We start from the raw sequence: 60,948 nt of genomic DNA on the forward strand, positions 1-60,948 counted from the left end.
ATGCTTGGCAATATTTCTGTGTTTTCTCCCTGTTCCACAAGAGGTGGGTGGGAGGAATCTAATCCTAGGGAATCCAAGTCATGGAATACCCTGTTCCCCCTCAGGACACTGTACTGGAGCTGGGACCTGGCACATGGTTTGAAAAACCCTGGCAAGAGAGTGACCACAGCACCTTGTCTTAGAAAGTTGATGGTGGGGGAAAGATACTGACTTTTCATGGTTGCAAATAAAACACCTTGACAATGAAGAGCTCTGGGCTCTGCAGCACCTGTGCAGGAAATCCAGACCTGCTGGGGATAGACACCAGATGCAACTGTCCCCTTGAGAAGGACAGTCTGGGGAAGGACTTTGTACAAGCAAAACACAGCAAGAGGCTGGAGGTGGAAAATACCTCTTGGATCATCCACCCCTTCCCATTCAGCTGGGTGAGCAGGAGGGACAGAGACAGGGAGTGTCCCCCCCACCCATGCCTGGTGACAAGTTGTTCCCACTTCCAAACAACCTCCCTGCATCCCACGAATGCTTTGTGCCTGCTGGCTCCAGCTTCCCAGATGGCTTGGCATCACCCCATGGCCACAGGCATGTTAGAGTTCTGAGCAGGCAAGGGGAGATGCTGGAAAAGCCGTCACAGCAAGCCAGTGGGATTTGATGTCCCTGGGGAGCAGCACTGGCCCAGGAGCCACCCCCTTGGCCAGAGGAGTCCCTGGGGGGTTGTCCAGAGAGGTCACTGAAACCTTCAGAGGGTGACATTGCATGGGGACATGTTGGGAAGCAAGGAACTGGCTGTAAACCCAGAGCTGGGTCAGCTATAGGTACAGAGCCCAAGATGAGATGTCAGAAGGGAGATGTCATGGAAAATAGTCACTCCATGAGGTCAGTGCACCCTTGGCTTCTCTTTGGAGGGGACTTTGAACACAGGAGGGCAGATGTTTCCCTTCTGCAGGAGAGAGGCCAGGAAGAGCAGGCGCTTCCCTCCACTGGGAAGATGAAAAGCACAAGTGGAAAGTTTTGTGCATCAGGCAAAGCAACTGAGCCATCAGCTGCCGGCCACTGGGTGCTTGCTATTAGGGGCAACTGCCTGGTTTGGAAAAAAGAGGGGTGGATCTCTGAGAAAAAGGCCTGGAGGAAAAAAAACCCTGGAGGGGATGCCCCAGAGCAGAGCCATGGGCTGCCAGTATGACACAGGGAAGAGCAGGCACACTTTGGGTTGTGTATAGAGGGGAAAAATCCACACAAAATTGTGTGATGGCTCAGAAAAAAGACCCCAGTCCTCATATCTGGCTGTTTCCAGCAATAAAAACTGTGCTTGGCATCCTCTGCTCCTGGGGTTCAGCTCTGTCCCACAGGGGATCCTTGTCACCTTTGAGGTTCAAGCTGAGGTTTGAATGTTGGTCCTGCTAAATCACATCAGTGTGAGCATCTCTGGATGAAAGCAATGTGTGATTGATCACTGCTGGGTGCTCGGGCCACCTGAACCAGCTGAGGCCAAGCATTTGGGTGGCTCAAGCAGAGAAAATCATCTCCTAGAAGATCATCAGGAAAGGCAGATATTTCACACCTCATGAGGCAGAGCTCTCAAATGATGACTCCCAGCACATTTTGCTTGGCCTAATTTCCAGGCAAACCTCTTGCCTTAAAGCAGGGATCTGATACTTGCTGCCCTTCCTTGCCACAGCATCTCTTGCCACAATTGCTGGTAGGGTCAGCATGCCAGGGGAGACTTTCTCTATTTATTTCAGGCTTAGATGATAAATTGATGATTTTCCCCCGAGGCCCCCCAAGGGGACTGTGACTCCATCACTACTCACAACTGAAAGGAGCAGGGGCAGCTGCCAGTGCTGCTAGCAATGACTCAAGAGGTGGGACTCCAGCCCTCCTGATTCACTCCCTGTGAGCCTGAGCCCTGGTGAGATGCTTCCCTTGCATCACTTGCTCTGGAGATGATGAAGGGACCCAAGCTGCGTTTTCAAGGAGATGTGCTGTGCTTCCTTAAGCGCCCACACATTCTCCTTTTCTAGGTTTTTCCCCCCTTTTCAGCTTTTGACTCACCATGTTGCCAACTCATCACTCCACTGAGCAAGCATGGTAGGGGTGGCCTTCTCCGCACTCTTCTCCAGTTTGTCCCAGTCTCATCTCAGCATCCCAACACCCTCAGCTCCCTCAGCACAGGGTGCTTATTGTCCCACCAAACTAATTCCCCCTGAGACCACTTACACCAACAGCCCCCTGTGCTACCAGTGGGGTCTCCAGCTTGGCAGAACCAGACCCTCACTCCCCTGGGACTCCTCCAGGAGTAAGAACAGTGGGAGGGCTGTCCCTTGCCCACTGCCTTGCTCTTCCACTGAGATACTGGCACCCACCCACCCCTTGTCCCTTGCCTCAGCCGGGCACTGCAGTGGCCAAGACACTTGAGCCCCTGCTCAGCTGTTGACTCCAGTCCATCCCTGAGGAGACGGATGGGGATGAAGAGTTGCTCCAGGCTCCAGGGTAGAATTTCACTCACTTCAGTGACCTAGTGCCTGTGGCATGCTCTAAAAATACAAACAAAGCAGTGGGTGGCCCAAACCCACCCTATGTCCTGCAGAGGGGTGCTCAGCCAGGCCCTGCCTCCCTGACTGAAAGAAATTAAGCTGAAGGCTGAAAATTAGGGCAAATGTGCTGGAGACCTGGACATGAAGTCAGGAGCAGGAAGGTTCTGTGTGCCCTTCGCACTCCCTGCTTTGCTAAGCCAGATCAGCCAAGCCCATCCTATCTCCCCTGGGTTCTCCCATTCCTGTGACCATCCTGTTGCCCCTCTCATCCTGCTGCAGGCAGGCCAGGCTGGGTGCAGGGGACAAAGGAGTCCCCTGTGCCATGGGGATCACATCCCCACCCACCGAGATCATCACACTCTGTGGTGCCCTTGTCCCCAGCTACCCCCTCCTCTGCCACTTCAGACAAATCCCAAAGCAGCAGCAAGAGCTTTTCTTTCCCATCCTCACCTGCTTGACTTTATGCTCCATAGCAACTAATTTCACCTCCATTTCTTCCTCTCCAGCTCTCCCCTTCCTCCCTCATGGGATCGTCCATACTCAGTCCCCACATGGATGTCGTTAACAGAAACCATCCCTAAGCCTGACACTGGTTTAATTAATGTGATGTTTTGTGATTGCAAAACCCCCTTCCCACCCTGCTTCTGTCACATCTGGGAGCCCTGGCACCTGCCCTGCCTTTGTCCCCTTGCACGTCCCCATCCAGCATGTTCCAGGGGCAGGGAGCCAAAGGAGACAGCAGGCAGAGGAGGTCACGGTTTCCCTGCACCCAGTAATAAAAAGATCTCCCGGGAGGCAGGGGAGGGGGGCAGAGAGCCCAAGGCAGGTGTATTTTTGTGGGCAAGCAGATTAGGAGCCGCTGGAGGCGCGCTGGCAGCCGGCACAGGGAGTGGTGTTATCTGTGAATGGGTGCAGGATGTCACCTACAGCTCCTGCCGCCGCCGGGACGCCGATCTGGGGAAGAAGAGCGTGGGGGAGAGGTTTGTCCCTCGGCCAAGGGGCTGTTCCTGACTTTTGGAGAGGGTTCGGACCCGGGCTGCACCCGAGGAATATCCACGCACCCTGACATGGAGAAGTTTCCCCGTCTCCAGACTCCCAGCGCAAGCTCCCCCCGCCATTCCCATCGCTCCTGTCCCCCCGCTGGTGATGCCCCCTGCCCTGGAACACGCTGTCCCATGCGCTCCCACCGCGGGAAGCCACCAGGAGAGCGAGCTTCCCGGACAGGGAGCAGCTGATGCAGGGACCCGATTGGGTTACAGGCCAGCGGTGGTCTCATGTTTACCAGCTCCCCGCCGTGTATCCCGTGCTGGGAGGATTCCTGGAAGCAGGAGGTGATTTCACACCCCTCCCCGTGCTGCACAAACACGCAGTTTATGCCAAAAGCACAACTCCTCACGTGACTGCTGCCGATATTTCCCAAGCGGCTGGTAAGGGAGCAGCCACCCCTTCCTCGCTCCCCTCCTCCTCCCTGGCTGATCCCTTTCCTTTTTAAAATTCTCCTTCCCCTCCTCTTGCCTCTAATTTTTCCCATCTCTTAATTTAAAGGCATGCCAGAGATGCTGGAGGTCTCCAGTCTTCCAAGGGGATGGTTAAATCCTGGGTTTCCTCCAATCCTGTGCTTTGAGGCTGCTCAGGTGACTCCAGAGCCCCAGACAGCCCCTCTGGGGTGGAATAAAGGAATAAAATCCTGGAGTCCAGACACTCTAAATGGTTTTTGGACCTCTTATGAAACAGGGCGTGAGTCTGACCATCACTTGCAAACTCAGGCATTAGGACAGCCAGCCACTTGCTTGCTCATGCTCCCTTTTCCCAAGACCCTCCATGCCTCTGATCCCAGCAGGGCAGGCCAGAGGGAAGTAAATCTCACAGATGCTGGTCCAAAGCTCTCCTCAATCCATGTGACCTGTTTGCAGGTGTTCTGGACTGGGATCCCATAACTGGCATCAAGCAATGAACCACTCCATGGCCAGGCACAGCACAGCCCTGGCTTTACAGCCTGGTGTAAATAATTTCTTGTTCCTCCCTTTTGGGAACAGCATCACCCACAGATGGGCTTTACCTTGTACCCCACCTGAAATATCCCTATGACCTCCAGCATCATGTCCAGCACCTCCTCAGGACTCCTGATCTATTTTCTCTCTGATTTGCTTTAAATACATCCCTTCTTAAGACAGATTGTTTACATCTTTCAGAGGGTCTTGTGTGTCCAAATCTTTCTATTTTTATTCCAGATTTCTTTTTGAGATAGACTGGAAGCTATCCTGAGTTGCCACTAGGGCAAAGGTTTCCCTGGGTTATTTTTACACATTCAGGAAGACAAACTACAAGATTTAATCTTGCAAAAACCCCTGAAGTGTTTTGTTGAGACACATATTCCTTCATGGCAAACAAAACAGCTTCAAGCTGAAAGTTAACTTAAACCTCCTGGGCTTTTTTCTGGTCCATTTTCCCCCTGTAAACAAAGAGCCAATTCAAATTTGCTCTGATTTGTGGAAAATTCAACCTGGGCAAAGAAAAAGCTTTGTAAATGAATGGTTGGATTTCCAAAGGGTCAGGACAGCATCCACCCCATTGGGTGGGCTCTGGAATATGGGTGGTCAGTACTGCTGCATGAAAATGAGAGGAAAGGAGAAAGGGAAGGAAGGATGTGAAAAGAAGAAGCAGACAGCCCCTGCAGGACTGCAGGAAAATGCCATGAGCACCCCCAAATTTCAGATGACCACCCCCAATGCTCAGCACTGCTGCCACATGGTGATGGATCAGCCTTGACACTGTACGGGGTCTGAATCCCCATCCCACACCCGGGAACACCCTGTCCCAGCCTTTGCAGCACAAGGTCAGCTTGGGAGGGCCCCCAGGCTGATGTCATGGGTGTGAGTAATCCCGACGCTGGCTTTGAGTGTGAGACTCCCTCCCTGTGACCTCCTCAGACATCCCCAGCTCCTCCGCAGGCTCCATCTCTGGCTTTGAGTGTGAAAATCCCTCCCTGTGACCTCCTCAGACATCCCCAGCTCCTCCGCAGGCTCCGTCTCTCTGTCACAACTGTGTCCTGTTATCTTCCTCCTCCACCAACCCACTCCCACCTTCCTTTAATTGCAAATATCATGGAAGCCCTGGCAAAACCCCAATTAGCAGTCAGGCCCCTGTCAGCACCTATTATCTCCTGCACTCTCTCACAGCTGCTTCAAAATAAAGGCAGAAGGACATTGCCCATGGGATGGGGGAATTTTCCACTGGGTGGGTACAGCCAGCCTGGGTCATGGGATGCAGTGCCCTGGCTTGCATCACCCACCAGCACCCTGAGAGGCAGCTGTGCCCATGGGCAGCCCCTTCCTGTGCTGCCCAAATCCCAGGGGATTGCCCAAAAGAGGCACCTTTCAGCTGAACCTGAAGCACTCCCACCTCATTCCAAGGGGGACAGGCTTCAATCTCCAGATTCATCCCACAGGGAACACCAGCTCACTTCAGACTCATTCAGCATGACCTTGGCACAAGGCTTCGTGCATGAGGTGGTTCCATGTTGACCCCTGTCCCTGGGCAGGAGGACTGAGCAGGGGATGTGTCCTTGTCCCATCAAGCTGCCTGCAGGCACTTTAACAGAGTCCAGCCCTGCTGGTGATGCTCAGGAGGAAATTATGAGGACCAAGAGCTGTTTGAGGAGAAGATAGGGACTGAGGGTTCCTTGAGGATGCAGACACATCTGAGAGGGAAGGCATCCTCACCTTTCCTCCCTGCAGCACTGAGCACTCTCAAGCTGTTTCAAACCAGCTGAACAGATGGCAGAGCACTCTAACCACTTCCCTCAGCCACAGACTTCTCCAGAGTCTCCAGGGGAAAAATCCACTGTCCACTCCTCAGCCCACTTCCTGGCTGGCCACCAGCTGTCTCCAGCTCCCTGCCACTCCACATCTGGAAGGGAAGCATCAGGAAGGGACACACGGGGCACTTCCCCTCCACACACCTGGGAATTGAGAGCGCTGCTTCATTGTGCTGGGGCAGGGAGTGTTTTGCTGGTGTTCTTATTCCAAGCTGGTCCAGAGTCCAAGGGAAACAAAAGCTTCTTCCCTGCCAAAGGGAGGGCTGGCTGAAGGCAACCACAGGAGACGAAGAATGGGCTATTCCCTAGGCTCCTAAAAGCTGCATTTTGGTGTTTAAATTTAGCCCGAGATTAAAGTTGTGCAGACATGAGCCCTTCTGGAGAGCCAGCAGCCTGGCCAGCATCAACATGAACTTCATGTATGCCCTTCCTTCCCTGCAAGCTCAGCCCCTTAGCCTCCAGCCCCTAGATGTGCTCCACGGGGCAGATCTCTGACAGAGAAACACCCCAGACATACTCCGGAGAGCAGCGACAGCTGGACAAGGCAGCCTAGATGAAATAACACTTTTTTTGCCATCCAAACTGCATTAAGACAAAGGAAGATGCTTGCAAGTTTTTCTCTCCTCATTAAGCAGATGACAATGAGAACTTTGCAGCAGTGAGGGAGATGTCAAGTGTTCAGAGCTCTGGCATGCCCTGTGTCACCTGCGCTTTTCCTGGGGCACAGAAAGACCTTATGACTTTTGGCCTCTCATACTTTGGGATGCCAGTCCTTACCTGGGAAGGGAGCAAAGCCCTCGCTTCCATTTCATCACCATGATCCATCACCTGAGCACAGCAAATGGCCTCAAGGAAAAAAAGCCATGCTCACAGCAGGTATCCCCTCTACATTTAGACCCCCAGATGGAATAGGCACTGGGTTTTTACCTCCCAAATGCATAATTTAAAGGTTCCAGAAAGAAGTTCTTTCCATGGTGATTGATCACACCACCTGGGAAGCTGGGCATGGTCCAGAACTTGCCAAAAGCTGTCATGCCCCTGCTGCTGAGCTCTGTGGCCTCTGCCTGAGCTGGCCACTGGATTAAAATGGGCAAATCAGGAATCAGGAGGAATGCTGTTTATTTGCTGGAGTTCTGCAAGCAATTCATATGGCCTTGTCCTCTGGATGAACCTGGTTTGATAAGGATCCTATTCATATTCCAATTATTCCTGAAGAACAGAAAAGTTGAGTGCAAGTGAGCCATCCTGCTCTTGTCTGTGAGGGAAATGCATCTGCCACAGCTCAGACCCTTGGAAAAAGAGAGGTGCTCCAAGCTTCCAAGGCTTTTCTGCACAAACCTTGTGTTAAAAGTACCCCATAAATAAGGTGGAAGGGAGAGGGGTGGGGGTGAATCACTGGCTGACAAGTGCTGGCTGAAGAGACAACCTGACATTTAAAGGGCACCAAAGTATAGGAATATCCCAATAGATCTTTAGGATGAATGGCAAAATTCAGCAATTTTTTTAATACAGTGTAGTAGGATAATAAAAACAGCTGAATACCCAAATTCATGGCTTATGAAAATCCTGGGGTAGATGATCCTCTGTCTACACACAAGTCCCTAGGGATGAACTGTGTTTCACTGCTCTTGGGTGGGTTCAAATGCTACAGGGATGCACAGAAAGCTTTGGGCACAGCAGAAAACACAAAGGCAGCTTTGGCTGGAGTAGATCACCCTTCTTTTTTCCTAAATACTAATTCAGATCCAAAGATAAATATATAATACTATCCCATTGGAATATGTGCTCCTCTCCAGGAAAGGGAACTGCAACCCCACACCACCATGCACAAGCTGGGAAGAGCAGAAACACAGCCAGCTTTGTGCTAGAAAGCTTTTCTCCATGACAAAGACAACCTGGTGCCAGTGTAAGGAGAATTAAGTGGATTCAGTGAGTGGCTTAGGCACAGGTTTTGTTAAGCCTGTGGCTCATCGAGGAAGAGGGATGGAAGGAAGACACTGCTTGCTGCACAAGAGAACCATGACACAAACATAATCAAGCTTAGCTGCTCTGCTGAAGCTTTGAGTGATCCTGAAGATCTGGGGAATACAGGTCAGCTCGATTTACATCAACTCAGTGGCTCCTACAATCCATGTCTTTTCCTTAGCAAATGCTTTTCCTCTTAGCCACTTTCATTCCCTCTTCTCCATGACCACTCGCTGCCATGGCAGGCTCAGTGCTGCCAGAAATGCTCACACCTGCAGATTGAAAAGCAATTCTGCTCCAAAAAACTGGCTCTGGAAGAGCTGGGGGGATTTGATCTCCACGACCTGCAGAAACTGAGGCCACCCATGTCTTGTCAGCTCTACGGTGCTACTGAGGGATAATAGGGAATGCTGCCACCAAAGGTGGATGCTCAGAAAACCCATGGGAAACACATCCAAGTTTCATTGGGATTTTTCCCTGTAGAGACTGCACTAAGCCTGCCAGAGGTCCAGAAGCATTTGGACAACACTCTTGGGCACAGGGTGGGATTTTTGGGCTGTCTTGTGCAGGGCTAGGAGTTGGACTCGATGGTTCTCATGGGTCACTTCTAACTCAGGATATTCTGTGATTCTGTGTTTCCCCAGGATGGGCTGTGCTTGGAGAGGAACTTGATGGTTGAGCTCCTTTGATAAAACCAAAAGGAGAATCAGCAAGCTGTAAGCACAAGAACAGTTTGCAGTTTTTAGTGCCCCAAATCATGTCTTTGCTTTTGTTTTGCAGGAATCCCTGGTATTTTTGCAAAGACTTATTTGATAGAAAAAGGAAAGTATTGCTGGACTCAATCTCTGTTCTGCAGCTGCAAAATGCCACCCCCTCTCACTTCTCTGTGTTTATACAAATACACACAACACCTTGCTGGGTTTGTACCACCCTGTTTATTTCTAGACAGGTCTTCATGAGAACAGCCCTCCCTGGGTGCCCTCTGGTTTCACAAGTGCCCAAGAACTTCCTAAAAACTCACAGAAAACAGGGAAAATGTATTTGAAATGAGCAAAGACAATCAGCTGGGGGGAAAAAAATTACACACACAAACACGCAGATCCACATGCCTTGAGCTCTTTCCATGGGGAAGGGGAGGCAGAAAGCCAACATTGGCTTCAACACTGACTGTGTCCCATCCATGGGGATGCTGCTAGGGAAGCTGGGAGGGCAGTTCAGCACTGCCTGCTGCCTCCAATCACACCGCTGGCAGCTCTCGTTGCTATGGCCCTCAGGTCTGAAACTTTGGAAATTAGGTAAAAGGTCTAAACAAGAAGTGTTTTTTTTTTTTTTGCCTCCTCCCCCTCCGCAGTGGTGCCCCTTGCCTAGCACAATCCCTCTTCCTGCTGAGCTCGAGGAGGGAAGCAGCTGGGATGAAGAATTAACTCTCGCAGTCCCAGGGGTTTTCCAAGCAGGAGCAGCAATGTGAGACAGGAACAGTATGCCAGGGGACGGGGAGTGTGCCAGCAGATCGTGATTCCCACCTGCCCTGCAATGGGGGATGAACCGGAGAAAAAACACGTGGAGGGATTCATCCTCTCCTGCCCCAACAAGGGCATGGATTTAAAGTAGATTTCATGATGGTGTAACAAGCAGCTGGGAGGTCCCAAAGGGTGGGATTTTTCCATTCCCTGGGTAGAATTTGACATTTTCAAGGGTGCATGCTAGACTCGGAGAGATCCATCTCCTCCCATTCCAGAGCAAAGGATACAGTGCTGACACCCACACACATGGATCCCCGCGCTATCCCTTCATCCCGGCGAGGGGGTGGCTCTGCACAGCAGAGGTTGGTTTGGCACAGGCCGGACCAAGGGCATCTCTGGCCGAGAGAGGTGATACTGAGCTGGCACTGTCCCCACCCACCATGGACCCCTGCAGAGCCATTCACCCTGCTCCTGGAGGAATCCTGCCTGTACCCACTTGCTCTGTGCCACGCGGCCATCCCTGCACTCTCCTGCCCACCAGGGCTATGCCAGGCGTACCTCAAGAGGTACATGAGCATCTCCACCACACCAAGGTGGGCTGGGAGGGAAGGTGCCGGCCCCGTCAGGAGTTTCAGGAGTTACGAGCCCCTTTATGCTGCTGCCAGGAGAGAGGTTGTTTTTCCAGGTGAGAGAGCAACTGCCCCAAATTCCAGCTCTGGGAAGCTCTTGGCTGCTCAGCCAGCCGCCCCCAGACCTCGGCAGCGAGCCAGGCACCTCACTGGCATGGGGCCAGCACTGCAGAGCGAGGGCACGGTGACAAAGATGGCTTTGTTCCTCCTGCCTGCTCGCTGCTTCACCCCAGTCCTGCTGTGACACCTACGAGGTGGGGTCGTCTTTCCACAAAAAGCCTCCAGCAGCGTTTCCCAGATGCTGCATCACCACAGTCAGATCGGGTTCATCACCCCTGCTTTTCCCCAGCAAGACGGCAGGCCAGGAGCAATCCAGGAGGGGTTTGGCCACTAGCTGTTCGACCAGGGGTTTGCATTAATCCCTCTTGGAGCAGACTCCCTTCCCCATCTTTGCCGGTCTCCCTGGAATTCAAATCCCACCCAGTACCATGGGGTGAGGAGCTGTGAAAAGCACCTAACACATCTTCTCTTTGAGAATCACAGAATCTTTCAGCCTTGTTTACATAGGAAAGTTAAAGTGGATAAACTACAGGTGCCAAGGCCTTAAAGTCTGTAGGGAAAGAATTATTTTCTAGCAGAACAACTGGGGAAGCCTCAAAGAGATGCTGGCCCAAATCCACCTTATGTTTGAGATGGAACAAGAAGTCTCCAAACCAGGGGCCAGGAGCAGAGCCAGCTCACATTGCTGGTTTGAAGCTGGCCACGTCTCTACTCACACACTTCTTGTTTTCTTTCCCGTGTGCCAGCAGGTGAACTGTTTGTTTCCCAGTGATCCAGTGTCTAACAATGTTTTACCTCTCCTAACAAACACTGCCTTGCCCATCACCCAAAACCAGCCCAGCAGCCATTGGGCAACACTGCTACAATCCCTCTTCCTGGAGTTAATCTCATGGACAAATGAATCTTCATTTGGCACAGCAGCTACATTTAGGGACAGCAAAATATGACCACTTTTAGAATATCATCCTGTTCTTTGTTCATGCTCTTAACTCCCTGCTTAGAAAAAACCCACCTGGAAAAAAAAAAAGCCCTTGGATATTAAGCACCTCCAGCTCCTATAAAACATCAGCTGGTGCCATAGAAAAGGAAAGTAGAGCCTATTTGAGGAGGACTTTGCTGCCTGAGTCTCGCTTGGCTGCTCCCAGCACCACTGGGTGGTTTGGGCACAGTGAGCTGGGCTGGGATGGAAGCTCAAGTCTGTCCCACCAGAATATGCACCCAGGGAAGCCCAGCTCCTGCCCATCCCCCATCCCTGTCCCAGGAGAGCAGCTGGACCCAAGCCAGGACCCATCAGGGTCATCCATTATGTGGCTGTTAGATCCCAGGCTTCTCTGGCACTCTGGGAATAACAATAACTGTTTTCCCTGCAAACTGTTTTGGATCTCAATGTATTTGGGATGCTAAAAACATGCATCCTATGCCTCACTTCTGCTTCTAAATACAGAGCTGCTTTGCAGCACAATGTTCTGTCTCACCACCTGCAACATGGCACCAGACTCAACAAAAATGCCAAAAAACAACCCCCAAAAAACCAAACCTGATGGGCACGACCTTGCTGTGGCACAGTGTATCCTGTGAGACTGATTTCTGGGATGGCAGTGGGAAGCAGGGCATGTGCTGGGTGAGAAGGGGCGGTTGCTGCCAGCTTGGAGGTGTGTGTTCAGTAGGAGATGAAGCAAGGGTTGAACTCTCTGTGCTGGTGTGGTTCAAACTACAGTGTACAACCAGCTGCTCACAAGAACTCACTCCAGTGGCAGGCCAGAGACTTGTCCCAGGTGTTGTGCTTCCCCAGCCTTCCCACCAGGTTAATAATTTCATCCCTCCCACTGAGGACAGGCTGTAGAAGTGAGCTCACCCTTTTCCTGTCCTCGTTACTAGTGGTTCTTCCTCCTCCTCCTCCTTGTCTAGGAAGTTCCCTGTGCCCAGCCACCCCTGCAATGACCTCTGTGAACATCCAATATCTAGACAGCAAGGAGGAATGCACCTTGCCCAAATCCCACTCTACATCAATCAGAGCAGCGGCCTCAACATGGAATCCTGCCTCAAGTGCCATGCAGTGACAGCCAAGCACAGCATCCTTTCCCCCCTGATTGCAACATTGTCTTTGTGGTGATAGACAATTAAACAGCATCTCATTTACCCCTGGGGCGAGCAAAGTAATGTTCCTCCCAATCTCTGCCAGGGGAAAGAGTTGGGAAGGATGCAGGGCAGAATAAATATTAATGAGGTGTCTTCCCCTCCGCCCATTCTGTCTTGGTTTAAAGGTTGGAAAGCAATCAGCAGATGTCAACAGCACTGGAAAAGCAAGGGAGCCATGAGCCCAGCATACCCAAATGAATTTGGGGATGGAGCAGAAATGTGCAAGACAATAAATCCTGGGTAGCTCCTGGGTTAGAGCTACCAAGTCAGGCAGCAAAAACCATCCAGGGGCATAATTTATTCCATGCCTTTGTCTCCCTCCCACTGCTTCCGTCACTGGTGGTTCCAGTCACTGCTGTGTTGACACATCCACGTGTTGAGAGCACATCCACGTGCCTCTGGAGGAGCCACCTCAATCCCTGTAGATTTGGCAAGCTGGAAACAGCCACCACAGGTACTGGGAACGGCAAGGCCAGGACAGAGGCTTTTGTTTATTCAGTGAAGGGTAGAAGGAGGTGCAAAGCAGGGGAAAATCACTGATAGTAGCAGAAGAATGGACCTCTGACAGCAAAGGTCACCTCAGGACTAAGAACCAGATCTCTGGAGGTGAGAGAAAACAAAAAACAAAACAAAACAAAAAACCCCACAAAATAAGCTAAAATGAAAATTTTTTTAAAATACCAGGTTTTTCTTACAGAGAGAAGTCACATGTTTCCTCATGACTGGAATATAATGAATGGCCCGAAGAAAAAATCAAAACAAACAAACAAAGACCCTCTCATCTGAGCATATTCCTTGCCTTGCAGCCTTCTCCTGTCTCCAACAACCTTCCATCCCACTCCCACACTGAGCTACCCATTAGTGGGTAAACAGAGCAGAGGGACAGGGGTTGAACTGAGGATCAAGAGAGATGCAATTTTTAAACTTTTCTTCCACACCCTTCTGTGCAAAGGATGGGGGTCTGGCCTGCAGAGCATGGGGCTGGCAGGGGGGTCCCTCTCATGCTGGAGGTCCAGCAGCACAAGGACAGAGGAACGACTCCTGCCCATGCCAGGGAGATGGGCCAGCAGTGCCCATGGGCACATATGCTCTTGCTTTCTTTGCTTCCCATGGCACTGACATTCAAAACGAGCTGTTCCTGAGCCCAGAGGAAGGGCTGGCACCTGCCCAGAGGTACCTGGCAGAGGGAGGCACAGTGTATCCCACGGGACAAGCACACGGTGCTGAGGACACTTCCCAGAAGCGTGGGATGTTTTGGCAGGGCTGGAGCTCTGCTCTTGCAGCATGCTCAGGCAGAGTGGAGAAACACACACAGAACTCCAGGTGCTCCTGGTTTTTTGGGTTCAGAAGAGGACTGCCCAACAAGAAGTGACCCACACAAATAAAATCCTATCCAGCAGCAGCCCAGCTCCTCATCTTCCTGCTCTCACAGACCCCTGAGCACACACGACTATTTCACCTCCCCAAAATCCTCCAAAGCCCCAGTCTGGGAGCCCAGTTGTTGCAGCAGGGATTTCTGCAACATGTATAGACAGCGAGGCCTGTAGAAAAGAAATAGGGACCGATTCTTGGTACATGTTTCAGAGATCTTTATTCTTGTGAAAAACGAGGTTCACTCTCCTGTTAGAATTTAAAGAGTTTAATATAAAGACAATAAGAGACACATAAAATAAAGCAAAGGGATAATGGCCGGGTGCCTTGGCGCTCTGCCAAGAACACACCTGATGCTCGAGGTGAGTCCTTTTTATACCATTTTTAACTGTCTGTTCTCTATTAATATTAAAACTTTTCTAGGAATTGATCTGCATGGCCACTCCTTGGGTCCGCCTTTTTAGAGCATGCGTAGTCTTCGGCCTTGTGGTTTTCTTTCTTTTGATTCTTGGGGTTGGGCCCGCTAGGTAAGAGTCGATGGTAGGGTGGATCTCTTAATTCTCCAGACAGTCAGGGCTGATTGCAGCTTTGGGCCTCTTTGCCCCCCGGGCAGAGCGGTGATAAGGGCTCTCGGACCCTCCTGGCCGCCCGTTCTCCGGGCAGAGTAGCCTTTGGGCCCTTTTGTTCTCTGGACAAAGTGTTGATCAGCAGCTCTTTGGGCCTCATCTTCTGCTCGCTTGGAGGTTATCTTACTCGCTCACACTTGCTAACATTCTTGCTAAAACGAGAGAAAACTACATCCACACAGCAAAAAGCATTTCTAACATTATATAATATCCACTTTAATACTTTGCGAGAAGCCAATACTATAATACATGTTTATAACATTGTCCAGCTATATGGCCGGAGAACTGAGCAATCACGGGACCAGCACGGTCCTTCCCTCGCAGGGCAACACAAAACAACCAATGGGGAACAGGATTAGGGCACATGTGACCAGGGAGCAGGGAAACCCCGTGCCTCTACCCCAGGGTCCCCTCTCCCAGGACCCCAAACCAGGGGGGAGGAACCCCAACACCCAGTTCAGAGCTGGTGTAAAGCAGCGCAGCACCGAGGCCAACCAGAACTGCACCACTCTTCCCCAGCCCTAGATCTGGCCCAGCTCTCCTGAGAATACTTGATCTCCTCCCTGAGCGCTGCCAGCTGGGTGAAATACAGCTGCTGCCTCAATAGCTCTTGTGGAAAAAAGGCCTGACATTATTCACAACAAAAAGACAAGTATTGCAATGCTTGCTTTAGATTTCATGGGAGCAGTTTCCACTGGCTGCATGGGGAGGGGGAGACAAGCAGGGGAAGATGAGCAGGGGGGGCTGCTGGATCTCACAGAGCTCTTTAGGCAAAGCTATCACAAGCTCCCACCCAAAATATCCCATTCACCTGCAGAATCCGTGTGGCATCACTGCCATCCCCCTACCACAACCTTTGCAGAGAGATTCCTAGTTTGCCAAGACCATTTCTCCCAGCAGAAGCTCCCATCTTACAAGTTCCATGACTTTCTCCTGCCCAAGATAACCAGCAAGCTCCTAGCAAGACACAGCACGTAAAAGGGCTGTGTTTTGTTTCAGGAGGAACAAGGCAGACTCAGGCCTACCGACTTGCAGGGTCAAATTGAATGGCCAATTCCTTCCTGAGGGCTTTGGAGCCACCCCTCTGGCTCACAAGAATGACTTGGAGCTCCTCTGCTATTGCAGCAGCACCATTCAGGCTGTATTTAACCCCTACTGTTCTCTGTTGCTTGTATCAACCTGTCACACACCTTCTGTGGCATCCTGAACACTGCCCTATATCCTGGGATGTTTCTAAGCTATCCCAACCATGCTCAGAGAGGTCTGAGCAGAGTTTGCCATGCAGGAGCTCCACAACTCACACTTTGGTTGCCAGCTCTTCTCCCTCCATATGAAAACAGAGACCAAACAACCCAGAGGGAACCCCTTGCTCTGACCAGGATGCTTCCATGGCACAGACTGCTAGCATACCACAGTTCCTAGGATGCTCTTGGGTCCCAGACCACCATCCATGGAGTGTGCCTGACTCCTGGTACATGGGGCACACCCCCTGCTCTGTGCACAGAGCCAAAGTGGTGCAAGGGACAGCCCTTCCAAGACTCCAGAGGCCACCTCCTTCCCCAGCCAGCCTCTACAAGCAGTTTTCTTCATCCTAGCAAGATTACAGATAAAAAACTTCCACACCAGAGCAATCTATTCTCTAAATGAAATGCTTCCCCACAGGGCTACAGCCCACAGTGGCAGTGTCACCCACTGATCACTGGCATGGGCCTTTGCCAGGAGGGAAGGCATCCTTTTTAAAGTGAAAGCATTTTAAAAAGCAGATGGAGAACTTGCCAGGAGACCTAGCCACAAGGAGAGGTGGAAAAGAGGGAGCCAGTTAATCACCCAGCATGTGTTTTCTGTCTGGGTGGAAAATGGTCTGAAAATATCTTGTATTTCAGAGCAAGTGCAAAGGTTTTGGTGATTCAGCCATCTGAAGCCTTGGCCTCCAACTTTCAGATTAAGCCCATCTCTAAGCCCAGCTGTTCCCAGGCAGCTTCCTAAATGGAAATGGCATCTGGACAACATAGCCCTGGGCATGTCTATTCCCACCTCAAACTTGGGGGCTTGCTCAGAATCCCCTAAACATGGAGAGGCGTTGGATAGACTGGGGTTTGTGGTTGAAGCAAATGGTCCCAGATTTTTTCCAAATACCTGCTGGCCACCATGCTTGCCAGAATCCAGCTCAGTAGGCCAGGAAGCTCCTATTCCCTTGCTTTCCCAGTGTTTTAGGCATTTTGGACAGGCTCTTGCTCAGGACAGAGGCAGCTGGGGAATTCAGCAGCTGCTCAGCATCTCCACAAGCCATGGATGGGTTTGAGCCACACAGATTTGTGATGAGAAATAACAGCCTAACCCTGGGTCTGATTAATATTTCTCATTTTAAAAACGTTTGACACTGGGGGAAACTGCCAGCAAAAACTGTGGAGTCTGGTGTCTCATCCATCCACAGGACATGAAAACAAGGCACTGCTGCTATCAGCTTCATCTCAAACCTGCATGGAGGGTGAAGACCTTTCCTTCTGAACCCACTTGGCCCATGCCCAGCCAAATGGGGTCCTGAAGATCATCAATCCCAACTGCAGGGAGTTAAGGCAATGGGCTAAGGCTGCTGAGGAGCCACCATACACCCTGCCAAGCACCCATTGCTGTCTTGCACCCTCCACCCAGCCAGGATGGTGCCACAGAATCCCTGGGTTCATGATCTCCAGGGTTTTGGTGGGACAGGAATCATGTCCTACAGATGGGACACTGGGACACAGTCAGTGCTGGGACAGGTGGAGAAATTGTTGGCACCAATGTGGTTTTTCTCAGGCTGTGTTTTCCATACCAGTCTGGCAACCCACCTCTGCCCTTGTTTTCTGGGGCTGGGATATTTCCATTTTCCTCCCTCAGCAGCCTTTTTGAGCAAGTGAAAGAGAAGCCAAGGAGCACAGAGAGTTCAGCAAACAAGGGGAGGAGAGGAGGGTATCAAGGTGTGCTGTGCATGCCTGGGCCAACCCTCCTCAAAAGGGCTTGCTAGGAGGAGACCTGGGCACAACCTATTGACAAAAGAGAGCAGGGTTCCCGTACAAACAAGCTGGCTCCACCTGGGGCAAGGGATTAGAAACCTCGGCACAGCCCTCAGATTCCTCTTAGCAAACCAACTGTGACTGGAGGCAGGGATTAAACCCAGTGCTGAGGAATGTGGCTCCTTCCAACTTCGGAGTCCAAGCTGGCACTGCATCCCCACTCAAGACTCTGTTTACGTAATGCATCTTATGAAAGCAAAATAGCACAGCCATGCCAGCCTGTGGGCAGGCCAGGATGGGAGGAAAGAAAGAAAAAGAAAGACATTTTTTGGCTGAGGTAAAGCCTTGCTGTCCCCTGCACCGCTACCCCGACCTTGCACCATCTCACCAGGGAAGGAAAGGAAGGGAGCAGTGAGGGAGAACGGTCCAGTCCTCCTACAAGACTGTGAAGAGCTGCAGTCCTAGTGTTCAGTCTGGAGTCACAGAATGTGGATTTTCCTCCCAATTTACCTCTCTGACCCTGGGTTTCTCCTCAGTCAAGCAGATTCCCATTGAGGTCAACCACTGCAGGTTTTGGGGGGCTAACCTGCAAGAAGCACCCAGCCCCAAATCCCATTCCTTCTGAACATAGACACCTCCAGAGGCAGCTTGGAGATGATCTGACCCACATAATCTCCCACTGGGAATGGAGCTCCTGGGGAGACTTCAGTGTAGAGAGCAGCAGGATTATGTCTGCCCAGAGCCCTTCTCCACATGTTCCCATCAGAGGTCATTGCACAAAAAGGAGGAAGAGTCCCCAAACAGCCAGCACTGGCTCAGGGTAGAGTCACAAGGGGTTAGGCTGAGGTCACCATTCATGAACCAGGCAATTCACAAGTGACATCTTTAGGCATCCAGATGAGCCATCACTCAGTGACTGGTATCTCTCATAACCTGCATGGCCTCAGGAAAAGCAGATCCTACAAATGGACTGGCCCCTGTATCAGCAAGCAAAGAGTCAGAGCTCAATTTATGTCCACGTGGGACATGTTGAAACCAGGCCCTGCAAATAGATTGTCAATCCCATCCGGAGAGCCTGGAGAACCACTCATAGGTGAAGGACCCACTCAGGAGCCAGCCCAGGTGTAACTTTGCATCCATCTGGCTGGGGAAGCCAGGCAGACCTAAGGAGATCTTCTCTTTCAAGAGTTCCCACTTGTTTCCTAAGCAGCTATCCTCAGTTTAATCAGTAACTGAACAAGTGGGATGAAATCCCGGCTCAACTGAACCTGAATTATGGATGTGTGTGATGGCAGGAGTCCCCTCCCAGCTCCACCACTTTGCTCAAAGGGGTCACACAAGAAATTACCCACTGGCCACACCTGAGCTGTCTCCAGCACCCTTCCGGAGCATGCCCTGGCCTCCTTTGAGGGGACAAAGCACCTCCAGCCACTTTTCCTAAGGCTTTTATCAGCTGATGAACTGCAAGTGTGTATCTCAGCTGGGACTTCTCCAGGCCCCACATCGGAGGAGCTGCTGGAGCTCCAAGAGGGATTTCAAGAGAACAAAGCAGGGCTGCTCTGATAACAGGAGCTTTAAGCCCGAACAGAGGCTCTTGCAGAGCTCTGCAAATCATCCCCTCAGTGGTCTGTGCCTGGCTGCCTCCCTGGGGCCATCCCTTCCCAGCCTCCACAGGCAGAAGGGGAGGCAGGACACTCACACAGGCCAGTATCAACACCCCGGAAAAAAGGGAAAACACAGACTTGTTTTGGAGAAATAAAAACAGTTTCACCCAGCAACAAAAACTGCCTCTCTTCTCCCCCAGGTAAGGGCATCCAAAAGACAGCTCAGCAAATCCTGACCCACCTAAGGCTGGCTGTTTCCTCCTCCAGATGTGTTCAGGAAGAGGTGTGTTCAGCCACAGGCAGTGCAAGCATGTGAAGGCTGATCTACCAAAAAAAGGTAATCGAGGAAGACCAAATAGCACTAAAAACCCCCCACAAAATAGTAAGAGAAGTGAAGTGCGGATACTGGAGCAGCAGCAGGGCACTCTGGGAGTGTGAAAGGAGAGGAGAATCCAAGCAGCCACACCTGACACACCAGGCTCTACAGAAAGGGAAAATCCCTTGTGTCCAGACAATAACTGGGCTGGCACAGCCCAGTATGAAACAGTGTTTCAAGTGTGGTCTTGATTAGCTCACATGCTCCAGGCTGTATTTGAAGGGAGCTGTGGCTAATCTTACTTTGATTGCCTTAAAATCCAGTTGTGGGGAAAAGCCTAGTGTGTGAGCAGATATATTAATGGGTTAGGGGCAGCCTTGTCTCCTAAGCTGGTGTTTGATTAAAAGGGAGCACAACCAACAGGCACTTTAAAAAGCTGCTGCTATATTTGTCTGCTTCATTTGGAGCAGTTCCTGATGCTTGGATGTGCCCAGCAAACCCTTTGGGAACTCTCCTTGCTATATCATTATTTACATTTTAAGGATGTGTGAGTACAGAGAAAGGGATTCACTTCCTCCTGAGAGGCTCAGATCAAAAGTCAAAATGTTTTCTATGAATACATAAGACATAAATTCAGATTCTGAGGGTTTCAGGCTCAATTTGTAAGAGCCCTGTGGCCTTAAGAGGAGGCCTCCCTACCCTACAGAGCTGGGAAATAGTGTTTAGGTAACTACAAAGCAGATTCAGCAAGCAGGCTCTAGGCAAAAAGTCAGAAAACAATGCCTAGAGGGAATAAACAATTTTTCCCCTTCTAATTGATTATAATCTTTTTTTTCCCCTATACTTTTAAAAATGATCTGAAAAGCCACTTCCCAGCACAATGTTGTTCTGACCTTGTTTTCAGCTGGGTAATTGTGCAGTGAGTGGATAAATGCTTTCTCAGCTGAGAGCAGGAGGAACCATTAAGCATCAAGCTTCTGACCTAAATTTACGTTCAGGGCAGCTGGAGGAGCAAAGGACTGATGTCTGCTCCCCTTATCAGCCTGATGGACAACATGGAGATGGCATCTTCCTCACAGACACCAAAACACCACAGGGAGATGCTGTTTATCCCAAAGACTTTAACCCAACCAACCAAGGAAGGTGTCCCTGCCATTGGCGGGGGGGTTGGAATGAGATGATATTTAAGATCCCTTCCAAAACAAACCATTCCATGATTCTGTGGCAAAACACAAAACCTGGCTGTCCATCAGCACCTCCTGCCTTGGTGATGCTTAGTGGCCAAAACTGAGCCATGTCCCTTTTCCCAATTTTTTTATTCCTCAGGAAGAAATAGTCTCTGCAGGGACAGAGATTCAGCCTCAGAGATCCAGAGTGTTTGTAAGTACAGGAACTTTAAAAAAACAAACAGAAAACCAAACCATATCTTGTCCCTACTTCTGTGCCAATGCCTTTAGAAAAGTTCTCTTAATTCAGGTATAATTTTTTCCTCTGTAACATATTCTTGGAAGGCATAAGAAACAGCAGCTGCCTTGCCCCTGAGCCCAGATCAGAACAAAACTTTGAGGTTTCTGGGCTCCTGAGTTACCCCAGAGCAGCCTGGGTTTGTTTTGGCTGCAGCACCCCAGCTCTCAAGTCCTTGTGGCTATGGCAGGATGGGAGGAAAGGACATGGTGTTCACTTTGCCTCTGTTCTGGTCACACCCCACCCCACCAGGGCACAGGCACAGGGTAATTTTAGGACTGTGCTGAGGAAGGTGCTGCACCTTCAATGTTCCCCAGAAGGGAGATGCAGGAAAACAGTTGGTCCACAAAATTGTGATAGCAGGAATGGCCTCATCAGCCCAGCAGGATGCTCAGGTACAGTTAATCTAGATTTAAAGGTGGGAATAGTTAAAGCATCCTCTCCTGAAGGAATCACCTCCTGGGGAGCTGAGGAATGGCACCACAAGCTCAATAAAGGACCACAGGAACAAAATGACACATTTCTACTGCCTTGGTTATTTTCCTAAATGACCAGGTTTATGCCAAAGGTGGATGAGCAGCATTTTCTCATTTCTCTCCCATTTTCTTTCTTAGGGAGGAGCAGGAAAGGGTCTTCTTCCACAAAGCCCCCTTTAAAATTAAGTTTGCTGGAGTTTTGTTTTCTGTAGGATTTCTATATCCTGTAGAACTTGTGAGGAGGAGGCTGGGGAAATGTACAACATCTGTACCAACCCCATAACCCTCCCTATAGACACTCACAAGCCCAGACCCTTTCCTATCCCAGAAGAATCCCATTCAAGCCACAGCTGGACCATCACTCACCAGAGAACCAACCACTGCTGACAAATTCCCATTTTCTGGAGAGCACACATGGATTGAAAGACCCCTGCCCCCCCCAAAACACCCCACAAATGAAAAGCCACATCTACCCACTATCAGAGCCAAAATCCTTTCAAATGCTGAAGGCAACACACATACAAAAAGAGGCTGCAGAAGTCAGATTTAAGGTTTTGTTCTTTTTTTCTTTTATTACAAAAAAGAAACCCTATTCGGCAGAAGTCCAAATGCAACAGAATATAACTGGCACCATCTAAGATACCCAAGCGTAAAATCCCGGAACATTTGAACCCCCCAGCAGGAGCTGGGAGTGCCAGGGCTGGCTGGGAGGGACAGGTGGCCTCTCCCTTCCCCTCTCCTAGCCCCCTCCTCGCTGGATGGCAGGCAGCCCGCGAGAACCAGGCCACAACAGTGGCATCAATGGTCTCTGTAAAACCATTCAGTTGGAGAAACTAAGAACATTATGAAAAAAAAATTAAAACTTCTTCTTTTTTTTAGCCTTTATCAAAAGCCCTGCTTTAGTGACATGCTAGCCCTGCTGGACAGGTGACACACCCACAGCTCTATCTGGAACGCTGTTGACCAGTCAACTCTTGGTTCAGGACACCTTCCTCTCACTCTGAACGTGTCACGGCCACTCGAGTTACAGTGACAAATGCTTCTGCAGGCTTTTCACTCTGGGAACCCCTTCCTGCAAGCTCCACTCCATGCTTGAACAAATCTCATCTGAGTCTCCCTCCAAGCTCACCCTCAGTCCCACCTGGAGGCCTCCAACAGCATCTGCAAGAACTCTGCCTGCTCTGGCTGGATGAGGCATTGGAACATCATCTCTTTAAGAAAAAAACACTTCCATATATAATTTTTTTCCTGTTTTTATATTTAAATAGAAAAATACTACTTCACTCTGTGTTATGAGCCAGAGATCGGTTGACTTCCAGTGACAGAACCAAGAGTTCTCCTCAATGCTCCTATGCTGAACTTAATGCCAGAAGATTCCCAGAAACCTCAGAGTGGGCAAAGAGTGATGATCTCCCCATCATCTCCCCACACAGGCAGGAGCATATGCACAGCTCCCATCTTCCCTTCTCCACAGAAGGGCACCAACCTTAGAGAGCCATGAGTCTGCAGAGAGCCAGCAGTGGGGCTGACACCTCAAATCTGATTCTGTTTTAAGCCTTCTCCTCTCCTACTGGCTTTCTGCATGTGCAGTCTGTCCCTGGAAGCCACTGGATCCCATCCGATGTACACATGAATTAGACAAAAAAATAAAACAGTGGTTAAAAATTCTCTAACACCCTGTCCTCCTCTCATCTTCTGAAGAGTCAATGACAAACAGACATCGATAAAACTAAACCCGCCCTCCTCCCCACCTCAAGACAACAAGAGTTACTGAGACACAAAACATGTTATCTTGTACCCTTGGGATTACATCTAGAAGGGAAGTTTAGGGGCGTGGGGAGTGCGAGGGGAGGCGGTGTCTGTGGGGCGCAGTCTGCTTAGTTCTTGTACTCAAAAGGCTCATCCCCAGTTTCGTTGAGGAGACACGTGCGCACCAGGGCCTCTGTCACAGCGTAGGGGTCACAGTTGGCAGAGGGCCGGCGGTCCTCGAAGTAGCCCTTCTTCTCATGGCCCACATTGCGTGGGATGCGGATGCTGGCACCGCGGTTGGCCACGCCGGCGGAGAACTCATTGATGTTGGACGTCTCGTGGAAGCCTGTCAGGCGCCTGGCATTGTCCAGTCCCCCCTTGGGGTCGTAGGCACGGATGTGGTACTGGTGGCGCTTGCTCAGCTTCTCAATGGCCTCCTCGATGTGCCTGTGGAGGGAGGGACAGGTGATGACAAAGTGAGGGACAGGATGAGCTGAACCCCTCTGGACTGTTGTGTCAAAGTGACACGAGATTAATTGCTGTCCCCAAGCCATTTCATGATGATGCCTTGTGCCCCACAACCCACTTGGCTGTTCATCCCAACACAGGGTTTCTCTCCACTCCTACTGCTGACCCAGGAAAAGAATCCTCATGGCCAAATCCCACAGGCTCCCTAGGGAGTGCTCTCTGTGACACACCACCAGTTAAACTTCCCACTTTCACCTGCTCTCAGAGCAGAGATCTCTCAACACTGGAGTTTCTACTAATGAAGCTCACAGAGTCATGGGCTGTCCCATTATCTCAGGGCATCACTAAGATTAAGGCAAGAAAACAGAGCTGCCAGGATGCATCCCTCCACATAGCTCCAGTGACACAGGATCCCTGGCTGCACTCAGCACACCAGTCCCATACAGGAACTCAGGGTTTGCATTTTTAGGATGTTGATCTTTAAGAAAACATGGCAGCCTTGCCTAGACAGAAACAAATGGTCTTTCATCATGGCTATAAAGAAATAATAAAAAATGGCCTGTGCTGAGTTTGTTTGTTTGTTCCCAGTACTGGCAGGTCAGGAACCAGACAGACTGTTACGGATAGTCGCATCCTGGCTGTCTGTACTTCCACCAGCAGTGGTTGAGCTGTACTGCTGGCTAAACTGCCCACCAAGCATCAATATGAGAATGTATCACTATAAAAAACACATATTAAAAAAAAAAAACAACACAAAAACGAAACAACCAAAAAAACCCCATCCAGAAGAAAGACTCAGATATCATGCCAAGCACCAGAGCAACAACTCCTGTGTCATCCAAAGCATTGCAAAATCCTGTTGCCCAGTAAACAACTCAAACACTTACTTGAGACCTCCTTCTTCCCTCATGCTCTTGGTGCTGAAGTTGGTGTGGCAGCCAGCACCATTCCAGTTCCCAGGGATGGGCTTGGGATCAAAGGACACCACGACCCCAAAGTCCTCGCACACCCGGTGCAGGATGAAGCGCGCAATCCAGAGGTGATCCCCCATCTCAATCCCTTCACATGGTCCCACCTGGAACTCCCACTGCAAGGGAGGAGGCATCAGGGGCTCAGTTGGGTGGAGACAGGCACCTCCCACCCCCTGATCCTCGGCACAGCTACACAGCTCAGAGCAGGCAGACACAGCTCCTGCGGCCTGGGATTTTTCCATACTACTCTCTCACTCCATGAGGCATCTTAGAATGATGTACCTGGGCTGGCATCACTTCTGCGTTGGTTCCTCCAATTTTCACGCCTGCATAAAGGCATGCTCGGTAGTGGGCCTCCACAATGTCTCTGCCATAGGCTTTGTCTGCCCCTACACCGCAATAATATGGACCTGCAACAGCACAGGGGAACATCAGTCTCCACAGGGAAAAACGCTGACATTCAGTGAAGACTCAGCATGCACAGGGGAGAACTCTCCAAAGGCTTGGGGGGTGTGGAAAAATCCCAAGATCTGTTTCTCATGGAAGAACTAGCAGAGCAGAACACCGATGGAGAGCAAGTTCCCCTGAGTTTAAGTCCCCTCCAGACCAACAAACCAAACAGCAAATTTGGATGCGGCCAATCCCCACCTCAGCCTTTCTGTAACAAATTTAATCTCATGGTTAGTTTTTGCCAATATCCCGCTTTCTACTGTCCACCTTCGGTTCTAAGAACACCTTGGATCCCTCAGCTCACCTGAAGCTGTACCACACAGAGTTCAATTCAAACACTCCTGACTTGGTCCAGGCTCCCGAAAGATTACCTTGGGGTCCAGGGAAGCCATTGGAAGGCCAGCCAAATGGATGTCCATCTGTCCCCAGGAGAGTGTACTCCTGCTCCATCCCAAACCAGGGGTGCTGGTTGGACACCATGTCCATAATCCTCCGGCAGGTGTGCCGGAGATTTGACTCTGGAATGGAAAAGTGACACAAGGCTCATGAGCACCTGCACTCTCCATTTCCACCTTTTTTATAGTTTGAGTCCCAGCAGTGTTGAAGAATCCCAAGCCCAGCCCTTTGTCCATTACTTTGTTTGCCCTTTACTTTCAAAGCAGGGATTATTTCTGTGTCATGCTAAGGGCACAGACTGCACTTGGGCAGGTCTCCCATTCCCCTTCCCAGGAACACCACCTTCACCAGGAGAAGGGAGAAGATCCATTCATTCACCTGCAGACTGGCGGTTGTATTTGAAGACCTCACAGAGAACAAGTTTATTGGGGTCCTTGCGGAAAGGGTCCCGAAACATGGCAGCAGGTCGCAGGTACATGTCACTGTTGGAGCCTTCGGACTGGTAGGTGCTGGAGCCATCAAAATTCCACTCAGGGAGATCTGGAGCAAAGAAAGGAACCAGCCACAGTGACCCAGGGTCCCTAGTCCCCAGGATGGGCTCCCTGCCACCCTCCAGTAAGACAGAGGTGAAGATGCTCATAGAGAATAGGCCTGCAATAGGTTTAGTCCCAGCTCAGCTGATTTTGTTCCAAGTGGGGGAAGCAAAAAAACCCCAAAGCAAGCAAAAAAGTGTAGGAGTGAAACTCCCCTGCCACCCTGGGAAATAACAAGTTGCTGGGCTGCTGGCCAAGCCTGAGTGAACAGAGTAGCACTGAGAACATTTCCCATGTCACAACAACCACAGGGATGAGCAAAGCACCCATTTCCCTCAGCTGGGGAAAGGCAGACCACAAGCCATCTTCCAGCTATGGGAATGAGGAGAGCCATGGAATACCCTCATTCATGCTACATGGCCTGAAGAAGGTGACAAGGCAAATCATATAGAGGTGGAATCTCATATGGAAAGGGAGTGTGGCCAGCATGGCCCCTCATCCACCCCTCTATGCTGAGCACTGCCCTTCAGGTCAAAGCCCAGAACTCCACCCAGGCAATATTATCTCCTCAATATCCCAGGGGGAAAGAGGGAGGATGGGAAGCACAAAGATTTCAAAAGAGCTGTGCCAACCACTCCCTCAAAGGGAAAAGGGGAAAGGAGGGAGGGGAAAAGAAAAAAAAAAAAAAAAAAAAAAAGAAAGAAAAAAGATAATTCTGCTCAGTCACACACAGTATTTTCATTTCATAACTGTCTCCAGCCAGCTCCATGGCAACCTGGGGAAAATCCTAATGCTATTATTGTGTAAGCTGGGACTGTTTGTTCTGAGGGACACAAGCTCTTAATTACACCGGATAGCTCCATTCTTTCCCCTGCACTTTCTTTCTTCTGCCAAACTACTTCCGGCCAAAACGAGTACTTGAGAGTCAATGGGCAGCTGAGCCCCTGCCAACAGCCCCCAACCCCTGCCAACAGCCCCTCCACGGCAGGGACAGCACCAAGGATGGGCTCCCAACCCCAGGCACCTTCCCAAAACTCCACATCTGGAAAGCTGGGAACGCTCCCCTGTGGTATCTGGGGAGAGATAACTGAAAGGGCATGAGAAGGAATGTCTTCCCTAAAAACCATCCTTCTGCCATAGGAAGAGAGAAGTGGCATCCTTCCTTCACTTGGTGAGTCTACTACGAGTCCTGCACCTCCCCTCTCACCTTCCAGGCTCTTGGGCTCATGGTCCAGTGTGCGGGTTTTGCAGCGGAGGTGCTCTCCTGTGCCATCGATCCAGATATACATGGCCTGGACCTTCTCCCCCTGTGGCAGCTTCATGTACATGTGCTTGATGGCTTTGCTCAGGTGGGAGCTCGCTGAGGTGGCCATGGCTGCAGTCCTCACAAGGGGGTTCCTGCAGGGGGGAATCAGAAACAGCCCCAGCTGTGAGCCCTTCCTGCACTCCCACATTTTTCAGCCCCCCAGTCCAGGGAGGAGCACAAAACAGCTCAGCCACAGGGCTGGCTGCCATCTCCAGTGGTTCCATGTCATTTCTCAGGGACAACACACAGCAGCTCAGGCAGATGCCAGCAGCCAGGAAAGCCCTACTCCAGAAGCCCTTCAAAGAGTCCCATTAATCCCCAAACTCCTGCTAATAAACCAGTGCAACAGACTTCCAAAGGGGTCCGTAGCCCCATGTGAACTTTTCATCTCCACATTCTGCTCCGGAGCAAGGCTAATGTAAGGAAAGCTTAGCTGGGGCTTTCTTAATAAATCTGCTTCATCGAGGAGGGCTTTTCTGCCCCAGCTGCCTTCTCAGCCCGGCTGAGGTTATCCAAGCCCGGTCCCAGGGCAGCAGGAAAAGCAACAGGCAGCACATGCGAGCCCTGAGTACCCCAGGCAGCGATGGGGAGGCCGGATGGGCCGGAGTGGCTCTGGAACCAGTCGGTGGGGGCTGCAGCATCCCCAGAGCCCTGGGAGCCAGGCTCCCAGCGCCAGCCAGCCCATTCGTGTCTGACCCACAGCAGCCAGGCTCCATGCGTGTTTTCCAAGGAGCTTAGAAATGCCAACAGTTTGGAAATGCGGACTGATTTGGGAAGTCGCTCCAACATCCCGTTCGCCTGCGGAGGGGCTCGGGATGAGCCCTCCTCAGCCCACCCCGCTGCGGCTCCCAACGCGCCCACTGCCCTGCCAGAAACATCTCCTACGCGTGCATCTTCTGGCAGTGAGGGAGGCCCTGCGCTCCAGGAGCAGCTGAACAGCCTCCTGGGGGTAAAAAAAAAAAACCAAAAAAAACCAAACAACCAAACAAAACTGCAAAGGGAATGTTTTCAACAGAAAACTCGAGCTTCCACTTCCGCCCCGCCCCCCAATTCTCCCCGTCCCCTAAAGGAGGAATTTTCCCTTGCAAGGTCTGGCCGCCGGAAGCCCCCGGGCTGCCTCCCCTGCCGTCCCCGGGGGACTGCGGCGGGTGGCGGCCAGCGTTACCCCTCCCCCGTTCCTGTATCCCCCCCGGGCCGGTACCTGGGCTCGGCAGCGACTGCAGTCAGGCGCCGGGCTCCCACACTCGGCTCCCAGGGCCGCGCCCGCCGCCCCTTTATTGAGGAGCAGCGCCGGCCCCGCCGCACGGATTGGGCAGCGGGGCGGGACAGGGGGGACCCGGGAGGGGGGACAGGGCCACCACGCCGCCTCCCTCCTCGTCCTCCTCGTCATCCTCCTGCTACGGCGGCATCGCGGCTCGGCCGCCCCCGACAGAGGGGGGAACACCGCCGCTTCGCCCCGTAGTCGGTTGGAGGGGGTGGGTGGGTGCAGAAAGCAGAGGGAAAAGGGGGCAGAAAGTGGAGGGTTTGGGTGGGTTTTGGGTCTTTTTAACAACGCTCCCGACCGGAAAAACAACCGCGTGTCCCTGGGCAGGCGGGAGCGGATCCAGGGCTTTCCGCAGCGTTTACATTAGCGGCTGCCTTGGCATAGCTCGCAGGGATGGAAACCGGCTGCCCCGGGAAAATGGGGGGAGAGAGGGAGGGACCGGAGCTCCAAGCCCCGGGCACAGGCTTTGGCTTGGTGCCCACTCTTAGGAGGGGGACAAGAGCTTCTCCTCCTTGGAGCAGGTCACAGCCTGCTTCAAGCACGTGGATTTGCAGACCCTCGCTCCAAGGCACAGGATCCGTCACTGTCATTCGAGGGAGGAGAAATCCTCCAGGTCCACCATGGGAGCACCCACTCAGCACCCAGCAAACCGCAGCCACTGCCCAGTATTTTTCCACCCCGCTTTGTCGCTTGTCTCAACTCCTGCAACTCTGTGCAACTTCCAGCCCGGATCCAAGGGGCAGGAGAGCCACGCCAGCACGAGCAGACGGAGCTGCCACCCTGTGTGCACACGCTGAAGGCACACGCAGGTCCCAGGCCAAGCACACGCCACCCACACGCCTGCCACGGGGCCACAGGACCCTGCTCTGTCCCACGCCAGCCTCGGGGAGATGGCACCGAAACTCCCTCCTGGCTATCACAGCCAACCTACCGTGGACACAGCCATTGTACAGCCAGAATCCAGAGGGAAAATGGCCAGGCAGAACCGGATCCTCAGGCGGGAGGAGGTGGAAGTGCTGGCTAAAACCACGCTTTGATTTATTGCCTATCTCAAGAGCCAGATCCCCACCCTCCCTGGGGGGACAACTTGGCTCATTCCTCACCACCGCCTTGGAGCAGCCATTAGTATGTGGTAATTCCCCGAGGCTGTCCAGAACAAGGTGGAATTCAGGTGTTTTCCTCCTCCTGGAATTGCTTGGGCAAGGCAGAGCCACCGAGCATTGCCAACAACCTCCCCTCAGCACCCCAGAAAGTGCCTCCTGCCAGCACCCCAGTTCGGGCACCCTGTGCACAGAGAAATGGTTTCAACATACAAAAAACCGTGACATTTTATCCACAGAAATGAGCTCAGGATCTCATGTTCAGCCCAAGTTCAGCTGTGGTCACCCAAATCTAACAGCTCAGCTGAAGCAAAAGGAAGCAGAGCAGGAGCTGCTGCCGAGGCCCAAAATAGCTCCCATAAAGGGGAGCTGTCAAGCCACAGGCAACGTAAAGCAGTGTCCAGCCTCTTCCCTAGGTTTGTTGAGTGTTTCTTTAATCGGGACACTGAAAGCTCCGATAGCTCCAAATTCTTGGAATTACTCTTGCTACCTGTTAATTTCCCAAACTTTGTCCACCAGACCTGGCTCCAAATAAGCCCAGGTGAAGCCTCTGTGCAGTGGGCTGAACCTCGTGCTATCCAAGCTTCGGGGCTAGGCAGCTCCAACCAACCCTGAAGGGAAGTGGGGAGCGAAGGCAGCTTGGCAATGTAAACATCTCCTCTCCATCCCAAAAATCCATGCCGGGCAGCAAACCTCAGCCTGGGAGAGACTCCCAGGGTGGGCAAGGGTGTGATGGCGGGGGTGGGAGGATGGAGCTGCCAGCCCCGGGAGGGTTTGGTGGCTGGCTCATACACAAGCCCCTGTGCTCACCTTGCACAAGTTGTTTACGAGCCAGCGGAGAAGCGGCAGCCGCGGACCCAGCGCCCTCTCCCGGGAAGCGTTCCGGGGCCGCTTCGCTGGGCTCACACGGCTTGTTTACCGCCTGCCTTCCTTCCCCTCCTCCCTTTCCAGCCTGGCTTTTTGTTTTTTGGGGGAAAGCGCGCTCAGGCTGTGCCTTCGCCCAGCTGCGTGCTCCAGTGACGGTCGCTGTAGCCGACAAAACCCTCCTCGGGGAGCTGGGGAGGGCTTGGTGCCAACAGGTGACACGACCCACGAATAGATTTAAATCCGTCTTCAAAGGGCCCTGTGCCACACGTGCAGCCAGAGGGTTAGACAATGTCCTGCTCCAGGGGCGAGTCCCAACTGGCACAGGCTTTTCCTTCTTCCTCCTATTAATTTGTGGGAACACCTTTATTCGCCTGGCCCGGCACTTCTTGCCAGCACAGTTATATATCTTGAGAGAAGTGCCAAGGTTTGAAAGCTGTGAGGTTGGTGAGCTGCAAGGGTCGGGCAGGCTGGACTTTGCAGCCTGCTGCCTCCAAGGGACAGGGCACAGCTGGGTCCCTGCACTCTCCTGGGAAGGTTTGGGGACCAGGATGAGTTTCTCACAGGTAGCATGGGACATGCCTGCCCTTTTCCAACTCCAGCCAGCAGCCAGGCAGTAAAGGATCATGGCTTCCCTTTCCACTGTGCCTTGCTGGGGCTGCTGTGACCTATCCCTCTCCTCCATTTGGGAATGCCTTAAAATGCAGACAGGTCACATCATTGAGGGGTAGGGCGGGCAGGAGGAGGGGGGGGGAAAGAGGAGGGTGGCAACTTGAGGGTTAAATAGACAGGATGTGAAATTTCCCTGTGGCTCAGGCCCTGGGGCAGGTGGCTGATGGCTTTGCTCCTGCAATGCTGGGAGTTTCCCAGCACCCTGGGGATATCTCCAAGGGTTGCTCCTCACCACAGATACTGGGATCTCAAGCCCAACAGATTGCAGACCTGGACTGCTAAGCCCAAATAGCCATTTGTTTTTCACCAGCACTAAAAAAAAAATTCTGAAGTAGAAAGGAATGCTTTTTTTTTCCCAACATGGATGTCACACAGGGAGGAGGAATTGCCCATTTTGTTGTGATGGTTAGGTCCCAGGAGGAAGCTGGACACACCCAAAATGCCCCAGCCTCCAGCAATGGTACAGCTAGGAGGGAGGAGGGATGGGCATAACATCATGGAATCACAGAATGGTTTGCTTTGGAAGGGACTTGAAGGTCATCTAGTCCAACCCCCTGCAATGAGCAGGAACATCTTCAGTATCTCTCCTCTCCCCATGCCCAACAGTCAATTCGTTCCTAAATTGAGCTATACCACTTTCAGAGCCATCCAAGGAAGTGCTTTGGGCTAGGAGGTTCTACATAAGGAACTGAACTACACTCAAGTGAGACCAGCCATGGGCTGGGTGTCCTGATGTTGCATCACCTCCATCTCTGCCCACTACTGGGCACAGCTGCCTCTGCTTGGACCCATGACAGTGCGTCCTGGTGGGCTCCCAAGATGCTCCCAGGCTGGGAGACCTGGAGATGCAGCATGTTTTACCCATGATTAACAACAGGAGGACTGGAAAAATCAACCTAACGCCTGAGCAAGTGCTTAGTTCCAAAGTGACTGAGGACAGGGAGTTCACCGTGGGGTGGGGGAATGAGTGCACTGGGAGGACTGACCTTGTGCAAGCAGCAGTGGCCAACTGATCTCCCCCAGAGTGCTGCAGGAGGCTGACGAAACCCCCCAAGGCAGGTAGGCAGTAGCTGCTGGCCCTGGCTGTGAGCAAACATTGCACGCTCCGCAGCAGACCCATGCTCCCTTTGAAGATGCTGCCAGGGTCAAGGGTAGCTGCAGGCTGGTGGCCAGAGGGCTTTCAGCTTTCCAGAGCAGATCACCTGGGCTGCACCAAAGGGCAATTTAGGAAAGCAAATTAATAAGTGAAAACGTGCAGAGGCACATGCAGAGTGGAAAAAAAAAAACCTCCCTCCCCATGCAGCTCCCCAGACCACACACCAGGAAGCACGGAGGGAAGACGGACCTTGGGGCACAGCACCCAGGACAGCCTCATGCAACCCCCCAGATGCTGCCACCTCCCTCCCCACCCCTTTCTCAGCCACCTGGGTGCCTGTCCCCGTGCCCACCGCCCACCTTGTCATCCCTCCCAGGAGCCCATGGCATTGCTCCATGCCCCAGCAGCCCTTTGCACGGCTCCCCCTGCTTGCTCTGGGAGATCCAGCGGCATTCCCGGCAGGCAGCCCCTACCTGCTGCCGGCTGTGCTCCACAGACTTTGCACGGGGCCGAGCGCCTTCCCCGAGCACGTGCTCAACTTCAACAGCGCCGGGGGGAAGCTGGAAGATGAGAACGTCAGGGGCAGGTGAGATTTGAGACCTAGAAATTGCTTGGCTCAGTTTGTTCTGTACAAGAGTGGAGAATATCCCAGGGAGAACTCAGCACATGACTTTTCCCTGAAGCTGAAAGTTGGTCACACTGTGCATTGATTGGCAGGGTTGTTTTTGTTGGGATTCCTGCCCCCCCCCCCGGGGTGGGTTTTTATTAGCACTGTTCACACTGTTAAATACACTCCCAGCCAGGTTGAGGCTGTGTTAGCTGTGGCTGGCACATTAATTTCAGCCTAGCACACTTCACAGCTCCATAAGTGAGAGTACAGAAATCCTAAAACCACTGCCTAAGTGGATTAAGCGGTGAATCCGGGCCTGACATTTTAAATTATAAAAGGTAACAGCAAAGTGCTGCTGCCCATGCCCCTCCCTTATGGCTGAATTAAGTCCCTGTCCTGCCACAACACAACCTGGGCTGCTGAAGCCAACAGCCCCAGACACTCGGATAAGGTTATACCAGTGGTTCTGCTTCAGCTGGAGGAGAGATAAGTGAAGGCAGAGCCTGCCACAGGGGCTGTCAGGTGTAAAAGACAGAGCCCAGCCTGCATGGACAGTCCCAAGCAAGGAAACCACAGACAGATGGCAACAGGCTCAAAAATACTCCTGAAGGGAGCACCAGTGTTGTCCTTGCTGAGCAAACAAATCTTATGCACTCAGGAGACTGAGCATGAAAATCACATATAAAAAGTAATTGTAATATGTTCAAGAAAGGAATGAATATTTAAGGCTGAACTGGAATTCCTCAGGCCTTGGTCAACTCCAGTTTTAAGGTGCTGTGGGCCCAATGTCCTATAAACTATTCATATGAAAACAGGATGAGGCTGTACAGGGGGAAAACAATCCCAAGTCTTCCCCGAAAAGCTCATGGTGGGGATATAATACTTATGTGTACACAGGCTGGAGTTTCCCAGATTGCTGGGGCTCCAGACCATCACCCAGAACCAGAAGCAATGCTGAGGTGTTCGGGGTGGGGGGGAAACAACCCCCACCCTCCTGATGGCACCAAAAGGCACAGGCTGGGCTGCTGGGGGAGGCTGTGAGTGGCCAGTGACCACAGGCAGTGAGGCTGACATTGTTTGGGCAGCCTTGGACTTTGCCACCATGGGGAGCAGTGCCAACTGATGTTGGGCAAGGATAAAAATCCCAGCCCCATCCCCTCTGCCCTGGGAACGTGAGACTCTGCCACTGGTCACCTCAGGTCTGCCAAGGGAGGGCTGCTCCCCATGCCAGGGACAGGGGAAATGGGTGATTGAGGCCGGGGCAGGGGGGGAGCAAAGCCCTCCTGATGTGTTTGATGTTGCAACTCTGCCCTTACCTTTTTTATGGAGTCCAGCCACTCCAAGGTTCCTTCTAAATCTGGGCTGTGCTCATGTGTCCACTTCTTTTTAAAAACCTTTTTGGTTTTTCCTAAATAGCCACCCAGCTTATGTGAGCTCCTCTTGTGAGGAGACAATGTGCCTTGGGAAAACCTGGGAAGCTGCAGTCTGAGCAGACTCCATCCTGCCAAACGTCTTGGGGTCTCCTCTTGGGGAGAAACTCCATGGAAATGGCCCTGTGCCCTCCCACAGTAACCATGTTGGCCTGTTCCTGCTCACAACTTTAGTCCTTTCCTGGCAGAAGCCATCACAGTCCCACTGAGGTCAGTCCAGAGATGAATGAGCACCCAAGGAGCTACCCCAGCCTCTGAGGATCCTACTGGGCATCTGCTCAGTTGCCAACTGGAAAATGTTTGTTGGTTTTTTTTTTTTCACATTATGACCTTTCTCTGAGGACTTTTGAGTCTTTTAAGTGTGAGACAGCCACCACTCCAGCTCATTCCTAGCCCCCCTCTCATCTCTTGGGGTCAGCAGCATAAATCTTTATGGATCCATGATCAGAGCTACTCCTCCCCTGGGTCTTCCACAACTCCTTTCCACAGCTGGGCCTGGCACCACTGGACAAGCAGGTGTTTTGTGGCTCACGCCTGCCCACATCAGTTTGGTTTTTGGCACAGTAACCAGCCCATGTGGCTGGGCTGTGGCCGAAGGAAGGTGAGTATACATCCCCAAGAGGCTGTGCCAGTGCCAGTAGCCCAGCACTGTCCCCCTGGGGTTCCCAGCACCAGCTCCACAATTAATTTGGAACTGTCCCTGTATTCATTGGCACTGTCACAAGCTGCTTGCTGAGATGCAGAGCCCTGATGCTGCTGGGAACAGCTTCACATTCCTGATTTGACAGCACCACCTCGTGAGGTGGGGACACTGTGGGACACTGTCCTTCCCCTCTGCTGCCTGTGCAGACCGTAGGTGGCCCCAGGTCTGGCACCACAGCATTATAAAGAGCAGGATCAAGTACCCACCAGGGGAGCAGATTCCTCCTCCTGCCAGGGAAACAGGTCACTCCTGCTGCAAGAACGGGTTCCTTCTTTTTCTCCTTCTCTTCCAACTGGAGGTTCTCCAAGGTTGAGTCTCAGGCCCAGCTCTGATGAAGCAAGACAGCTGATAAGAAATGTGGGGTTGGTCTGTTTGGAGCAGACACAGTGGGGTCTCCTGTGAAATTTCCATCCCAGGCTGAGCAGATGCACTGACAGCAACCACACTCAGTGCCAAGGTGCCACCAAGAACCTGCTTTGAAGGCAAGAAGTTTGCCCAAGCAGGGAGGGGGGAAGGGTTTCATTTTAGGACTGCCAAAGTGTGTCTGCAGGGGATTTAAAAAGTGACATTTCACATAGTCACAGGATGGGTAAGGTCAGAAGGGACTACTGGACATCACCTGGTCCAGCATCTCAGCTCAAGCAGGGGCGCCTGAGCACAGTACTGAGGATTGTGCCCAGATGGTTCTCAAATAGCTCCAGTAAGGGAGACTCCACCACCTCTCAGGGCAACCTGTTCCAGTGCTCAGTCACCATCACAGTAAAGAAGTTTTTCCTCATGTTCAGGTGGGAATTCCTCTGTTCCAATTTCTGCTCATCCTGTTGCTCAGCACCACTGAGAAGAGCCTGGCTCCATCCTCTGGACATCCCCCTTTCAGGCACATACAGACACTGATCAGATCCTCTCTCAGTATTCTCCTCTGCAGGCTAAGCAGGCCTAGAGGACAGCCAGGAGGGAAGTGCTGAGAGCCTTGTGGTCCCCAAGAGCCCTGCAGCCCCCCAGGAGTCACCAGAACATGTGTGTCACAATCAGGGTGGCACTTCGGAACACAGCACCGGAACACAACACCATCATGATGACTGCTGGTGAGTTACCCTCTGCTAGGGGCTTTAGCCCTCTAAACACACCCCAAAAGGTGGACAAAGTGGGATAAAAAAGCAGTATTAAGCTTTGAAATATGGGTCCTCCCTGTAACACAGCCATGCCTTCATGGAAGAGGACATTTGCAAGGGCATCCGCCCACCAGCAGGCTGATGCCAGCCCATCTTTTTACATCCAGATCTTTCGGACTTAAATAAAACTTCACCGGGTAGTGGGAGGTGTTGGGCACTGACACTTGCATTGAGTCTTGGGTGGATAAGGTGGGTGATGCCCAGTGTCTTGGTAAGGCAGAGAAGCACATCTTGTGCCCTCCACCCACAGCACCTCCCTTCTCCTGCCCTATGGATGCCACCACATTTGTGCCCAGCCTCTATGAACCACATACCTTTGCTACTTAGGAGGCTGCCATTCAAACTTCCCAGCTCCTGCATGCTGCTGGACCTGCAGGTGCTTTCCAAACAGCCTGTGCCACCCATCCCAAAACACATTTCACAGACTGTCCCAGCTCCAAATCCTCCCATGTGTGCACAGGACAAGCTTGTACCACATATCCCCTAAAGCTGATTCCCCCCCAAAACTCCTTTGGCTCACATTGATGTCACAGCTGGCAACACAAAGCCCAGATAACTTTCTCTTCTCCCCTTGTAGCATCCATAGCCTCCATGGACATGGGGCTGCTGCTGCGAGATCATGTTTTTGTTGACTTTTTCAACACCTTTTTGAACCTTCCTGTAAGTCCACTCTGCACCATAAAACCTGGGACCTTTCAGAGCTCTCCTTAGGTGAACTGTCTGTGGCATTAGAGGCCCCAGGAATACTGGGACTACACCACATACAGGCTGAAAAATGAGGGAAACCTGAGGATCTCAGCTTGGAGATAGAAGTCTAAAAGGGAATTCGATGCCCTTCTCTGTAGTGGGAACTAACTAGAACAGCTAGGCTCTGGGCTCCTCTGCCACCCTCCATCTCTGTCTGCTCTCCCTTTCCATTTTGATCCAGGTTTTTGGCCAGACACCCATTTACATCAGTGGCATGGGCCGGTGGTACCTGTGGCCAGAGCTGCCGAGCCACCTGGTGAGAACATGCCCCTTGTTAGGAGGGAGGAGGGGGAGGAGGAGGGAGGAAGAGCACAGGGCAGGGGAGGGAAGGAGCCGGTTTCTCATCGCCAAGGCCCCTCCCTGGCTCTCCTGTTCGTGCAGCTGGGGGATCATTTCAAACTCAGGCGTCATTTCGCTTTTAAGCCCTGGGCGGAGCACAAGCCATTTAAAGTCCTGCTGCAGTTTATGGGGTCTATCTATGAACACCGAGATCTGGAGCGAAGAAGAGCATGTGTGGTGGCAGAGAAGGACACAAACATCAGCCCCTTGTCCTGTATTCCTCCTGAATTCAACAGGAGTGAAGCCCTGTTGATCATCAGGCTGGCTCAGCCCTCTCCACGCGCGTCCCCGTTCCCCACAGCCGCCAGCGCCGCTTGCAGCGCTCAGATCCCAAAGCAAAAGGGAACCTGCTTCTCTGGCAGCTCCCGGGAATCTGCCATGCCTCCCTGCCTGGGCTCTGGGAAGGCGTGCAGGCTGCTAGGAGAGGCAGCCTCGCTGGAAGCACTGCAGCAGCCGTGCAGCGCCGGGGCTCCCACGTTTGTAGGCACAGCTTTTGGGGACACAAGTAGGGACTATAACTTGAGTATCCCCCTTCTGCCTCAGCATCAGGGTGGCTTTTATCGCCATAAAGCAACAGGGCGCCTTCCCCACCCCCTTCCCCTGTAGCAGAGACCTGTTACTCACCCTAATCCCCGGGCAGGAGCCGGCTCCTTCCCCACAGCTAATCCTCTCCTTGGGCACGGGGTTCGCAACGCAGGATCCCAGCCCGGCGGCTTTACTGGCTTGGCTGGAAAAGCACCGACTGCCTCACTTCTGCAAATCCAGCCTGTGCCTCCACCTCGTCCTCTGCCAGAAGTTCCTGGGTTTCATTCGCTCGGTGGAAGCAGGTGAGTCATCGCGGCATGGAGGAAATCGGATCGGCTTCTCCTCTGCAGCTGGGCTTCCTCTCTCCGGGGCTGTCACTGCCTGGTTCCTGCCCAGTGGGTCGTGCCTCTGCTCCGGGTTAAGAAGGGGTTGCATATCCCATTTTTAGGGATGCACCAGGTCCCGATGGGATGTGCAGGGATTTACTCCACCACTCTGTTAATACAAGCTCCCTAAGTACCTACCTAGGAGAGCTTACCAAGGGGTCCAAGGGTGGAGCGGGGTGGAGAGCACCGTGGGGCACGAAAAACAGAGGTGCTGATGTTTCGGGTTTGCCGCTGCGCAGGGGTGCCCTGGGAAAACATGCTGTGGTCTCTCTTACTGGCAACAAGTCTGGATTATGCTCACTTTGCCCCTAAAATGAGCCTTCTCAGTCCAGCCAGGTGCTTCATCAACCAGCATGTCAACTGCCCCTTGAAAGAAAGCTGTGGCAGCAGGAATGCAGATTCTCATTTCAGAAAAATAAGCAATTCACTAAGGCTTTTCCTGAGTATATTGCTGCTGCTTCTTCAGTTGGGTTGAAACTAAAAGCTGGAGGAAATTGAGGGCAAGCCACAAACTCGGGCAAGAAAAGATGGACATTTGCAAGGAAGAGAGGCACAACAGCTGGACAGGCTGTCCCTGACAGGAGCGAGTTATCCTTGCAAACACCATGTGTGCATCCCACAGCCTGTCTGAAACTCCCAGTTCAGGGTGATTTGCTGGTCTCCCTCCAGCAGTCTCTTTCAGGGAGGTTGGAGGGTGCTGGCGGGAGCTAGAGAGTTTTCTTGCAGGCAACCCCTGATGTCATCTGTGCACTCCATCCTGCAGCTGAGCTCCTGAACTGGCAGAGCGCTGACCAGTGGCTGCTGGAGAGGTGCATCAGTGGGAGCCATGGCATGCGGCACTTCCGGGCCTTCGTCCAAGGAACAGCAGGTGGGCACGGGATGCTCCACAGCCCCTTCCCAGCCAGCCATGGGCCACCTGTCCAGCAGGACACTGGCACAGAGCTGGGGGCATGGGTAAGATCCCAGAGAAAGCTTTGGAAGGTGAGCCAGCAGCAGAGCTGGGAGGAAGATGCATAACCCTGGCTTTTCTCTGCTTTTCCCTCGGTTCATCCAGGTGATCTTTCCTTCTGCTTCATCCATCCTCGGGGCTTTCAGGGACTCCTTCTGACTCCCAGCCCTTGTCTGATCCATAGGGGAAGAACTGATTGACTTCTGGCTCATCACTGAAAGGCTCCTGGATCTGGACGAGTCAGATAGGAGTCAGAGAGACCTGTTCTTGTCCCTGGTCCACAGGCTGAGAGCCACTCACTTGCGTGAAGGCTCCAGTGTCATCACCCTCTGCACCACCACAGGAGCTGGGGATGAGCACTGCCCTTCCAGAGAGGTGGTCTTTCCTGGATATTCGCAGGGAGGTGGGATACCATCACCTTCTTGGTTTGGCTGGGGAACTGCATGGAGCCATCTCCCCATCGTAATTCCCTGCATCCATTTCAGGATCACTGCCGAAAGCCAAGCACATCCAGTCCATCAGCACAAGGAGGGAGATCCTAAGCAAGATGCAGGAACAGGCCCTTTTTATGATTCAGAGTTACTGGCTCCCTAAATTCTTCATGCACTGCAAGATGGGAATGGAGGAAGAGGAATCATGCCAGCCTTTGCTCCAGGAATATCAGGAACGTTTATCACAGGCCAGCTGGCAGGAACCCCCAGGCCTTTCAGAGCCCTTCCCCACAATGCACATCAAAAGGAGACAGGGTGTGTCAGGGCCCTACTGCAGCCTGAAGACCAAAGCAGAAATGTGGGCTCTGGTCAAGGAGGGGAGAGACACCCAAGAAGTGAAGATGGCCACTTTTCAGGTGAAACCAGAGAGGCAGCCAGGGCCAGCTGGGAGAACAGAGGAATTGTGTCTGGATAAGGATGCTTTGGGATCGATTCCCCAGCAGTCAGAGCATCCTGCAAATACTGCCTTTGGAGGCAAACGAGGAGTAACCTTTCCTGGAAGACCTCAGTCCAGTGCAGAGCAGGATCTAGAAAACCTCTGTAAGGAGAAAATCTTCTCTGACCTGCTTCCCTCTGCATCTCTTGCCCAGCTGCCATCCTTGAAAAAGCCAGTCAAGACCTTGGATTTCCTTCCCTGGGCCCTTAGTGCTGAGGCCTGTGCGGGACGGCCCTTCAGAGACTTCCTACAGTGCCAGAACCGGTCCATGGAGACTCATCTCCTGGATCTGTGGCACGACCTGGAAGAGTTTCTGCCTGTGGTGCTGGACTCCAGCAGAGAAAACAGCTTCTTCCTGCGCCATTTGATTGGGGAAAAGATCTGCAAGACCTACCTGGAGGAGGACAGCTTTGAGAAGCTTCCCTTGGACACCAGGACTGTCGTGAGTTTGTGGAACCATCTGATGTGTGGAGAATTCTCCCCCTGGATATTCAGAGCACAGAAGGAGATTTGCAAGGTACACAGGGGTGCTGGCAGTGGTCAGCCTGGGAGGTACAGCTGGCATTGGCCCTCCTGTGGTGATGTGAGGGCTGTGAGAATGTTTAGGAATTGAGGCATTTGGAAAATTAAGAGGAAAAGAGATTAGGAAGGGAAAACTTGTGGTCACCTTGCACTGGACCAGTGACCAAGCTGCTCCAGGCCAGTGGAGAGGAGCATCCTCACTGGTTTGCTGGGCAGTAGAGCAGAGGTGAGCAGTCACTGAACATCTCTGATGACCCTGGCTAGATGCACATTCCAAGGGCTAGGAATGACAGGGCAGTGGCCACCCTTTTGCATCTGTCACTGGTTCCAGCACAACCCCAGTAAAACACATTTAGCACCCCAGCCCTTCTGGGCAGCCCCTGGGCAGCCCAATGGACCAAGCTGGATGTGCAGGCTTGTCCTGGGCTTCTCAGCAAGTTGTGAGCCACCCATGGCACCAGCACCGTGGCACTGCCTGAGCACAATCCCCCTTTGCTCCTCCTCAGCTGCTCTGCTGCCTCTATGAGGAATTTCTGGCTGACGATGACAGGACGTTCCTCCAGTTTATGGTAAGGGGAATGCAGAGGGACATCCTCGGGGGGGTGTGCAGGCACCAGTGGGGATGTGAAAAATTGGAGAGAGAGAGAAGGAGGGACAAGAAACCCAGCATTAGCTGGAGGTCCAGCATCCCAGGATATCCGCAGCCAATGCTGCCACAGGGTGACACAGCAGATCCTACCCAATTCCAGCTTCCTGGAGCAATGATCCTTAGCTCTTCCAGCATAGCATCCTCTTAAGTTGGCAGCACTGCAGGCACACCCTGCAAGAGCTCCCCGAGACAGGCGGTGATCCTGCCTAAAAGCAGGGAGAAACATATTTGCAGGCTTTTAGGGCAGGCAGGGGTGAGCCCAGCGCTTCTGGGAATTGATCTCCCCTGGCTTTTTTCCTTGCCCACCCTACTAATGTGTAATTATTACTGCTGTTAATGTGACTCATGTGCATGACACACATGGGATGACCCTGTCCCAGCAGCAGTATCTGGCCAGCACAAGGGGGAAGAAGCCATGCAGCCTTTTAGCCTGTGACTCAACCACCCTCAGGTTTTCCACATACTTTTTTCTACCAAAAAGGATGATATAAGAAATCAGAGTCACACAAGCACTCTTCCCAGACTATTATTCCTCCTGGCATCAGAAATCCCATAATACCTACCCCAAATTCCAGCATTAAACCCAGAAACATCCTTGCAGGCAGAACCCCCTGAGCATCCCACCTGCTTTGGTACCTGCACAACCTATGCAGGCAATTTTTTTCACTGCAGATGGTGTTCTTCAAACCAACTGTTTTCCCCAAAATGAAATGTCAAATCAGCAGCTGATCCTGGAATTGTTAAGGAGAGGCTGTCAGGGCTTGGTATCCTCAAAGACCTGGCTCCCAGAGTCTCAGCCAGTGATAGCTGACCATTTTGGAAAAGTCAGCTGGCAGCTCCTGACCCTGACTCATTAACTGCTCTTGGTTGGAAGTTAATTAGCTGCCCAGGTTTTTGTGCATCTCTTGTCAAGGAAATCTCCCCTCCGAGGCCAGAACTGGTCTGGGAGTACAATTAGCACTGCAGCAGGCGTTGGGGTTGTGCTCTCTGTGGGCACGATCCCCTGAGCCAAACTCCTCCTGGGTCTCCTGCTCTGGTGTCAGGGGAACTGCTGTGGGCTTAGCAGGTTTATTTTTGGTGCCTGCTCTCAGATCTCAACCAGAAACCAGCCACTCTTCCCCTGCTTGGCGAGCTGTGCAAACTGTTTGTCCATGGGGAGAGGCAAAACCTGCAGGAGGGTCTTGGGAGGGATGAGGGAGGCACTCCCAGGGCACCAGCTGGAGCCAGCCCCAGCGACAGCAGCCAACAAAACAGGACGCAAGGCTACCAGGCTGCTGGGGACACCTTCAGGGTTGTTTTCAGCCCTCCTGGAGGGATGTTGAACTCTTCAGGAAAGCTGCAAGGCCATGTCTGACCTACCTCTGGCTGCCTGTCCCCAGTACATTCCAGCTGCAGGCAGCTGTGAGCTGGATTTAGGCAGCTGCATGGGTAGGTGTAAGGTCTATGCTGAACTTTGTGTTCACATAGATTCCTTCTAGACTGCCTAAAGCTCAAGCAGAGATCTAAATTGGGCAGGTTTGTAGTCTGACGCACAGTAAAACATGTGGGCACAGTGCTGGAGATGCGGAAGATGCTGTGTGCCATCATCCTGCCCTCTTCTCGCCACAGGCTCCAGGGAGCGATGTCCCCATGCCCAAGGTGCCAGGCCATGCTGCTGGCAGATGGGAACATTTCTACCTGTCACAGAGGATGAACCAGTCCCTGAAGCTGAGCCAGGTCTTGCATGGCACAAGGAGCTTAGAAGGGATCTCCTCTGAGCACTGGCAATTACTTGCTGCTCGGGACCTCCAGAAAGGGGGTTCCATCCAGGCAGAGATGAAACTGTTCCTTGGCAGCACTGGTAAGAGGAGGCTCAGAATTCCTGATGTGGCTCACATTGGCTGAAGCCAGTAAAGTGTATTTTATGCTCTGGCAGTGACCAGTGACCCTAAACAGGTCAGGGACATCATGGAGTGGGTTGGTACAGTGGGTCTGGGAGCCTTCATTTGTAATCAAAGCTTTGGCAGTGATCTAAGGGCCAAATTCTCTGGCCAGTACCAGAGCCACATCCCTGCACTGGCCTGGGTCACCAGATCAAATGAAGGCTACAGCAAAGTGACTAAAGCCCAAAGCTCCTGCCACCCCAGTTCCACATCTTGGCCTTTTCCTGAGGATGCTGGGACTGGCCATGCTGGTGCTACTGGTGTAACCCCTCAGCTTTGTTCTCTCATGCAATTTTTTGAGAATGACACCAAGTTTCTGGGCACCTGTGGTCACCTGTAGCACCCCTGTAACTTGTGGGCCATCAGTTGTACCCAAAAAATGCAGTGTCACAGGTAGAGCATGGAACAGGACACACAAGGAAGGTAACAAGTCAAAATCCAGCCCTCAGAGCCAGTGCTGAAGGGCTGTCATAGCCAGAGGTAATGGACATGGGATCTGTCCCCTCTCCTCTCTCTGATGCAGAATTCCAGAGGATGATGGCAGATGAGCTGGCTGTGGGTAGCCCAAGCAAGGAAGAGGAGCTTCTGCAGCTGATGAGTGCAGCACTTGGTGAGTTCAGTCCGGGCAGACAAGAGGCAGGGTGGGCTCCCAAACATCAATCACCCTTGTGGAGGTGCTCCAGGGACTGAGTGAGTAGGGGTCTTCCTTGCAGGCATTGCATCATCTGGTGGAACTTCTCCAGAAGGAAAGGCCTATCCATCCATGACAGGCTGTATTCTGGGGCATTAATCCAGCCAGGGAGGGTGGGAATGGGGGATTTCTCTGAAGCAGATGCTGAGGAGGTCAAACCATGAGAGGTGAAGAGCTCCCACAGTACTCAGTGTCTCCTGAGCCAGAGTCACCACACAGACACCATGTGGAGGCTCCAGGGTCAAGCTGTGAACAGGCTCTGGCTGTCATTTGAGGAAGAGGCCAACCCTGTTCTGTCCCCACAGCTGTTGCATCCGAGAGGATTGCTAGAGAGAATGCTGCTGCTGCTGCAAGAAAGAAGTCATCTAGAAGATACAGGTCTGGCACTTTGCAGCACAGAGCTTTGCTATTTCCACTCTTTCAGATTTTTCCCTGTCATGCCACTGCTCCCAGTTTGGTCATTTGGCCCTTTCAGATGTAGGCATAGGTGGCCTGTGGGTCTAAACTGCAATTACCAGGGAAAGGAGAAAAATTAACACCCCCACCCTCTACCCCCTGTTCAGATTTACTCTTCACATCTTGTGCAGGTCTCATGCACTTCATCCTCAATCAAGTCCTGGAATGCCACCTCGGCAGTGCTCAGATTCCCAGAAAAATCCCTTAAAATCACTCTGTAGCGATACTTAAATCTCTGGACTTGTGTCTTACCTCCTGAGAATACTCTAGCCGTGAGTCCTTGCAGCTCCACACTGGGACATAAAGCAAATGGAAAAATGATGGTGAGCACCTGGGTTGAGCTGATTTCTTCAGCCCAATTATGCAAATGCACCCTGCTCAACGTCCATCCCACCCCAAGGGGCCAGACAGCAACTGCTATAAATGCATTTTTCTATGAACCATCAGCCAGTACATTGATATTCCATCCAGACCCTCACCCCAAACCTACCAAATCACTTCTGGGCCTGCAGGCTGCTGGACTGGAGGAGGAAACCCTGCAGATAAGCAGGACAGACAACCCCAAGGCTGTCAAGTGCAAGAAGAGAGCCCAGGGGAGAGTATCTAGTGCCCTGTACCATTGTCCAACCTCCTCCAGGAACAGAAGTCCAGTGGGACCCCAACCCTGGGGCTGCCCCCTATCAGCTGCTTCCCCCCTTCCACCAAACTAGTGCCCTCCTCATGCATCTGGCTGCCCTTGATGCTCTCTCTGCTCTCCCATCTGGCAGGGTTAAGGAGCAGGATGAGGAGGATGAGGAGGATGAGGAGGATGAGGAGGATGAGGAGGAAGAGCAGTACCAGCAGAAGAAAAAGAAGCAGAAGCAGACACAGAAGCAGAAGCAGAAACAGAAACAGAAGGAACAGCAGCAGCAGCAGCAGGAGGATTTGTTGCCCTGGAGCAAAAAGCCCAAGTCTAGGCGTCGTCATCAGATGCAGGAAGGCAGAAAGGAACTCAAGACAGAGAGAATGGTAAGGAAAGACACTGTCTGCTGGCAGGCTGAGGATGTTTGCCAGGCAAGAAAGTGAGGAGATGCTGTGAGACAAATGATGTCACATAAATGGGGTGAGGTTGCAAAATGGCAGCAGGGAAAGTGTTTCTCCTACGGGCTCTGGAGTCCTGCTCACGCAGACTTCACCACATCTGGTCAGGACTGGCCAAGTGATTCACACCATCACCTGTGGCCACCAGTGAAACTGAGAAATACTGGAAAGCAAAGATGATGGATGGGTCACAAATCCCACTGCCAAGGCTACTCCAGCTCACAGTGGTGGGTCCAAACAGGAGGGCTCTGTCCAGGAGCAGCCCCTGGATGATGCCACCTGTGCCATGTCTCCACAGCAATGGGCTTGGGATGCCATCCGGGAGCTTGTCAGAAGCTTCTGCAAGTTCCAGAGGGAGATGGAAAATTACAAACGCCGTGTGGAATTTGAGGAGTTTCTCCGTCAGGAGAGAGGAAACGAGAGGGAAAGTATGTCCAGTGTCCTGCCACCCCTTCTCCTCCCTCCCCAGGACATGCCTGGGTTTAGGTAGAGAAGAAAATGGAGGAAACGTGTGCCTTATCTCCCACAACCATGACTTATTGCCCCGTTACGCTGTTGCATCTCTCTCAAACAATGTTGTCTATGCAAGTTTGCATCCCTGCCTCAAAAAAAACCCCCAAACCAGGAAACACTAAACGGAGCTAAGGTGAGACAGGCCAGAAAAATAAACAAAAGGAAATTATTTTCTGGGCAACAGGGAGCTGACCTAAACAGAAAGTTTACTCACAGGCTTGAGAGGAGGCTGGAAAAGCAGTTAGAAAAGTAATCTACTAAACACACAGAAACCCCGTATAGATAATTTTTTATATGGGGGAAACAACAGATTTTTCCCTTTCATCCTCACTCATCTGCTTGTGGGCTCTGTCAGAGCCAGGGCAACAGCTAGACAGACCAGGGGGCTTTAGGAACAGGCCATTCCCTATGGAAACAGTGAACATAAAGACTCCATGGGTGCAAAGAGGAGGAGGGATGGAGGAGATTACTAAGCTAGTTGGAAGGTGTCATCCACAGAGGTAGAAAGGTCCTCAGCAAATTGAATGCAGGTAAGGGAAGCACAGGTGAGGTGAAGGAGCAAACTCAGTGCTGGGGAGCAGGACGCAGCATCTCTTCCCCTGTCTCAGACCTGCCCATCAAGGAGAAGAAGAGCCAAAGTCTCTCAAGGACCCCCCGCTCCCGCAAGGGCAAAGCCCGGCTCGAAAAGGTGACGCTGATAAAACGCTGCATTTTGGACAAACAGGTCATCGTTGTCAACTTCCTCGTCGATGACCTCCGCTTTTACCTGGAGATGGACAAGTAAGTTCTTCCTCCACCAGGTGCTTGGGTACCACCACAGAATCCCAGAATGGTTTGGGTTGGAAGGGACTTTAAAAGTCATCTTGTTCCAACTCCTGGCCATGGGCAGGAACATCTTCCACCGGACCGGGTTTCTCAGAGCTCTATCCAACTTGGCCTTGGCACCAACCTCCCTTGGCCCTGGCCCAAGGCCATCTCTGATTGAGACCTCCAAATCCTCCACTTCAGCTTGCAGTCATCCCCTTGCTACAGGTTCCTGTTTGAAATCCTTTTGGTTTAGTAGTCCCAAGCAATCCAACATTTTGCCTATACCATTCTGGAAGTCCCAGTTGTGGTGGCATTTCTCCCTTGACTTTGTCCATGTTCCCAACAAACCTGTAAGACCAATCCATGGCCAATGGACACCAGCCCTACAGCCAACACCCCCACAACAGGCAAATCCCCAGCTTTCAGTCCTCCTCTTTTCCCAAAAAGGGAGAACATCACCTGCCCCAGGTGAATCCTAGGACCACGAGGGTGGCAGAAGAGGGAGGTGGCTTTTCATATCTCCTGTGTCACTGTTCCACACCTTGAGGACTGCTTTTTCTGGCCAAGCAAATACTAACTTAAGCAAGAACATGACTGTCTAGCCTGGCAGTTACCAGCACTTGTCTCAGAGCAAGACCCCACATGCCTTTGCAGGTTTTCCAGGTTGGCTGACTCCGTGGAAGCTGTGGCACCCTGCAGCATGCAGTCAGAAAAGCACATTGCCTTTCTCAAAAAGAAACTTGACATCATCAGCAGACTCTTCCTGAACTCTGATATCCCCCCAAAGCTGCGGGTGAGACCCTGGGACCTGCCCAGGAAGGCTGGAGACTGCTGCCAGCTCACTGCTCAAGGCAGCGCAGCTGGGAACAGTGGTGGCGAAAGAGAAACAGGCAGGGGTCTGGATCTGCTGTGGTGATTTTGGGGCATGCTCTGGAGCTTGGGACTTCTACATGGGCTGTGAGGGGTGGGAAGCAATCCCCCACCAGACCCAGATAGACTGAGAACAAGCATGTGAATAAGGATGGAAGAAATGGGGATTATCCATTACCTGCTGGACAAATGCCACGGCTGAAGCATCAGGATGCTGCTGCACAGCACCAATCCAGTCCTTGCACTGTCCAGAAGCCAATGCCACCATCACCTCCTCCCCACTGCACCCACTCCATCCCCTTCCAGTAGCACTGCCATCTCCCCTTTGGAGAGCACAATGCTTTCCACAGAAATCCAGGTGGGATCCTGCCCTTGTGTCTGGGGCATGCAGCCAGGATGTAATTTGGTTCTTTTCTTAAAGACTGCTGAGGTGGGGCCAGGGAGAGAAACCCAGCCCCGTCAGGAGTGCTGCAAACTGTTTTGGTTTCTTCTGTGCCCAGGTCAACATCTCTGATAAAGAGAGGGATTTAATCTGGCGTTTATCTTCCAAGGGGCCAGTGACCCGGGCCATCTACCACAATGCCAAGGTCACCCTCTTCCCCATCCTGATGTACTTCTGGAGAAGGTACCTATCTATCCCCTCTCTCCCGAGGTGGAGGAGGCTCTGTGGATGCCAGCCTTTATCTCCAGCCACTCGTTCCTCTGACATGCTGAAAATGCAGATGAAACACTCCCCAGGGGCTCAGCTGGAATTTTCTCCTTGGAGCTTCACTGTCTCTGGTGTTTCTCACGCAGGTTCTGCACCTGGACAGTGATGAGGAGCTTTCGGGCCTATGCAGAGGTCAGGAGCTCTGAGATCCATGACGAGGAGAGGAACTTTCAGCTCATGAAGGGGGACAAGGGCTCCCGGGTCCAAAAGGAGGAGAGGAGTTCTCAGGTTCCCAAGGCAAGCAGGAGCTCCTGGGACCACAAGGAGGACAGGGTTCCAGCCTCTTCACCTCCTGCAAAAACCTCCTCCAAAGTACCCAAGATCCATGGTCCCAGGAAGCTGGTGGCCACTCCCTCTGCTGCACGTTTTGCTCCAGGTTTGTTCTTCCAGTGCAGACACATCCAGACCTGGGGGTTTGGTATTCTACAGGGTTCCCTTTAAAAGACCCCCTCTTTCATACAGCTTTGAGGCTGTATGTGGTGTAGGCCTGCTGGAAAAATGGAATGGAGTATTTTTTTCCTGTCAAAATGAGTCAAAACTGTCCAGTGGGATTTTAGAAATTTTCTTTGGTGAATAGGGAAGTGAGCACAGAGACTTCCCAAGCAAAGAACTGTTGTGTAATTCCTATTTATTTCAATAACCGAGTTAAAAATACTCAGGAATACCCCTGAAACAGAAATAAAAACCCCAATCTTTTGGGTTGCAAATCAAATGGGAGCAGGAAAAGGAGAACAACTGTGCAGCCAGGCACAGTGGCATTCCATGGAGGGTGCTTTGAATATCTGGAATGGAGAATAAGCTCCATCAGGATTTGAGGTGACGCATCCAGGGAAAGAGATGTTTTTTCTTTCTCATACACTTGTTTAGTTTCAGTACACTGAATAACCCTAAACTGAACAACACAAAGTGGTGCTGAGTGCTGTCAGTCAGCCTGACAACCCACTCCTTGGCTGAATATTCATTTGGAAATTGTCTAATTGATTTTTGATTAAAGGGGAAACCGAAATAGGCACATACTAATCTTGCTTTGACGGATGAGTGGGCATCAGCAAGCTGCTGTTCTGCTCCCTGTCATTTATCACTGTCAAGTTCTGGTTAAAAAGCAGCAGAGTTTGAGGATTTGGATCCCTCCAGGCAGGTGCTTGAGCTCCTGGTCCACAGCAGGGCTGGGGTGACAGAGCCCTGTGCTCCAGGAATGCCAAGCCATCTCTGTAGCTCAAACCACCTCACACCTTGAGTATTTCCATGGACAACATCCGATGTTCAGCTTGGGTCTCCACCTTGTTACAGAGCTTCACTGCACTTCCAGGACCTTCTCAAATGTAGTTGTTTTAATGCAAAAGTCACCAAAAAACCTCATGTATCACATATGTATTCCAAGCTAGTGACAAGAACAAGGACAGTGTTTGCCAGGGTCTTCAGGGAGCAGAGAGAGTGACATTTAAACTGATTCAGATTAGAGATAAGGAAGTTGTTTTTTACACTAGAGGGTGGTAAAACACTGGTACAGGTTGCCCAGAGAAGCTGTGGCAGCACTATCCCTGGAAATGTTCAGGATCAGGTTGGACAAGGCTCTGAGCAACGTGGTCTAGTGGAAGATGTCTCTGCTTATGGCTGGGGGCTGGACTAGGTGGCCTTGAAAAGTCCCTTCCAACACAAATTATTCTGTGATTAAATCAGTGCAAACTGTTGCAAGGGTTAGGACAGTCCCAAGCAGCACAGCCTGCTTTTAACTACAGCCACAGAGAGCAACTGCACTGGGAGCTGCTCTGGACACATAGAAGACTGATCTCTCCAGCATGGACATTAATCACACAGAGACTGTCCCTGGGACAATAGTCCCCAAGCCACCGCTCCTTGCTGCATCTCACAGGGATGAGTAATGGGAGCCACGCAGAAAAAATCCCTCAGCTTTCCTGGCATGTGGGGACAAGATGTGTGACCCAAAATAGCTGCTGTTTCTGACTGTGCTGATGTCCACACCAGCTCCTGAGACACTTTTCTGCACCTTAGGCTTTCACCAATGACGTTTCTCTAAGGATCTTGCTTTTCTGACGTTTAGATAAAAACTTGCTTTTGAGCTGGGGGGGAAAAATTTGGTTTTGTTGCCTTTTAAAAAGCACCGAAATTGCTGGGGAAAACACCTGTAATTTCAGAGAAAACCTCCTGTCACCCACCTTATTTTGAGGGCTGCGCAGATGCCGTGTGAGGAGGGCTTGGCGGTGGCAGGCAGGGACCTGTGAGCCATCACCAGGCGTCACTGTGGCACTGTCGCTGCCTGAAAGCCTGGCCACACTGCCCGACCCCAGGGTGACTCCTGGGACAAGCTGCCCAGGCAGACACAAAGCCTGGCACATTTCCCTATCTCCCATTTCTTCCACCCAGGACCCCCCCAGCCTTGCCACAGCACCAGGTTGGGACACGTCACCCTCACCCTGCAGCCCCCAAACTGTTTTGCAGTCAGGGAGATCTGGGTAACTCAAGTCCTTGCTCAGCTATCCTTCCTTGTGCTCTGGGCAAGCCCCAAGTGATTTGAGGGGGACAACACAGCTGTACTCCCTCATTTGCCATTGGAGCACTCCATGTCTTTTCCCTCACCAGGTAAAAAGCCTATCATTATCTTCACGTTGTCAGAAGGGCTTGAGCTCCTGCTGCCACGGCCCCAGAAGAAAACTGAGCCTTCAGAGGAGCAAAAGGGTGAGCCAGCACTGAAAGGGACCCTCCTGCTCCTGAGGGGAGCTCTGGCAGCGGGGATGGGAGCTGGGCTTGAGGGCTCCCTGCAGCAGCCCATGGTGGGAAGTTTGTGCCGTTGTTTTTCTCAGATTCCGATCTGAGTGGGGAGAAGAGGCCATCGCTCAGCGAGTCTGCCCTGCAGGGCAGGTAGGTGGTCCCAGAGGTGTTCACCTCCTCCAAACCACACCAGCACAGGCTGTGGCTCCCCTTAAATCCCAAGGGTTTGTGCAGGATATTGCTCACCCCCACCATCTCCAGTAATAGTCACAGAAAACTCCCAGCTGCTGCACCTCTCCATGCCTAGAACTCCTCCCTGGGACACAGCCCTCTGCTCATCCCTGATCACCCACTCCATGGCCAGAATTCCTCCCTGGGAGCACACAGCCATGTGCTGGTTCCTGATCACCCTCACCCTGCCTCTAGCAACAGCAGCCACTGATGCAGTATCTCTTCCTTCCCTCCAGGAACTAAGGGTAGGACAGCCTGCCCTTGAGCTGGAGCCCTCCCAAAACACCACCCACATGAGTGGGATCCAAGGAAGCTGAGCAGCCTGGACACAAGGAATTGTTTGCACTTAGTCAGCAATAAAACCTAAAAATAAAGCAATTCACAGCATCCTCCAGCTTACCTGGTGACAGCACAGCAGCTCACAGCTCTGCAGTCGTAGCAGGGACATGCTGTGACATGTGTTACCAGCTGAAATACCACACAAGTCTCCTTCCTCACATGTATCTGTAAAAGGTATCTCAGCTCCTCACCTTTCTACACAAATTAAATACTTCCTGAGGGTGGCAAGGCTGAGAGAGCCTACTTGGTTCACTCAGCTGTCCCTGGCTGCTGAGATGGTGCCTGTTTTGCCAAAGCTTTTCTGATTTTCCAACAAAATCAGCTCGTGCTTGACTGGGGCTTCAACATGCTTTTTTTTGGTGAGGTTTTGGTTTTTTGTTGCTTTTTTTAAAGCCAGTATGTTTAAAAAGCACTAACCAAATCATAGCAAAGGCCCCAATTTTCCCCAGGTGAAACTGAGTCAAAGTGGCTTTGCCAAGTCACCAGGAAGCTGCGGAAATCACAAATATTCTTTGGACCTCATGAAGAAAAGACCACAACCTTTATCAGTTTGTCAGAGGCAAGCTCTCAGCTTTGTCATTTTCAGCTATTTTTAACCACTTTTTAATCCCAGATCCTAGAAGAGTGCAACCTGGGAATAACACCAGGTACATTTTGAAGGCAGATGACAACATGTTTCGTATTTATCTCTTATGATTATCAACACTTTGCTTCTTGAGGATCAAAACTACCCAAACCCAGTAACTTTTACTTAAATGAAGTGCTTGGGAAGCTGATGCCATTTCTACAACATGAAATGTGACCAACTCTCAAAATTGCCCTTGTGCTGGGAGATGATTTTGCCCTGAAAGCTTTCAGGCCCAAAAACTTGCTGTGTTTTTGTGAGCCCTTCACTAATGCTCCTGAGCCCAGCTGAGCCCAGGCCCTCGAAGGCCTCACAGATGTGCCTGAAGCCCAGCACAGCAAAACCACAGCTAAGAACAGGCTTCACTCCACTGCTTCTGTGGGCTGGTTTGTGGGTTTGTTTTTCAGAGCAGCAGATGAGGCATGCTGAGCTGGGAGCACCCCTGTGCACACAAACATGTCCTCAGCATGCAAGACCCAGGACAGAGAGAATCTGATCCCATCACACTGGGCTGAGCCAGCTGTCCTGGGGGGCCCCAGCAGAGGAAAAAGGCAGAGGCACAGCAAATACAGGCAGCACAGCAGGGGAATGAAGTGTGTGGGGCCAAATCACACCTTTGGGCACCATCCATGGGCTGCAAACCTGCCCAGGGCAAAGGAAAGCAGCACCTCCCAGGTCGGCATCGATGCTGGGAGCCATCAGCACTAATTTTGGCAGTTGGTTCTGCCCCCAGCTGTGCCCCAGACACTGCCACACCACCCAGCTGCAGTACTGCCCGCTGGTTTTCCATCCTGCCTGGCTTCTCATGGAGCACTGGCCCATCCTTCTGGGAGAGGCAGGCTGGTATTTTCTCCAGCCTTGCTCCCAGTCCTGCATTCTTTCCTCCCATGGTCTGATGCTCTGGGAGCAATCTGCTCTGCAGATGCTGTGCATGGATCAGATTTCTCCTCTGACAGCAGCCTGTTGGTGCTTCTGGCTTCTCAGAAAGCAGGACACAGCTCCGCAGAGCACAGGAGCCATCCCTGGAAATTCTTCCCAGCAGCCAGATTGCCCCAGAGAGATAAGTCACAGCCTCCCTGAGTTTAATCACTGCTCTGTTTTGGGCATGCCTTTTGAGGCTGCCAAGTCCCAGGCCTTCAGCGAAACAGCCAAGTGATGGAAGAAGATGCAGAGGTCACAGAAAGCTGGAAACATGGCATTTTGCAGGAGGCTGGAGGAGGCCGGCCCGTGGCCTCACTTCTCCTCATGCAAGAGCAGAAATGCTGCTGTAGCACAGGGCACCCCATAGCCCCCTGCTCTCCCCGCTGCTGAGGGCTGAGCACACATCTCTGGGTGTCATCCTGCCTTCTGGGCATGAGAAAGGCACAGTGAGCAAGAAAAAAAGAGCAGGGAGGAAGGGTAAACACCCAAAAATATTGGCACAAGAGGAGTCAGCATTCTCCTGGTTGCATTTTCTTATCAACAGTTGTGTAGTCAAACTTCTATTACATATTTAAAAGGTTCCCAGGACGGTTACAGCGGGGATTCTGCAACACAATGTATCAAACCAGGAGGCCCATAGAAAGAAGTATATAAGGACAGATTCTTGGTAGATGTTTCAGAGATGTTTATTTCTCCAGCCGTATGGCTGGGGCTCTGCCGAGGAACTCCCGCAGTCACAGGACCAAGGAACCTTGCCCGCGCAGGGAACACAAACCAACCAACGGGAACGAGGCTGAGCAGGGGCAGGGAAACCCCGTGTCTGTGCCCTCAGGGCCCCTCTCCCAGGGCTCCATGGCAGGGGGAGGAGACCCTGACATTTCACCCGTTTTATTTTAATAAAAGGAGAATGAAAACAGCTGGGTAAACATAACAAGAACCGTTTTAAAATAATACAAGCCACACTCCTAAGCCTTTAAATGTCCAAACAGATTCTCTGGAACATCTTAAGGCTGACAGAAGGGAGACAGGACTCTCCGGGCATGCTTTGTGGGGAAACTGAGGCAGGAGAGGGTTTAATTTCTTCCCTTCCCCTTTTCATCCCCCCCTCGGCATCGGAGAGGAATTGTAGGGAAAGGGAATTGTATAGGGAAGCCATGGGGTGAAAAATGGATTAGGAATAAACTGGGGATGGGGTAAATTTAGGAAGGGGTTCATATTGGGTATAGGGTAAAACGGGAAAGGAGGTTGTGGGTAGGGAAGCTGCTGGGATGGATATTGTTTATAATTTTGTGCATAACAGCTGCCTTTGACTGGAATACCTCCAGGCCCAGTAACATTCGCTGCTTGTAAACCCTTCTTTCCTTGTACTATATCAAATTGTACAACTTCCCCATCTCCTACACTTCGCAGGTAATTTTTAGGGTTATTCCTTTTAATGGCAGTTCTATGGATGAATAAATCTTCCCCTGTATCATCTTGTGTTATAAATCCATAGGTTTTTTTTACATTGTATCATTTCACAGTTCCTGTGATTTTCGTTGTTATAACTTATCCTATCACATGCTTGCATGTTTGTCGTGGCTGCTGGTCCTGCGTGGCCGCCGCCTCACTGACTCTGATGTCTTGGCCGGGCCCCCGCATTGCGGCTGCTCCTCGCCCTCCGAGCGGCGCTGCTCCGGCGTCTGCCTGGGCTCTGCAAGGCCCCGCGTTGCCATCGCCGCCGGTCCCGCGCCCTGCGAACGGTTCCGCTCCTCCAACTCCACGCTGCTTTGAGTGCGGCCCCATTTCGGCTCGGCGCTGTGCTGCACAGCTTCTCGTGTTGCTATGGAAACCACCACTTCTCGTTCTATGGGGCTCTCCAAGCTGTGTGCTCGGAGCGGGCTTCCATGCCGAGCCCTGGTTCCTGGCTGCTCGTGGCCCACAGCACCCGCGGCGCCTGCAGCATCGCTCCCTCACTCGTGGTCGCGTGGCAGGGAACCCCGAGACAGGGATGGGGTCTGTGATAAGGCGCGGGCTTCCGAGGGGGCTGGGCACATCCAGTGCAGGCACCTCCGCTGGCACGGCTGCAGTCACGCGCTCCTGGGATGGCTGCCGTGCAGTCTCAGCCACGGGATTATGGCCATCCTCTGCTCTAGGGGTAATGGGACCATACAAATGCTCCTCAAGAGTTTCTGTCGCTAGTCCATGTTTTGTTTGATCCCTTATCTTATCCCAGATCTCGTACCTAAAACACCCATGACTAGTTCCACGAGGTTCAATATCAAAAATTAAGTCTCGAGAAGTATAGAAGAAATTTTTGAAAAGCCAGTTAAAAAATGTTTTAGATCTCCCAGAACAAATACTTTCTTGTTTTGTTGTTCAAGGATTCCGTTAACTTCTAGATACATTTTTTTCTGTGGCTCAGAGAGCCACATTTCCTACAATTCTTCCATAGTCTAGACAGACTATCCAAACCAAGGTGAGAAGAGAGAGATCTAGAGTGGTTTTTACGCACGAATTTTCTGTCCTTAGGGGTCGGTGTCTTGCCAGCAATTCTCTACCATTTGTTACAGCGGGGATTCTGTAACACAATGTATCAAACCAGGAGGCCCATAGAAGAAGTATATAAGGACAGATTCTTGGTAGATGTTTCAGAGATGTTTATTTTCCTAGCTGCATGGCCGGGGCTCTGCCGAGGAACTCCCGCAGTCACAGGACCGAGGAACCTTGCCCGCGCAGGGAACACAAACCAACCAATGGGGAACGAGGCTGAGCAGGGGCAGGGAAACCCCGTGCCTCCCCTCAGGGCCCCTCTCCCAGGGCTACACGGCGGGGGGAAGGGACCATCAGAAGGATCTTTGCTCCAGGCCAGGACCACTGATGCAGGTGGTGGTTCGATAGTGCTGCAGAATCTCTCTTCTTGTGCAGAGGGGATGGGGGAACCTCATTCCTAAAGGAGTATAAAGTCTGTTTTCTAGGCAAGTTTATTTCAAGTTTGTTTCTCCGTGGGGTCATTGAAAGAATAACAATCCCAGTTTGAAAAAAACCCCACAAAATCCAGCCTTTTCAACAGCTGAAAAACATTTCCATAAGCAACATATAATCATAGTGCAAATCAGAGTATCCAAAGCTCATGGCTGTTACACCAAGCACTTTGGAATCTTTCCTAGTTTAACTCCTCCATACTCTGTCCCTGCATGTGCTTTATCCCATCTCCTTACCCACGTCTTCAGCTCTTCTGCAAGTGAATAAATAAAAAATAAAAGGAGTGATGGTGGGATCAGACATGGGACAGGAGGCAGTGACATTCTACAGAGAAGGGTCCTGGAAGTCTGCAAAGTGACTGTATGCAGGGTTCTGGCGTAAACTGTTGTATACATAGATGGTAAGTTTTGGAAAAAACTTCAGGAAATACTCGGCATAGTCTCCTATTTTGTTGCTGATCCTGAAAGAGAACAAAAGCAAAAAGGATTTTTAAAGCTTGTCCAAGGGGTTAATATTCTAGGATGCCCTTGCAGAGAAAAAGCCATTCCAGAGGCTTTCTGATAACATGGGGAGGTTTCCTAGAACCCCCAGAGCTGCAACTTTTCTACAACTTCGCTAAACTCCTCAATAGTTTGGGTTTTTTTGGTTTCTTTTTCTATTTCTCCAGCACCTCCATCTGCCTAATCCCACTTTCATCTTGGACAGCGCTCTCAGGCACATGGTGGGGATTCTTGGGCTTGTCCTGGACAAAGACAGGACTTGGTGATCCTTGTGGGTCCTTTCCAACTCAGGATATTCTCTGATTCCATGCAATTGTGGCAGGGGCGAGGATGACAACATGTACCCTTTGTCTTTGTGTTCATCCATGTTTCTCATGAGCCTCAAGAGGCCAGTGACGTTGTTGTTGTGTTTGAATGGTTTTGCATTCCTAGGATTTTCCATGACATCTAAAATATCTTTGTCAATCTGAAAGAAAGCATATAGATTATTCCCTGCCTTTCACACTCACAAAACCAGCACATCTACTCACCGCAGCCACTGCCTTTTTGCAGGGACATCATTTTGCATGGGAAAATCTCCTGACCCTCAAAAGCCTATTTCCCACCACGAGCAGAAGAATCCACTCTGCAGGGCATGCACCACACAGCCCCCTGATTCGTCTAAGTGCTTCCTCTCCTGCCTTGCCAAGGTGTGGCTTTACTATTAGGACTGTCAACATGGCACAGAAGATTTTCATGGATGCCTGGAGGGCAGGAGGGAGTCCAGAGTCCTCATCCAACTGCGCCATTGATGAGAGCACATGGCCTCCTGTACTGAACTGAAACTGTCAGATCCCAAATGATTTGGCACAATGTCACCTGCCAAAGCAGGCCTGGCTTCTCTGCTTTTGAGACAACCAACAAAACACTTCTGCCAGAAATTTGCTGGTAACAAGGGCCAGAGGCCCTTGTCTTAAGTGGCCACCAATAAACTTTGAAGGTCTGCCAGCTAATTTGAGAATGACCAACCCCTTCTACCACCCCAGTCAGCAGAGCTCCCTTTAGCATCAACATCTTTTGACTATGTGCCTTCAGCTGAATTGTTTCTCCCAGTTGTCTGTATTTGTGTGGGGCTACTTTTTCCAGTTCATTTTTAAACAGAGCCTGTGAAACACTCAGGAAAAGCTTCAGCCTGAATGTCTAGTTCAAACCTGACACTAATCCAGATTTAAGAGGATTACCTTTTTGGTCCACTGTGGATAAGGAAAAATTTTCTTAGTGACATTAGGACCTTGAAAAATACTTTTTTGGTTTTGGATGTCTTTGATTTGATTCCATATACTCTTCAGGAAGTTGAACCTGCTGTGGGATGAGAAACTTCATTAGCTGCAATGGGACATCACTGTTCCCAGCACCACAGGCAATTCCCACACCAAAATTCCACATCCTTTGTACTCCCAGGACTTACCTCTGATTACTCCAGAAGTAGGGATGTTTGCTTAACCCTTCCAAGCCTCGTTCATCACGAGAGGACAGGCTTTGTACAAGGTCCAGAGCCTCTGTGTAATCTGGAGAATTGGGAGCCAAATCCTTGATGCCAACTTGCTAGAGGGGTTTCCTACCCCCTGTTAAAATGTAGAGCATGAGCCTGCCCAGGGCCTGCAAAGAGACATCACTGCTCCTGTGCCACACGCTCCCAACTTCCAACCTAATGGAAGAGGACTCATATCCCTAAACCCTGTAGGTGCCCAGAAGTTTAAAATACACACCCATACAAACCTTGAAGCTGTGTGCACGAGGACAGAGGAGATGGGCATCCAAATCACCATCACTCTTAAGCAACACCTGTCATTACATGGGCTTTCCCACAAATCAAGGTATTTTCTAGTCAGGGATGCAAAAAGCCATTCCCTAGGGACCCACTGCAACAGCGAATATCAGAGAGCACCCAAAATTTTAAACCATCAGTTGATTCACAGAGAACTTACCTCTAAATCTGAGTTTACAAGTTCTTCTTGACCTTCAATCAACCTTCTTTTATTACCAAAGTCCGCCAAGTAAATTTTGCCACCTAAATCTGAGGAAATAAGAGAAGTTTTTAACAAATAAAGGTGGCAGACCTTCATGCGGTCCATCACTGACTTCTGGATGGCCCCTTCTTTAAAAAACATGTTCTCTGAAGGCATCTGTGGTGGGTTGATCTGCCTGCAAAGCCCTGGAGGAGGAGGGCAGAGCTACTGAGATGTGCAAGGTTGTTCTCTCTGTGAACATATCTGTACTTATTTAAAGAGGAGATCTAAAGCCACCCTATTCAGCACAAAGACATCAGTATTTTTACAGACAGCTGTGAGACCTTCTTCTCTAAACTACATGGAAAGCAAAATGAAAACATAATGAAAGCAAAATATAACCTATTACGAAGTTCCCAGGCTGTAGATCCTGGTGAGCAAGTCTGAGGGAATGCAGCTCTCTCAGTGCCTGGAAGATCATCTTCAGAGCAGCTTTGTAATCCTTTTGGCCTTCAGCATCCTGCAGGTGTTCCTGGAGGTTTTTTTCCCAGAGTGGGAAGCACAAGTACATGCAGCCTTTTTCCTTCTCAGACTGGAAGAGCTTCAGTAGATGTTCACAGTGAGAACATTGTTCAAAGAACCTTTTCTCTTCGTCACCCTCTGAACTGAGGGTTATTCTCACTGCTACCTCTGTCCCTCCATGGAGCCCGAGGTAGATGCCATCCTGAATTCTCTGCTGGATGTACGGAAATATCATCAGTTTGCCAATCATGGGCGATACATTCAATCAAGCTCTTTCAGCTGGGCCCTCCAGCATTTGCTGTTTGGCTCCCAGGCTCTGGGGGTTTCTGGAACAAATCTGGCCTTGTGCTCACGAAGGTTTTCCATGCTAAGAGAATGATTTCTCCTTGCAACTGCAAGAAGATTCCCATCATCAGTCCTTGCTCCCTTTTCACACAACAACTTTGCTATATTGCAATCACCTTTCTCCACAGCCACCATCAGGGCTGTGTGCCCTCCTCATCCACATCAATATCTATTTCATCCTTTTTCAACAAAGCTGTTACCAGCTCCGCTCTCTCCATTTCAAGCCAGGATGAGGGCAGTTTTCCCACATTCATCTTTCCTCTTCACATCCACACCATGCTCCAGCAGGAATGAGCTGTGGAGACAGCTGACTTGTATCTTTTTTTCTGAACCCTTCTTTAGAGCATGGATCAAGGCATTCCTGTCTCTCTTGTCACAGATGTTCACATCAGCCACTATCTCCTGGACTAGGATTTTCACGGCTGAGAAGTGGTGCTCCCTGCAAGCATCCATCAGCGCTGTGGCACCTCCTTTGTGCAGCCTGGCTTTCTCCTCACTGGTCACCCTCCTCAAATTCACCTCTGCTCCTCTGCTGTACAGGAATCTCAAGGCTTCCTCCTTCCCATACCATGCAGCCTCCATGAAAGCTGTGAAGCCGTTGATGTCCTGGTTGTTAATGTTTGACCCATGCTCCAGGAGGAGCTTCAGGATATCCACGTTCCCTACTATGCCTGCCTCAATAAATGCAGTGCCACCATTGTCCTTCCTGGCATGCAGAGAAGCTCCCCTATCCAGCAGAAGCTGGACCAGGTCCTCCTCACCAGTTTGCACTGCGGTCTGCAGGGGTGTCCAGCCACTGTCTACCTTGGAGTTCACATCTGCCCCTTGCTCCAGCAGCTCTAGCACAGCTTCTTTATCCCTGTTCTTCACAGCGGCATTTAACTTGAAGTTAAGGACTTCTGCTGTCTTCATGCTGGGAGGGTTAGAGACCTTCTTCTGGTTTTGAGCTGGGGGCTTCATGGTGGTCAGAGGGAGGGCTCTGCACCTCTGGTGTTCCCCACCAGCACCCAGGGATCCACAGAAGAATGGGAGAGGTGCAGTGCTCAGTGCCTTGGTTGTGGGGGATGTGCTGGGTGTGGCCGATGAAACACGCTGGGTACTATTTTAAGGTCTCTGTGGTCTTCACCTGATTAATGAACAGAAAATGCTGCTGTATTAGCCTATGAAACCTCACCATTTACACTCAGTGACCTGCAGGTCTGTGTAAGGGGCAGCTGAGGACAGCAGTGCCAGTGCCAGCCAAGAGAGCCAAGGCCTGGAGAGAAGCACAGCTTTGGCACTCATGGACTCATCATTTCCTTGCCTGGCCCCCAGCCCCTCTCATGGCCCAGGGAAGCATCCCTGCTGCTTTTGCTATAAATGCTATCTCAGACGCATCACAGGTTACCTGATAAGCCATCCCCCAGCAATGGTATCAGGTGGAGAACGCAGCAGGCAGGCAGAGATGGGCATT

At 51.5% G+C, this 60,948-nt stretch overlaps 3 protein-coding genes across 3 annotated transcripts; 1 reads left to right on the forward strand and 2 right to left on the reverse strand.

The window, feature by feature from the left end:
* Positions 1-21,999: 21,999 nt before the first annotated feature.
* GLUL (glutamate-ammonia ligase) lies at positions 22,000-28,631 on the reverse strand. The gene is made up of 7 exons (XM_042029671.1): positions 28,529-28,631; positions 27,229-27,419; positions 25,867-26,028; positions 25,464-25,610; positions 24,925-25,052; positions 24,559-24,758; positions 22,000-23,650 (listed from the first exon to the last, which is right to left on the reverse strand). Exons 2-7 carry the CDS (start codon positions 27,392-27,394, stop codon positions 23,332-23,334), a joined length of 1,122 nt encoding a protein of 373 aa, XP_041885605.1. The 5' UTR covers positions 27,395-27,419; positions 28,529-28,631; the 3' UTR covers positions 22,000-23,331.
* A 4,087-nt stretch (positions 28,632-32,718) lies between these two features.
* Positions 32,719-48,347, forward strand: RGSL1 (regulator of G protein signaling like 1). The gene is made up of 20 exons (XM_042031033.1): positions 32,719-32,909; positions 36,099-36,151; positions 36,816-36,898; positions 37,167-37,241; positions 37,409-37,538; positions 37,849-38,151; positions 38,999-39,103; positions 39,369-39,587; positions 39,670-40,628; positions 41,140-41,202; positions 42,891-43,122; positions 43,728-43,814; positions 44,201-44,372; positions 44,752-44,950; positions 45,201-45,359; positions 45,730-45,859; positions 46,553-46,724; positions 47,406-47,544; positions 48,122-48,246; positions 48,344-48,347. Exons 1-20 carry the CDS (start codon positions 32,719-32,721, stop codon positions 48,345-48,347), a joined length of 3,600 nt encoding a protein of 1,199 aa, XP_041886967.1.
* Positions 48,348-55,930: 7,583 nt separating this feature from the next.
* RNASEL (ribonuclease L) lies at positions 55,931-60,605 on the reverse strand. Its single transcript, XM_042029672.1, is given in 9 exon segments — positions 55,931-56,600; positions 56,985-57,106; positions 57,861-57,981; positions 58,088-58,278; positions 58,608-58,696; positions 59,031-59,405; positions 59,408-59,641; positions 59,644-59,717; positions 59,719-60,605. Coding segments are annotated over 9 exon segments (2,079 nt in total). The 5' UTR covers positions 60,456-60,605; the 3' UTR covers positions 55,931-56,464.
* Positions 60,606-60,948: the final 343 nt, after the last annotated feature.

Source organism: Corvus kubaryi, unplaced genomic scaffold (genome assembly GCF_017639235.1).
Source record: "Corvus kubaryi isolate FWS band 111438036 unplaced genomic scaffold, C.kubaryi_AGA036_p1.0 37334, whole genome shotgun sequence".
Classification (NCBI taxonomy): Eukaryota; Metazoa; Chordata; class Aves; order Passeriformes; family Corvidae; genus Corvus; species Corvus kubaryi.

Coding starts and splice junctions, on each gene's coding strand:
- RGSL1 (XM_042031033.1), top strand. CDS start 32,719: ATGCCCCAGCAGCCCTTTGCACGGCTCCCCCTGCTTGCTCTGGGAGAT. Junction 37,539..37,848: donor AAACATCAGCCCCTTGTCCT/GTATTCCTCCTG, acceptor CTATAACTTGAG/TATCCCCCTTCTGCCTCAGC. Junction 44,373..44,751: donor GTCATTTGGCCCTTTCAGAT/GTAGGCATAGGT, acceptor TCCCACCCCAAG/GGGCCAGACAGCAACTGCTA.
- GLUL (XM_042029671.1), bottom strand. CDS start 27,394: ATGGCCACCTCAGCGAGCTCCCACCTGAGCAAAGCCATCAAGCACATG. Junction 26,029..27,228: donor TGAGCCCAAGAGCCTGGAAG/GTGAGAGGGGAG, acceptor TCTTTGCTCCAG/ATCTCCCTGAGTGGAATTTT. Junction 25,053..25,463: donor TGGCTTCCCTGGACCCCAAG/GTAATCTTTCGG, acceptor GTGCTGTTGCAG/GTCCATATTATTGCGGTGTA.